The following is a 72,089-nucleotide window of genomic DNA, read 5'->3' as shown; positions in this document are numbered from 1 at the left end:
GAGGTTCTCGTTCCTTCTCCTTTAAAGCCAGTCACTCCTGCTGATGTTGTTGTCGAGGACGTGATTCACAAGAAGCTTACGAGGCAACTTACCTTCCTCCGTCTTCTACTAAAAAGGTTGTTCCCGGGGGGGAGAGGTACCTATTATCCATTTGGAGGATGGTCTGAAGACTCCTGGGAAGGTTTCCATGGACCCCTTAGGTGCTGAGCAAACTGTGCAGGCGGATATTCCTGCATCGGCTGAAGGGGAGATGTGGATTGTCGCCCTCCTTTTTGCTGAAGGAGGCGGGTTCGAGGTGATGCGTCCCTTCAAGAGGTTTCATCCCACATTGGGTTCGACCTTCACATCGGTTTTGGAGGGGTTGGCCAATGGTGATCCTTGTGCCAACGTTCCTATGCGGAGGGTTCCTGAAGAGGTTCGTAACGTCAAGGCTCAGGATGCAAATCCTTCTTTCCTCGGTGGGGATCCTTCTGCGATATGAGGTATGTGTTTGGACCTATCTCTGCTCGGGAAAACATACTCCGAAGTGTCCCTTAGTTCAGGGTCCCTGGAGAGGAAGAGAAGAATCCTGTCCAAATGGCCCAGTACCACATGAACGAGGTAAGATTTTGATAATTGCCCTTTTTGTCCTCATTGTCTGTTTTTCCTTCGAATGTAGGCTGATGCGATCCATTTCTTTCTGTTTAGGCCAATTTTTGTCCTCGTTCGCCTTCGAGTGCATCTATTGGGATGAGAGGCAAGCCAAGAAATATGACGAGTTTTATGCTCGTGACATTCCCAATCTTGATGGCAAGGTCAACTTTCCCATTTCCGAGCTTGACCAGGTTAAGAAGATGTTGGCTGATTTGGTCACTGCGAACGATGATGTGTGCACTCGTGCTGGAACCAGTTGGTAAGCTTATAGTCCAAGGTATGGATGATGCTGAGACGATTTGTCGTCTCAACAAGGAGAAGAACGAGCTATCCACTAAGTTCCAGCAGCAACTAGAGGAAAGGGAAAGGCTTGTCATGGCGAAGGAAGATGCTGAGACTCGGAGCCTTAGGATTGTTCAGAGCCGAGCTCTAATTCAGGTCGAGGCTGACAGGGTGCCGGTACTTGTTGACAACCTGAGGATCAAAAATGAAGAGTGCCAAAGGCTTTAAAGGGAGAGAGCTTGCCTCTATACTGCAGAGCAGTGTCAAGATCAATATTGGGTTGGTATCCTCGGTGCTCGTCGAATGTTTGCTAAGAACATGCCTAAATTCGACTAGAAGGCGAATGTGGAAGCATGTTTTGTTGTGAAAGACCATGAGGTTGAGTGCCAGGAGGATCGGGATGACTCTAAGGAGGATCAAGATAGAGATGTCGAGGTGGCATTGGACCGTCGATGATATAATCGTTGGTAGTGCCAGGAGCATAGTTTATCCGTACACATAAATTTACGGAGAAGATGATGGGTTCATTCTTGTTATGTAACCCGAATGCACAATCTATTCTGTACTCTGCAAAGGGTGTTCCCTTTAGTGATGGAAACCCCTCGCTTGTAAGAAGTGGTCCGTTACAACCTGGTCTCTTATTGATCCTAGCGCGTAGTTCAATAGCAGATACTCGTTCTTCATGAATATGTATGCTTCGTTTGTGCGCGAGGAGAGAAATGCCGAGTCAATGTAACTCTGTATGTTAGTCACCTTGTCTATATACCAATTTTCGATGGAGGAACTCATGAGGGTTTTGAGAAGTCCTCTTCGTTGAAGGGAAGTGTTGTTGTTGTTTCGAGCTGCAGAGAAGTAGAAGCTAAGGTTGAGATCTTCCGTTCTACCATTTTCATCTCCGTAATAACATAACATATTGGCCTTTGATTGTTGATTAGCCTTTGGGGGTGGGATTGTGGGTTGAAGTTTTAGTTTATAACTAGTACATTGTCTACTCTTTCTCGTCTCGTATACCTGCATCAAATAGAGTTGGAAAAATATGATACGATAAGATAACACTACGCGAAAAAAGCGGGCTAATGTCAAGGTTTACGGCTCGTTTAATTAAACGGGTGAACACGATACGACACGTTTAATTAAACGGGTCGGCTTAGTGTTGAGATTCTCAACACGGAACTAACACGACTTAAACCGCTTTAAAAGAAACAACCATGTAGTGGGTATAAACCTTACATATTACAATGGAATCAAATTTATCGAACAAACACGACAACATGACACAAAAAAAAACAAGTTAGTGACAAGAATTTCCGAATGAGACATGGCGCTATAAATTTATAGCGTTGTTCATGAAGGAAATAATGCCCTTGGTCCAAGTATGCATTCTATGATAAGTCTAATAAATGCGGTTCAGTATTAATTAACAAGTTAATAATTCAGTGAGATCAAGTGAGCTGAATGCCTAGCTAGAGGCCGCTTCAGTTCAAGTGGAATTAATGATATTAATCCACAGCTTACTCTTGACTGAACCCGTAGGGTCACACAAATAGTACGTAAACGGATCAAGTATTTAATGGCATTAAATACTCCATCTATGAATATTCGGAATCGACGGATCTTGGTTTCAGTGGGAGCTGAGATCGTCACAGGCAAGAAATGAATACTCCGGAAACGATGATATTGCCGGAAACGGAAATATGGATCGTATCGGAAATATAAATATTATCCAAGTCGTAGATGTTGCCGGAAACGGAAACAATGTACGTATCGGAAAATATTATCGGAAATGGAAATATTGCCAGAATCGGAAATATTGCCGGAAACGGAAATATTGTCAGAATCGGAAATATTATCGGAATCGGAAAATAATTCCGGAAACGGAAATATTAAATATTTGTTCGAAACGGAAATAAATTCCGGAATCGGAAATGTTAAATATTGTTCGTATCGGAAATGAATTCCGGAATCGGAAATTTAATCGGAAGCGTATCGTACGAATAAGCATCGGACGAGGCCTGCCGGACGAGGGCCCAGCACGAAGCCAGGCCATCGCCCAGCAAGCCAAGCGCGCCACACGAACAGCCAAGGCCACGCCAGGCCCAGCGCAAGGCCAGGCCTAGCAGGCCGTGGCAGCGCGCACAGCGCGCGCAGCGCGCGCAGGTGCTTGCGTGGGCTTGTAGCTCGCGTGGGCTGCTGCTCGCACGCACGCGCATGGGCGGCCCATCGTGGCTGCCGTGTGTGTGTGCGTAAGTGTTTGTGTTCATGCACGATTCCTAAAACGTGCAGAGTTCGGTTAATGATTAAATTCCTAATTCTATTTGATAAATTAATTAATTAGAGTTCTTGTAGGATTCTAAGTTTAATTAATTCGTATCCTAATAGGATTCCAATTCTCTTTCCATACCCCTATAAATATGTGGCCTGGGTTCACAATTTATAACGAGTTTTAAAGTATTCAAAGTGAGTTTTTGAGAGAAAAATTCAGTCACACATCTTGCTCAAAAGTGCCGAAAATTCTAGTACCTTAAGGGCGATTCTAGTTGGTCAATCTTAAGGCGGATCCGGACGTGCTGTGGACTATCTACGGAGGGACGACACTTGGAGTCCTAAAGACTTGTTCTTGTTCGGTTCGGGCGCAGCTAGGGAGGGCACGCAACAAAGAGTATGCATCTAAATTATGCTATATGATTATGTGTAAATAATAGGTATTCCTGGGTTAATGGTTGTTTCCGCATGATTTATGTAATATCATATGTATCATAACCTAACAGTGGTATCACGAGCCAGGTTATTATTTTCATAATCTAATTTGCATAAACATGGTTAAATATTACAAATTTGCAAGAATTAAAAGGGGTGATTAATTTTCGTAATTGTTAATTAATTGCAAATTGCGTTTATTTAATTATACGTACGCAGTTTTTCGGCAGTTTCTTCGTTACTCATCCAAATCGAGTGATTTTTGTGTCAATTCCGCATGTAAAAGGCATTCTAAAATTTTGGCAAAATTAATATTTTTCTGCCGAACCCATAATTCTCAAATTCGAAGTCTAACTATGACTTTTCGAAGGTTTTAGTTTTTCGAATGCAAAATTTCGTAAATTTAAGATGTTAAGTTAAATATTTGCGATTCTTGTTGATAAATCTTGAATTTTCGATTGACCTACTGTATATGTTTAACAAGTTTGAATGCCTAGCCTTGTTAATTATGCAATCTAATTTGTAATTATGATTAATTTGCTGAAAATTAAAATAATTTAGAATTAATTTGATTTTCATAATTAATTATAATTTAATTAGAAACCTATGATTAAAAACCACCATAAAAATTGTAAATTTATGATAAATTTTAAATTTTTATGACCTAGACTTGAATCCATAACAATCGGAAATCAATTGAATAATAAATTTTCGATTTTTTCGCCCTAAAATTATGAAATTAATATTATTTATTAATTTGTCATTAATTTTAAATATAAATTTTAAATTTTTATGCGATTCGTTCATATAACTTGCACGCACAAAGCAATGGACGCTTCGTGTTACCCTTAAGGGGTGTTGTATAGTGCGGGCATGCGACGACGAGCAAGGGAGCTCGTCGCCCGTGCGGCACCAATGCAATGAGCAAGGCATGGTGCACGAGCACAAGGCAGCAGCCCTGCCTTGTGTCGTGGGCCACGAGCTATGAACAAATGGGCATGGGCGAAAGGCAAGCCAAGGCAGTCGCGTGTGGGCAGCAAGCGAGCTGCGCCACAACGCGCACTGCCTCGCGCAAGAGCGCGCAGCCTCGCGCGCAGCGAGCGCAAGCTCGCGTGCCACGAGCGCTGCGCCCAGCGTTGCTCGCGCGCACAGCGAGCGATGTCGCGCGCCCAGCGAGCGATGTCGCGCGCCCAGCGAGCGATGTCGCGCGCCCAGCGAGCGATGTCGCGCGCCCAGGGAGCGATGTCGCGCGCCCAGCGAGCGATGTCGCGCGCCCAGCGAGCGATGTCGCGCGCCCAGCGAGCGATGTCGCGCGCCCAGCGAGCGATGTCGCGCGCCCAGCGAGCGATGGCTCGCGCGCACAGCGAGCGCTGGCGAGCGCGCACTGCGAGCGATGGCTCGCGTGCGACGAGCGCTGGCGCGCGCGCAGCGAGCACCACAGCGTGCGATGGCTTGCGATTGGGAGATGCAGCAGCTATGCGACGAGTGCATGGGCTGCGCGCACATGGCCAGCAATGGCTGTGTGCGTGCGGCCCATGGGCGTGCAATGCGTAGGGTGTTTGCGTTACGATTAGATCGTTTTGAATGTTTAATTTGAAAATTTCAGTTCACGTAATTTTAATTAATTTTAAAATTAATAATTTAAATTATTTTCTTGGATTTTAATTTTGAATATTGTAATTATAATAAATGTTATTTATTCTAATTATTTTACTAAAATTAAAATCATGAATTAATTTAAATAACGACTGAAATTAAATTAAACTTTTTGGATTCAATTATAAATTTATATGAGCTTTAAATTTTAATTAAATTTGTATGTTTCCGGTTAGACTAGAAATACATTTTTATGTTTAAAATTAGTAAAGCATATGAATTTATTGGTTTAAGTGGGAGCGCTTTTTAGTCATAAACTCTTGATTAGGTCTACAAATCCTTAAGGTTAAAACAACTTGATTAGAATTAATAAGGACTGAATAATTGGTAGATTATTGGTGCCCTTGATTAATTGCTGCAAATATTTACGTGATGCATAATGTGTTTTACTAACCAGCTAAGTGGGCCATTCATGATAATGAATGGGTGAATGGTATATATTGTATATGTACTGTTTTGCAGGTTATGAAGTGACTAGTATGGCCCAAATAGGATAGAAAATATGGTCTGCGTACCATTAATTTGAATGTAATTGGTCTAAAGTACCAAAGTTATTTTTCAATTCAAATATGGTCTGCGAACCATCAAATAGTTGTAATTAGTTATAGCTTATCCTATTTGAAGAAAATGGTGCCTCCCACGGAGATTTTCAAGACGGACTTTGAAGTCAAAGCTTCAAGATGAAGTCGGGCCATACTAGATCACATTTAATCTTATGCATGTTTAAAGTTATTTATTGCTTTTAAATATGTCTTAAAATGCATGAGATCAAAAGCTTGATTATGTTGCATGATTAAGGATTTTAGTTCACTTAAAATCTAACCAACATAGTAAGAGCCTTAAGTTCCAAACTTAAAAAATTGAGTTATAAGGTGCCATGCCAAAATATACACTTGCTTGGATATCCTTTACATCAATCTAGTAATAGTTTTCGCTCAGCGAGGTGTTACTTATTGGTCCTAAAGGGGCAAGGTACACAAACAATTGTGAGTACATGTTAGTTTTGGTGAAACTCAACGATATAAGTAAGGAGTCCTTTTATGTCGTGGCAAAATCGATAGGTTTACCTAATAAGTTCTTAGACGTACCTATCAACCAAGAATAGTTTCTAGACTATTAGCAAAAGGCTTTTGCTTACCTAAGATGTTCTAGGATTAAGTCGACAAACTGTGCTTAGTTCTTCAATGATTTTAGGATCTTGGAATCATTTTATTCACACCTGCCGGAACACATAACTTGAATAAAATGCTTAATAAACATTGAATTATGCATGTATGCTAGAATTTAAGTTTATTAAGAGAAACTGTGAATGGTTATTTATTTGTTTATTCTTTTCAATTGTAGTTTTAATATGGCAAACAACAATCAAAACATCATCATGGGTTCTGAGCTTATGGTCAAGCTGAACCTGACAAATTTTCTTGAATGGGAAGCTAAGCTAGTTGAAATAGTCAAACTCAATGGACTTGAGTATGTACTGTCACATCCCATGCCAAGCTACTATGCCAGAGACATGACCCCTGAGAGATTTTACGCCTGGGATGCGGATCTCAAAAAGGTTATGAGTCTCATGCTGAACAATATCCCTGATGATTGGGCTAAAAGGTTTGTAGCCTATGAACCTTTTACGCTCATCAAGAATCTGAGGGATATCTGTCGTAGAAGTACGGAGGACAGGGACCTGAACGTCCATGAGTTGATTGAATCAATGTCTGGTCTAAAGGTTAGTTCTCCCAACAGGTGTTATAGGATGGAGGTCCAAGAAACACATGTTCAGCTCCTTCGCACTAAACAGAGGGTAGGCGTCCCACTGAGGTTCCATGTGGATCTTATGTGTTCATACTTTGATCGCCTAAGTCTACTAGGAACACCAATAAGCGAAAGGATGGCAGTCTCTGTCTTGCTCAATTCACTACACAGTGGGTTTGGTCGCTTCAAGCAACTATACCTAAGTGAACCAAGAGAAGAAACAGTTGCAGAATTTGTTCACCTTGTCAGAAAGGCTGAAATAATACTGGACTGTGAAGCCAAAGATTTACTCAAGGCTAGAAAGAGACCGTTCAAGAAAGGTGGAAAGTCCAAGGGCAATGCTAAATCAAAGCAGGACAAGTCCACATCAAGCTGTCTTTATTGTGATGGAATAGGCCATTACAAAAGAGAATGTCCAAAGCTAAAGGAAGATCAGAAGAACGGAACAGTCGTTCCATCTTCAGGTATTTTCGTTATAGACTGTTACTTGCTAATTCAACTTCTTGGGTATTAGATACAGGTTGTGGCTCACACTTATGTTCCAATCCACAGGGACTAAGAAGAAGTAGAAAGTTAAGCAAGGGTGAAATCGACCTACGAGTGGGAAATGGAGCACGGATTGCTGCATTAGCTGTAGGAACTTACTATTTGTCGTTGCCCTCCGGGCTAGTTTTGGAACTGGAAGAATGTTTCCATGTTCCAAGTCTTACTAAAAACATCATTTCAGTTTCTTGCTTAGATGCTAAGGGATTTTCCTTTTTAATAAAAGACAATAGTTGTTCGTTTTATTTTAAAGAGATGTTTTATGGATCTGCTAGATTAGTCAATGGACTTTATTTATCAGATCACGACAAACAAGTATATAACATAAATACCAAAAAGGCCAAAAAGGATGATTCAGATCTCACCTATCTGTGGCATTGTCGATTAGGCCATATAAACTTGAAACGCTTAGAAAGACTTCAGAAGGAAGGAATTCTAGAACCATTTGACTTAGAGGATTATGGTAAATTCGAATCATGTTTACTTGGCAAAATGACAAAGCAACCTTTCTCTAAAGTTGGAGAAAGAGCAAATGAACTATTGGGTTTAATCCATACAGATGTATGTGGACCAATGAGTACAAATGCTAGAGGTGGTTTCAGCTACTTTATCACTTTCACTGATGACTTCAGTAGGTATGGTTATGTCTACCTAATGAAGCATAAGTCTGAATCCTTTGACAAATTCAAGGAATTTCAGAGTGAAGTAGAGAATCAATTAGGCAAGAAGATTAAGGCACTGCGGTCTGATAGAGGCGGTGAATATCTGAGCTATGAGTTTGATGACCATCTGAAAGAATGTGGAATTCTATCAGAATTGACTCCTCCTGGAACACCACAATGGAACGGTGTGTCGGAACGGAGGAACAGAACCTTGCTAGACATGGTCAGGTCAATGATGGGTCAGGCCGAACTTCCATTAGAATTTTGGGGACATGCACTAAATACAGCTGCACTCACTATAAATAGAGCTCCGTCTAAAGCTGTCGAAAAGACTCCATACGAATTATGGTTTGGAAAGCCTCCAAATGTGTCTTTTCTTAAGATTTGGGGATGTGAAGTATACGTCAAACGATTAATTTCAGACAAACTTCATCCAAAATCTGACAAATGTATCCTTGTGGGCTATCCAAAGGAAACAAAGGGGTATTACTTCTACAATACATCTGAGAACAAGGTGTTTGTTGCTCGAGATGGTGTCTTTTTGGAGAAGGATCACATTTCCAAAATGACAAGTGGGAGAAAAGTAGACCTCGAAGAAATTCGAGTCGAACAACAAACTCTAGAGAATGCTCAAGATGACATTCAGGATGAAACTCAGAGATCTTTAGAAGAATCTGGTGAGAATCATGGTCAATCTAGAAATGTTACCCCGCGTAGATCGCAAAGATATAGATCTCAACCGGAAAGGTACTTAGGTATTTTGACGAGCGAGAGCTATGACGTTCTATTACTTGAAAGTGATGAACCTGCGACTTACAAACAAGCTATGACGAGCCCTAGCTCCAAGCAATGGCAAAAAGCCATGCAATCTGAATTAGACTCCATGTCTGAAAACCAAGTATGGGATTTGGTCGATTTGCCAGATGGCTACCAAGCCATTGGAAGCAAATGGGTTTTCAAACTGAAAAAGGACAAGGATGGGAAACTTGAAGTTTTCAAAGCTAGATTGGTTGCAAAAGGTTACAGGCAAGTCCACGGTGTGGATTACGATGAAACCTTTTCACCAGTTGCAATGCTAAAGTCTATTCGGATAATGTTAGCAATCGCTGCATATTACGATTACGAAATATGGCAGATGGATGTCAAAACTGCTTTCTTAAACGGCGTTTTAACAGAAACCGTGTTTATGACACAACCTGAAGGTTTTGAGGATCGAAAGAATGCTAAAAAGGTATGCAAGCTAAAGAAGTCAATCTACGGATTGAAGCAGGCATCCAGGAGCTGGAATATACGTTTTGATGAAGCAGTCAGTGACTTTGGTTTCATCAAGAACGCAGACGAATCTTGTGTATACAAGAAGGTCAGTGGGAGCAAAATTGCTTTCCTAGTATTATATGTCGACGACATATTACTTATCGGAAATGACATTCCTATGTTGAACTCTGTCAAGATTTGGCTTGGGAAATGTTTTTCGATGAAGGATCTAGGAGAAGCACAGTACATATTGGGCATCAAGATTTACAGAGATAGGTCTAAAAGGATGATTGGACTTAGTCAAAGCACTTATATCAATAAGGTGCTTGATAGGTTCAAGATGGCGGACTCCAAGCGAGGCTACCTACCCATGTCTCATGGAATGACTCTAAGCAAGACTCAGTGCCCAAAAACACTTGATGAGCGTAGACGAATGAATGGGATTCCATATGCATCATTGATTGGTTCAATAATGTATGCTATGATATGTACACGCCCGGATGTTGCGTACGCACTCAGTGCTACGAGCAGATACCAGTCAGACCCAGGAGAGGAGCATTGGACTGCTGCCAAGAACATTCTGAAGTACCTGAAAAGGCACAAAGATGACTTCCTGGTCTATGGTGGAGATGATGAATTAATTGTTAAAGGCTATACGGACGCAAGTTTCCAAACCGACAAAGATGATTTCAGATCACAGTCTGGGTTTGTCTTCTGCCTCAACAGAGGAGCAGTAAGCTGGAAAAGTGCTAAGCAAAGCACCATTGCGGATTCTACAACTGAAGCGGAGTACATTGCTGCACATGAAGCAGCAAAGGAAGCTATATGGCTAAGGAAGTTCATAGGTGAACTTGGTGTAGTCCCCTCCATTAAAGGACCAATAGCCCTGTATTGTGACAATAACGGAGCTATTGCACAGGCAAAAGAGCCTAGACACCACCAGAGAGTTAAGCATGTACTTCGTAGATTTCACCTTCTACGAGAGTTCGTTGAAAGAAAAGAAGTCGAGATAAGCAAAATTGGAACTGATGACAACATATCAGATCCATTAACTAAACCTCTGCCGCAAGCGAAGCACAACTCGCACACTGCAGCTATGGGAATCAAGCATATTGGAGAATGGCTTTGATGTCTCTGTTTAATGTTTTAAAGTTTTAGAGTTTAAATCTTTGTAAAACATTATTGGTTAATCATTCACAATAAATGAAAAGAATTCATTTTTCCATTTAATTTGTGGTTTATTAAATGATGAGTCCCTTCAATTTGACGATATATTCAAGATAGACTGTCAGGACCAGTCCTGTGACTAAGAAATGTCTATCAAGTGAACTTGAATGTCAAAGGTTGAAAATGGTCCCTAATCGGAGTTTTCTATAAAATTGGACGCATAGAAAACGTAAGACGATTAGAATGCAAGATGACTAGTAGTTCTGTTTCTTGAACTATGTGGACATGGCAATGTCATAATCATTTGCATAGATACTTACTTTGGGAAGACTAGTATCGGACAAGACCTATGAAACTTTACTGTAAGAGATGAAAATCTGTCATAAGTAAATTTCATTAAATTATTAGACACTAAATCCTCAATACCTGAGTGATTTGAGATTACTTGTTTGAGAACTGGTTGCTTTGACGTTGACCAACCGTCGCACCGTAAAAGGAGGCTATAAAGGCAACGCTCAGGTAATCACCTATCAAACGAAGTCTAATCTCAAGATCGCAAGATTGGGATTGTCCTCCCATAAATCGGGATAAGATGCTTAAAAGTTGTACAAGGCCACTCGGAGAGCTAGAAACTGTGAAATGCATGGCCGTGCTCGGATGAATCATAGGCTATGATTATCTGTTTATTTGATCAGTTGAACTCTGAAACCGAGGAACACCTCTGGACATAATAAGGATGACAACTCTTACCTTATGTTCAAGAGCAAGCATCGAGCGACGAATGAATTAGGAAATGCACACTTGTCCCTAAGGACAAGTGGGAGACTGAAGGAAATAATGCCCTTGGTCCAAGTATGCATTCTATGATAAGTCTAATAAATGCGGTTCAGTATTAATTAACAAGTTAATAATTCAGTGAGATCAAGTGAGCTGAATGCCTAGCTAGAGGCCGCTTCAGTTCAAGTGGAATTAATGATATTAATCCACAGCTTACTCTTGACTGAACCCGTAGGGTCACACAAATAGTACGTAAACGGATCAAGTATTTAATGGCATTAAATACTCCATCTATGAATATTCGGAATCGACGGATCTTGGTTTCAGTGGGAGCTGAGATCGTCACAGGCAAGAAATGAATACTCCGGAAACGATGATATTGCCGAAAACGGAAATATGGATCGTATCGGAAATATAAATATTATCCAAGTCGTAGATGTTGCCGGAAACGGAAACAATGTACGTATCGGAAAATATTATCGGAAATGGAAATATTGCCAGAATCGGAAATATTGCCGGAAACGGAAATATTGTCAGAATCGGAAATATTATCGGAATCGGAAAATAATTCCGGAAACGGAAATATTAAATATTTGTTCGAAACGGAAATTAATTCCGGAATCGGAAATGTTAAATATTGTTCGTATCGGAAATGAATTCCGGAATCGGAAATTTAATCGGAAGCGTATCGTACGAATAAGCATCGGACGAGGCCTGCCGGACGAGGGCCCAGCACGAAGCCAGGCCATCGCCCAGCAAGCCAAGCGCGCCACACGAACAGCCAAGGCCACGCCAGGCCCAGCGCAAGGCCAGGCCCAGCAGGCCGTGGCAGCGCGCACAGCGCGCGCAGCGCGCGCAGGTGCTTGCGTGGGCTTGTAGCTCGCGTGGGCTGCTGCTCGCACGCACGCGCATGGGCGGCCCATCGTGGCTGCCGTGTGTGTGTGCGTAAGTGTTTGTGTTCATGCACGATTCCTAAAACGTGCAGAGTTCGGTTAATGATTAAATTCCTAATTCTATTTGATAAATTAATTAATTAGAGTTCTTGTAGGATTCTAAGTTTAATTAATTCGTATCCTAATAGGATTCCAATTCTTTTTCCATACCCCTATAAATATGTGGCCTGGGTTCACAATTTATAACGAGTTTTAAAGTATTCAAAGTGAGTTTTTGAGAGAAAAATTCAGTCACACATCTTGCTCAAAAGTGCCGAAAATTCTAGTACCTTAAGGGCGATTCTAGTTGGTCAATCTTAAGGCGGATCCGGACGTGCTGTGGACTATCTACGGAGGGACGACACTTGGAGTCCTAAAGACTTGTTCTTGTTCGGTTCGGGCGCAGCTAGGGAGGGCACGCAACAAAGAGTATGCATCTAAATTATGCTATATGATTATGTGTAAATAATATGTATTCCTGGGTTAATGGTTGTTTCCGCATGATTTATGTAATATCATATGTATCATAACCTAACAGTTCATCCCAGCGCTGGTTATTTCTGGCGCACATTGGATCAGTTCGCGCAAATGACTTCTGGACGAACCTAATTCTAAAAAACGTTTCATAAGTATTTGTTAGACTTATAATAACACTAATGCTCGGCATAATACCGTTCATGCTAAAATAAACTTTTAACGTTCACCTAAGCAAGTTTTCAAAAATCACTTTCCAAAAATCGTCTCGAGTCTAGACTAAGCTCTGTCCACATAAAATCTGAAATGATAAAATATTTGTCTTATACATAGAGTTAGTTCCACTGCTTGGTGCTGATATGCAGGCCAAAAATTAACGCGCCTTGAACCTTCCACCCCAATTACTACCCTAATCGCATAAGTAATAACACCCATCTCCACTCGTCATTCTCCTTTTACAGGGTCTACAATCTACCAGCCTCAGTTATATCCTACACTATCTGGAACAATGTCGCTTGAAGATCTCCAAGCACATCAAGAATGCATGGCTACCACCATGGAATAGCTTCGCATAGAAAATCGATCCTTGGTAGCTACCCATGTAAAAAATGAGCTCGATAATTAAAAGAAGATCGAAAAAATGGTCCTTCAGTAGACCATGAGAAGTAAGTACTTCTCACTCGATTCAAAACCTTTTACTGGCAAACTAGCAAAACAAATATCAATTCATCTGACCTACCTAAGTTTAAGGTGACTCATAACCCCAGAAATCACCTTTTAAGCTTTATAGGTGCTGAATCTCAAAGGAATGGACAAATCTATGTACTTACTAGACTTTTCTTTGTCCTTGGAATCAACTCCACTCCACCTGTTCTATCACCGGGACCCTAAGACCTTCCCCACCTAGGAAGACTTCGATAACATTTTCATCAAGCAATACTTGTCTAATATGGACTTCAAGTAACCATGCATGAGTTAGAGGTTCTTTCTCATAAAAAGAATGAAGGTTTCACAACCTACTTTACTAGATGGAGGGATGAGGCAACCCAGATAATTCAAAGGCCTACTGAACCCGAACTGGTCCAAAAGTTCATTGACAACATGGACTCTGCCTATAAGCAACACATTCGGTACCTTGGCCTGGACTCTTTCAAGAGAGTCTATGATGTGGGCATCAAGATAGAGGACGATCTCGTCAAAAGTTCCCAAAATACTGCTGCAAAAGCACAGTACGCGCCTAGAAATAACGCGTACAAGAAGGGTGAAACTTCCCAAGCACAGGAAGTTCACACTGTCGAGGGAAATTCCCATAGAGTCAAACGTTGGGTCAGGGACAGGAAGTTCGCCCCAATCAGGTCAACTACAATAGGGTTTGTTTGGAGAACAATAAACCCTAAAATCTAGAATACCCGGAAAGATACTATGGGTATAATGGGCATCCACATAATATTTCATAACAGTTTCCTTACTTTGAAATGATAATAACGTAATGATATTATATAACATATATATACAAATAGTAAATTCATAGGAAATAAATTTTGTAAAGAATACTCCCCTTCGTATTTAATCAAAAGATACATTTTTCATAATCAGCCGTATATAATTAACAAATACACTTCCTATTTTTTGCATGTCATGGTCCCCACTTCTAATTATATTAATCTTTATCTCCCTCTTGTGGTTCCCACACTTACTGACATCCTCTTTATATTGCAATAAGTAATTAACCCAATTTTAATTTCTTACAATAAATAATAACTCAATACCCCACTTTCATCTTATCTCTATTCTATAAGGGAACTCATAAAGTCAAATTAGTAATTGCACTTTTGGTGTCCCCTATGGAATAGGCTATAATACCCTTAATGATAATTTAAATTAAAAGACTATATAAAATTAATTTAATTAATTATTCCAATCATGCTAAAACATAACGTGCTATAAATATTACATTATCCTTTTCCAATCAAATATTCAATCACTCTATTATGTTGATTAATTATCCTAATCACCCAAAAGTCACCTGTAATTCCTTATAAGCAGCAACATACTCCAAATATTCCAATCCAATAATAAGTGATTAGGAAAGAAAACAAAACAACAAAAAATTATCCCATAATACCTCAATTTTTCCGTATCATCCTAATCACATTTCTCAATCATGTTTAAATTACGACATCAACAAAACAACAAAACACGAAAACTTAAGTAAAGGAAGGTATAATTATGAGAGGAAAAAACAAAGCAGTTGCAAATCGTATCAAAGAAAAACGCCCCAACTTAAGGAAATTACAATTATAAAAATCATAAATGTCACCATAACACTCAATCAATTAGTAATTCAAACATTTCCATGAACTTTAGTGGTACGCATGAGAAATCCAAATCATATATGGCAAATTTCTCGAAACGTCAATTAAAATAATTTTACTCAATTACAACCCAAAAAATTTCAAACCAAAATTAATGACATATTAAGTATCAACTCACAATATTAATGGATTATGTTAAATAACAAGCGCAGATAATCAAGAAACAACCCATATTAAAATAAAATAAAATAAACAAAGCATAGAAGGCTTACCATTTACTAAAAATAATCTTTTAGTTTTAATTAGCCCAAATTGAATTTCAAATAAAAGAGAAGTATTTAAATTCTTGTAGCCTAAGTGACGCAAATGGGTCGTGAAAAAAATATTCTCAATTTGGATACAAATTTTTTTCGTCGTGTTACTGTATTGTTGGATGCAAATCATAATTGTAACCTTTGTATCTGCAAAATTATTATATTGTTGGCTATTTGATGCAAATCGATTCAAATCAGAAGTGTATGCGGTTAGCCGAACATTTTGCGGGAAATATAATAAAAACAAGTGAAACACTGTTTTTTTAGTTTTATTTTATTTATTTGATATTACATTGTTACAATTTCGATGCTTGCTACATAGATAATATATGTTTTTTCTCTAGAAGAACTTTGCGGAATTGTTTCCCTTATGTAGGGGGATATATTTTTCGAGCTTGTATCTCTCTCGTATTTTAATACTTGTACATTCAAATTTTTGTGATGTAAGTTTTGGGAGTTTGACGAGTCCCATTTGGAAAACTCCAAGAACCTAAACTTCGCCAATTTATCGAAAAATATCACCATTAGATTTGACTTGATTTTTTACATTCCCACTCTCAAAGGGAGCCAAATTCTAAGTTCGAATTAGTGACTTTAATTGGTTTGAACATTTCGAAAATCGGAATTCAAATTACGCAAAATATGTTAGAAATTGCCCCTACGGCTGAAAATTAAATTCCGACGAAGTCGCCACCAAACAAGTTTATGGGTCCGGTTTGGAAGGATCAAATGACTCGGGGTAATACTAGGAATTTAAACCGCATAGAGACTTGGGTAAGGCAATGAGGCACTTATTTTGAGAGATTTGACAAGTTTGGTTCAATCAAGACAAGGATAATTTTCGTGCATAATCCTAATCATGACACTACGTTTAGGTTGGTGGGCATGAATTTTCTAATTTGTACGTGATCACTTCGCTTTAAGTCAAATTAGAGGAACCTAGTACATTTGTCCAAAAATTATCTTCGTTAAGCATGATTAGAACTTGTATATTGTTGATTTAGCATGTTGGGTGATGAAAGCAATAAGAAATAGAGCAAAGCACCACAATAGGAAATAAAGGGTGCAATAAGTAAAATTATACATCACCGCCTAGAATGAACTCGGTGTAAACCAAATAGAATGAATAGTAAAGGTGCAACATTGAAATGTGCAATATTTAAAGCAATTAAGCAATATAAGAAATGTAAGCATAAATAATTGAAGTTGCAATGATAGAAATTGTATGAGTGATGTTGAAATTCCAAACGAGAAACACTTGTTCAAGTATGACTTGGTTTCCCATGGATTCAACTTTTAAAAAATCTAACTTTAAAATGAGGTTGCTCATTAAAAAGTATCATCTGTTTTGTATTCGAATATTGAAATAGAACTTGAACATTGAAATTAGAAGGATTGGTTATTAAAGATTAGAACTTTCATGCTAAAAAGTCTCATCTTTAATATGCTCCATAATTTGAATTTGGTTCTAATTTAAAAAGAAATTGAAACATCATTGAACTTTGAATGTAGAAATTGCATTTTGAACATGAAACTTAATGGTTCGTGAGTTCTAGTTTGAAGAAGATATTGTACTTCTTCAAACGTCATTGAACTTGTATAAAGTTAAGGTTTTTTTGAAGATTTGTATGATGATTGTTGTAAGGAACACTTTCAAGAATGAAAGCCTCAATTTACTAATCACGTTTTATTGAAAACAAAACTTAAAGATTGAAACTTAAAACTTAAAAATGGAGTATGGAAGACCATTCAAGGAGGATTCAAGCATGAAACCCCTTAAAGGTTACCCCTTTTCTACAAATCCTAGTTTACATGAATTATGAACCCACTAAACATCATTGGATTATTGAAAAAGCTTGAAGATTAAAGCATAGAATTCAGGGACTACCTATATTTGCTACGAGATTGCTTCCAAGATTATTTCCCAATTACTTAAATGCTTAGAATTTGTAGATTTTAGGAAATTTGATTTTTGGAGAGAATTGTATTTTGGGAAGTGATTTTTTCATTACGACGTTATAGTTCTGTTTGATTTTTATCCCCTCATTTGTATAAAAATGGGTGTTTTTATAGGGATGCGGCTGGAAAATGCCAAACTGACATGCGCATGGCGCAGAGCTAGCTGATACAGGGAGGACGGTGACGATTGTCCTTTAGGCGTTAAGCGCCTAAAGGACAATCGTCTTTTTGAACTCTAGCAAAAGATTTTTTGCTTGGAGAATAAGGTTTGTACTTTTACGACTTGAATATGTCGCTTTCGAGATTTTTGTGCAGTTTGAACTCGATTTTACGGGTCGAAGCTCGGGATGCTCGGTTTTGTAGGTCGGCGCCCGAATTTGGATTACTTAAATGCATTTTGAATAGAAATAGGCTTCGGAGACCAATGGTTGTATTTGTTTTAAGAGATTGTGTTTGGATTTCGGAATTGTATTTTTTGGAATTGAATTTCGTACCAAGTCCGGGATGAAAACGGACTTGGAAATTGAATTTTGGATTATTGGAATTGGAATAAATTCATTATATTTTAGTAATTGGGACTTCCACTTGAAGTTGTACCAACCTTTGAAAGTAGGCTAATAGTTTTGTCTTGTTGCCCTAAGGGGAGACACAAATTAGGTGTCTACACCTTACATATTATTTGATGTTATAAGATGCGTGTAATATCGCAATTTTGTTTTCTATTTATATTTACCTTCACACATCGCGTGCATATAAAACTAGTTTTAAAAAATTCAACTCACTCTCTTAAAACTACGTGTCGGTCAAACTATATCTTCTAATTAAATACGGAGAGAGTATCAGTTATATAAGGATCGCGGAATGGTATAAGATTATTTGAAATATGGTGATATCTTTCCAGCAGAAAAAAAAAAAGGAAAAAGAAATTACTAAGGACTCATCAGTACTTGGCATGTGTCATTCTTGTATGTCTTTTAGTATGTAGAGTACTACTCCCTCCGTCCATTAATACTCGCACCGGTTAGACCGTTGCGGAGTATAAGACACTTGAATTGACTTATTAATTCAATGGGTGTTAGTTGATAATAGGGTGTTTTTTTAATATAGTTAGTGGGAAATGTGTAAGGGGTGGGGAGTGGGGAGTGGTGGGTGTGAATTTTTAAATTATTTTTTGTAAGGAGTAGGTGTGTAGGTGGGTTAGTAGGTAAGTGTGAGAAATAATATAATATTAAAAAAAACATTTATAAAAGCGGTGCAAGTATTAAGGGACGGCCCGAAAAGGAAAGCGGTGCGAGTCTTAAGGGACAGAGGGAGTAATTTTCTATGCACTCGATGCGTGCTTGTAATAAACAAAACGCACACACAATAATACTGGAGTATTGGGTTAACGCTAATTTTTAAATGTACCATAAACAAAACGCACACACAATAATACTGGAGTATTGGGTTAACGCTAATTTTTAAATGGACCATGGGATTACTTTGATTCAAAAAATGGTTACTATGCCTAAGAAAAATTGTGTTTAATTAATTAAAGTCACCGGCCATGTGAACAATAAATGTCACCATGTATGTAAAATATATGATTGCTAGAGTAAATTGTTGGCTTTAGGTCCGCGCAAGAATAATACTTGTGTTAACCAATTTTTGCCATTTTTATTGATATTTTTTTTCTTAATTTTAATATTTGGTGATTTAGTAAATATCTTTAAATTGATTTCCTCTTATACTATATTGTAAAAATATTTTTGTCTATAATTTGTTTAATTTTCTAAATTTAATAAAGGTAAGATGAATCACTATTTACGCCGCCTCAAACGTTCTTTTATGCAATGGAGATAAGTGTTATAATAGAAGTATCTAGAAATTAAGTTAGCGTAAAGATATTTGATTAAGCAGACTAGAGTATATTATATAGACTAGAAGATTCTAGGCTTAGAGCAAGGAGGTATATAATAACGAGTTGTTCAACAGAAGTGTAACATAATGGCCTTTTAGAATATTGATTAGTCTTTGGGGTGGGATTGTAGATAATCCACTCTATGCTCTTTCATACGAAAATATAATACAAATTCACACTTTATTTGAAATAAGTACTACTCTTGTTCATAAGTTTATAGCAATGTGCATACAAAACTTTCTAATTTGAAAACGACTTTTTGAAAGAACTCTAAACAAAATTAAAAATTAAATCTTGTATCACGGTTAGTTTTGATTTTAAAGTGTTGGGTAGCGTATGTAATTAATGAGGTGCAATTCAAGCTTACAAATCAAAATACCATCAAGGATCCATGTTTCCTTGAAAACGTGGTTTATAAAATTGTTAATAATATTATAATATACGGATTTTTCATAATATACCTCGATTTTTGACGTTATTCATCAAATATCCCGTAGTTTAGGGTTCTTATGCGAGATGAGGGTCCTTTCAATGGTCTTCTTGTTGATTTGTGATTTTTTATTCGAATTGCAAATCAATTGTTAGATTTTTCATATGCTTGCTTCATTTATGCATGGATTTTGATTGTATTTTGATCGGAGATAGTTCTAATTGCATTGACATATTGTACACCTAAGAAACCTACTTGCTTGTAAGATGTTGAGAAAGGGTTCTGGAATGGGTAAGAATGATAGAACGAGTCTGAAACTTCGTAATTCATGTCAAGTGTCCCCTTCTTGTCCTGTTTACTTCACAATTCAGCTGCATTTGCTCCACCTGTTACATTGCAGCCACCCATGAATATTAAAGTGGAACACAGTGTTTCTCAGGATGATACACACAGGCCGCCCTAAAAATTAAAGTGGATATATGGAAAAGTTAATGGCACAGTTGATGTTCCCTGTAAACAATCTTCTCGAGAAAAAACTGCATGGAAATCTAATGCTGCTGCAAAGCCACCTCATCCAGATACCAAGTATCTTGGCCATATAAGTTTCGGGATCGTTCCAAGAGAACGGTGAGCAAGAGTTTAACTAAGTCAAGCTAGCTTATAGTAGTAAAGTAAATTAGATTATGGGAACTAACAATTTTATACTAATTGACAAGTCCAACAATAGGGAATAAGCTAAGGGAATTGGGAATCAACTCGGTTTTATCGGGGAAAGGCGAATAGACTTAAAACATGATAATGCAAAGACGGGAATTCAAGGGAGAAAATCAATAATGTAGCATTCCACCCCTCTCGGTTAGAATGCTATGCCTAGCTAATCCCAAAAGTACGCTCTCGCGTCACCCGAAACTAGCATGGTTCATTAAATCAACAACGAGGAGGCCAAAGGCACGAGACTCCACATGTATGGGTAAGAGCCTTGTGGTTAAAAACAGTAGATGTTTATGCTTTGCCATATGTAATTCCGCATTGATGATTGCGGTTGTGGTTATTCTTTACCTTCCCTCCTTCCGTGGAGAAAAACCCTGTGCCAAGCTCGGGGAAATTTGCAGTAGAGGGTGTGAAAGTGGAATTCAAGTTTTTCTGCCCCTGCCCCAAAAGCAGGCTCTTGAAACTACAAAATGTCGTAGATTGGATTGAGCTCTTCCTACATGTTCTGTAGATTAGCATTTGGTGTGGTCACCGACTTTTTCCAGAGCTTTCTAAAATAGAAAGGAAGTTGTTGGTTGTATCACACCTGCCTCAGCAGCAACTCATTCCAAGAGCTAGGGTTTTGATGGCAATTTTGTGCCTCTTAGAGCAAGAAACACTGATTCTAGCTAGCTTTTACAAGGGGAGTTTAATGATATTGCTTCCCCTATAGTTGCAACGTTTGAGAGGATTGTTTAGATTAGAGAGATGTTCAGTTTGTGAATATTATGGTTAGAGCAATGGGAGGGAGTTTTTGCTAATCTTGTCAGTGTGAGGCAAAACATAGTTGTGGTGTATGCGCCAATCAATTTTGATTTCTATCATTATTACTGATTATGAAATATTGTACACCATAGGGGCATATGGTAAAAGCATAAGAAATCAGAGGGCATATGGTGAAATAAATTTTATGAAATATAGGGGTATTTGGTGAAATAAAGTTTCTAACAGTCACTTGTGGCAGCAATATGGTTTATGCACCCGGGTGCACAATGCTCACTGTGCACCCTGTTTTTTAATGAATATATAGTTTAAATACAAAGAATATATTTTTCATACCCAAAGAACATATAGCCAATGAACATATAGTTTAAATCCATAGAACATATAGTTTAAACATTTTACTAGTACATGTACATTGAAATCATTCTCCATGTTCATTAGATTTTCAATGAATGTTCAATAGAGTGCACAATGAGCACTGTGCACCCGGGTGTATAATCCAAATTGCGTTTGCGGCAGGGCTAAGTCATGCAAGAAAATGAAACATCAAGGATATATGGTGAATAACTGAAACTACGAAGGTATTTGGTGAATAAAGTCAAACCTCTTGGATATTTCATGAAAAATTCGAATAATATACTAACAAGGGAATACAATGTATTGTCAGATAGAACGTCAGCCTGATTCAGAGATGTAGCCCTTATATGTCAGCCTGATGGATGCGTATGCTGAGGATTCTATTGGCGAGTGTTAGAGAATCATTAGGAACTTGTATCATCAGATCCCGTATTGTAAGGTTGAGTTAGACTATCTTGTTCTTCCATCAACAATAACAAGCTCAATTATATCAACAACATGGCAGATGTTTGTTTTCTGGTTTAAAAAAGTTATGCCTAGATGTTGTATAATATATTATGGGGTAAAATCATTGAACATTTAATATCCAAGTTATAACATCACGATATTAGTATGTTTTGATGTTTAACAAATTAGCCCGTCTCTTGCGTGATCGGTCACACCATCAAGTTGATGGTGTGACACATTTACATTGAAGATTTGCTAATTTTAGATCAGTAAGTGTAAGATTCTTCTCCAGGATTGATTTGGCATCACTCACATCTTTAAACTCTATATTATTGGTGTTGATGTGTTGACGCAATAATTCCAACACTTGATCATCTCAATGATGACGATCTTGTTCTGTTATTAATTTTTTGGGAATGAAACGTCTGATGGGCGGATTATAAAAAGAAGTAACTGAAATTATAAAAAGAAGTAATCACTTAGTAACTCTACTAATATTTTCTAAAGCTATTTAAGTAATTACTACTAATATTACTATATAAAAAAAATAGATCTAAACTATAGAAGTAACATACCTAAACTAAAAATGTATCTCCTTTAAAACTACTCCGTATAAAAAAAAAAAGTGACATGTCTAAACTATAGAAGTAACATACCTAAACTAAAAAAGTAACATGTCTAAACTATAGAATTAACATATCTAAACTAAAAAAGTAACTCTTCTAAGATTATAAAAAAAAGTAACATGTCTAAACTATTGGAGTAACATACCTAAACTAAAAAAGTAACATGTCTAAACTATAGAATAAACATACCTAAACTAAAAAATTACCTCTTCTAAAATTATAAAAACAAGTATCATGTCTAAACCATAGAAGTAACATACCTAAACTTAAAAGGTACCTCCCCTAAAACTACTCCGTATAAAAAAAGTAACATGTCTAAACTACAGAAGTAACATACCTAAACTAAAAAAGTATCTCCTCTAAAATTATATAAAAAAAAGTAACATGTCTAAATTATAGAAGTAACATACCTAAACCAAAAAGGTACCTCCTCTAAAACTACTCCGTATAAAAAAAAAAAAAAAAAAAAAAAAAAAAAAAAAAAAAAAAGGTAACATGTCTAAACTATAGAAGTAACATACCTAAACTAAAAAAGTACATGCTCTAAAATTATATATAAAAAAAAAGTAACATGTCTAAACTATAGAAGTAACATATCTAAGCCTACCTCCTCTAAAACTAATCCGTATAAAAAAAAAGTAACATGTCTAAACTATAGAATTAACATACCTAAACTAAAAAAGTACCTCTATAAAAAAAAGTATCATGTCTAAACTATAGAAGTAACTTACCTTAACTTAAAAGGTACCTCCCCTAAAACTACTCCGTATAATAAAAGTAACATGTCTAAACTATAGAACTAACATACATAAACTAAAAAGTAACTCCTCTAAAATTATAAAAAAAAAAAGTAACATACCTAAACCAAAAAGGTACCTCCTCTAAAACTACCCCGTATAAAAAAAAAATTAACATGTCTAAACTATAGAAATGACATACCTAAACTAAAAAAATACCTCTTCTAAAATTATAAAAAAAAGTAACATGTCTAAATTATAGAAGTAACATACGTAAACCAAAAAGGTACCTCCTCTAAAATTACTCAGTATGAAAAAAAGTAACATGGCTAAACTATAGAAGTAACATACCTAAACTAAAAAAAGTACCTCTTCTAAAATTATAAAAAAAAAAAAAAAAAAGTAACATGTCTAAATTATAGAAATAACATACCTAAACTACAAAGGTACCTCCCCTAAAACTACTCTCGTATAAAAAAGTAACATGTCTAAACTATAGAACTAACATACCTAAACTAAAAAAGTAACTCCTCTAAAATTATAAAAAAAAAAAAGTAACATACCTAAACCAAAAAGGTACCTCCTCTAAAACTACCCCGTATAAAATAAATTTAACATGTCTAAATTATAGAAGTAACATACCTAAACTAAAAAAGTACCTCCTCTAAAATTATAAAAAAAAAGTAACATGCTAAACTATAGAAGTAACATACCTAAACCAAAAAGGTAACTCCCCTAAAACTACTCCGTATAAAAGAAGTAACATGTCTAATTCTTTCTTTTTTTATAAGAATAGTAAACATATTGTTTCAAATTTCCTATTCATTATCTCTTTATTACTTAGTTTACCTTGGTGAGTCCAGTGACATATTAGCTAGAAATTAATCCAACGTAATCGAAATGGTCTTAGGATTATTATGTGTTTCAATAAGAACATTTGAAGCTAGATCCAGAAAGGAGTCGGTTTAATTAATGCAGAGTATGTAAGAGTAGAATTTCAAATGTCATTTGCAGGAGAAGATGCATGGTGATATAGAAGGGATGGGTGATAGTTTGGTACTCTTGGTCACCTTTCAGGTTGTTTAATAACCAAGACCAGTCCATATAGTGTGAACAAGTCATACCATCAACTTGATGTTGTGGATGGTCTAATACAAGACTTGAGGTTAATCAATTTGGAAAATAATTGTACACTTATGAGATTGTTCCCTCTATTTCAAAAGACACTTCGTCCTTGTGCTTGTGAGATATTTCAAAAGACATTTAATCCAGTTAAATTATCTCTTATTGGCCGGTTTGACCCCAAATTTCCAGGTTTTTCAGATCAAATCAACTCCCCATGTTATTGTCATGTTCAAAACTCATTTTTTCCAAGTTGATCGATTTTTAACTGCCAAGTACCAAGTACCAACTACTCGTAGTTAAGACTAGTAAATTATTAGCTGAAGTAAGATCAACAACTAATTTTTGAAGCACACTTTTCATCGGCATATATAGAATACAAACTGATAAAGTTTACAACAATATACTATGTCTGTTTCATACTCCGTAATACTCATGCATATACATACCATCTCTATTATGCAACCGAATTTACGATTTGTTGTTTTAACACTTTTAACTGTACCAGCCATATATATACATTCAAAGAAGCAAAGAACTTCACCTAAGTTATATGAGATTCGATTCGACTGATTATCACAGTTCACCGTGGCGGTGATCAGCAACACCATTTGGTTCATCATCATTCATAGGTAAGTCGACACCACGGTTGTTGCGTCGAGGCAAGATAGGTTGCAAAGAAGGCCAATTAGGAAGGATTTTCTTCACACCACCAATGACATAGTCATTCGTCGAAGCAGGAGCAAAGTTTACGAGTGCATAAGAGTCTCCTTTAAACAAATAAGCCTCATTGCAACGGTGTGAAGCAAATGCTGCATCAATACCGCTCTCAAAGATAGTGCTTCTCAAACCACCAAACCCCTGTGATATGGTACGAATAGCGATAAGACGAGGTGATCCAGGAGTATAGTTTATAAGAGCGTATTGATCGCCTTTAAAGAGGTAAGCTTCATTTGTTGTTGATGACTCGAATGCAGCATCTACTCCGTCTTCAAACAGAGTCTTTTTGAAAAAGGGAAACATCCTTGTTATTATCATTGGACCGTCGATGATATAATCGTTGGTAGTTCCAGGAGCATAGTTTATCCGTGCACATGTATTTACGAAGAAGATGATGGATTCGTTCTTGTTATGTAACCCGAATGCACAATCAATTCCGTACTCTGCAAAGGGTGTTCCCTTCAGTGATGGAAACCCCTCGCTTATAAGGAGCGGTCCGTTAACTACCCGGTCTCTTGTTGATCCTGGTGCGTAGTTCAGTAGCAGATACTCGTTCTTCATGAATATGTATGCTTCGTTTGTGCGTGAGGAGCGAAATGCAGAGTCCATGTAACTCTGTAAGTTAGTTACCTTGTCTGTATACCAATTTTCGATGGAGGAACTTGTAAGGGTTTCGAGAAGTCCTCTTCGTTGAAGGGAAGTGTTGTTACGAGGTGCAGGCGAGTAGAAGCTAAGGCTGAGATCTTCCGTTCTACCATTTTCATTTCTGTAATAACATATTGGCCTTTGAATGTCGATCAGCCTTTGAGGGTGGGATTGTGGGTTGAAGTTATAGTTCAGAACTAGTACATTGTCTGCTCTTTCTCGTCTCGTATACCTGGAAAAAATCATAAAGATTACACATTTTCAAGCCATGTCGTTGCTAAAAAGAATATACTTCATCTGTTTCATAATGCTTTGACTTTCATCAATGCTTGCTCATGTTTGTGGGCCGGGCCGACCCGACCCATCATGAATAAAACCCAGCCCAATATGTGGACAAAGTCCTAGGTTGTGGTTCGGGCCTGGGGCTAATTTTTTAAAAAGCATGACAAGACACGACACGACACGACTAGGTCCAGCACGACAAAACACGTTAAATTTAGTAACTTTAGGTTTATGCAAGACGGCCCGGTACGAGGGCCCTATTTTGAAATTTCCGGCCCAACCCGTCACGAAATAACCTGGCCCGACACGAGCACGAAGTCCTTGGTTGTGGGTCGAGCCTGGGCCCCATTTTGGAAAATAGCATGACAAGACACAACAAAACCCGTTAAATTTAGTAAATTTAGGGTTAGGCAAGACCGTCGGGTGCGAGGGCATGGGTCTGGCCTAGGCCATATTTTGAAATTTCTGGCCCGACCCGATATATGGCGATTTTGTGTTGGCTGGGCCCGTTCAGGTTTCTGCCCGAAGCACAACCCGACCCAACCTGAAGCCATCAAGCAACATGTATGTAATACACATTGAGACGAATTTAACAAGAACCTACAGAAATAAGAAGATTCTAACCTTGTGCGACGGTTAGTAGTGAGCCTGAAGAGTTGAGCAGATCGGATATATTCAGGTGCAATACCACCTGCAAAGCAGATCTCGTTCTGTGAAGGGAACTGGTAGCTTTGACCAAGAGTCTCCGAAACCCAAATACCACCAGGTGCATAAATCTCATACCTCCATGCTTCTGTAACAATCTCGTCTTCATTAGACCCGAGCTGGACCGAAGGAAACCATCCACTGTAAAGCGTGGTGCTAACAAAGGCGTAATTAGCAGGTCGCATTGAATTCACAAGAGGACGTCCACCATGGTGGATATAATGATCTAAACTGTAGAAGATGTTGTCAGGAGTGTTCTGTTGACGCCTCGCTTGAAATCCATTTCGAAAGACGTCGTGATAATGGGCTCGATCCCACCTGAATACATGGCTCCTGATGTCTGCATCTCTGGTGCTGTTTCTGTAGACTATGTCGTTCAGAGGAGGATCGAGGAGGCGGCAGTTGAAGTAGTATATTCTTTCTTGTAAAGACTGAGCCCTTCGCTCGGCTTCAGAGTCTAATGGTTGGGGGTAGGCTGCAGCACAACCTCTCCATGGAGAATCTGGAGGGATTGACATTGATTCCCAACTTCCTCTTCTACATGCTGCTTCAGTTTACAGGCTGCTATTATTGAAATTTGTAATAATAATAAGTTGACTTGTTATTCATAAGTGGACTTTTAAATAGTGGACTACTACAACTTGTTATTAGTAACCATAGACGTGTTAGAAACAAGTAATAACCTTGTTATTCTCTCCATTCCTAAATACTATGGATAACACATGGAAATGAATAAAGTTGAGTAATGTGCAAATGGCGGTGAAAGTAGTGGTGTTAATAAGCCAAGTCTGCTCGCGAACTACTCGATGCTCAGCTCGAAGAAGCTCAGTCAAAACTCGACTCAAGATCTTAACGAGTCAAACATAAGCTATAGTGGCTCGGTTCGAAAGCTTGTGATTAGTGAACAAGCTCAAGTTCTTTTTAATAATGCATTTAATTTTTTTCATAAGTGAATTTTTAATAGATATTTCTTCATAACATATAACAAATGAAAAATTTGATAAAACATGCTTCTTAATTAAACATTTGATAATCAACCGAGCCTATCGAGCCAAACCGAGCTCAGTTTTAATGTTTCGAGCTCATTTTCCCAGGCTTTGTCTCAACTCGCCTCATTAACACCCCTAGTAGAAACAATAAAGATTTACTGCAATTAGGGAAAGTGGAAGAGAGACACAATCAGGCAAGTGTTTCGACTCTTTCTGAGTATTTCGGAACGGAATAATAACCTTATTTTTAACAAAATTACCAAGTGGACTGCTACAAGTCAGTTGATTTTGGTGACACTTGTTTTCAGGGTCTGGCATGAATCATGATCAAGTCAATTACTTTCAGTTTGGATCCCAATCAGGTCATGCAGTTAAAGACCACATTTCAGATTCAGATCAAGTAATCGACTATGGATCACTTTTTTACTAATCAACCAAACATCAGAATGTTGCTGCCAGAAATTCCAAATGTGCAGAAGATTGGTGGTATTCTTGCTACCAAGTAACACAAATGTACTTATTGAATTAGCAAAAAATATGTACACATACAATGCAGCTGATCTACTAGGATGAAACAAAATTACTGTACACTGCATCTGAATACCCAGGAACTTTCAAATTAATTTTAACTAATAGAATGCAACAAATCAGAATAAATGTACCTAAAACTGTGTATTAGAACAACCCTCTCACAATCCACCAGCATGAAAAATGTGAAAAGCAAACAAAGGAGCAGTGATATATATAACACGTATGAAATGTGCAGCTGAAAGCTTTGTTTTGGTTCTCTACCATACACAAGGGGGGTGGTCACTATCCTGAATCAGTATCATCGGATGGTATCAAAACGCCGCTCTCATGGCACCTCTTGCTGCCTCTTGCCTCATTTGTGTTGCCTTACCACTGCCTCGGAAGTACATGTATACTTGCTGTCAAATCAATAATATTTTGTTTGTTAGAGCTCAATACAATTCGGAGATTACTAACAATCGTAAGAGGTGAAAAAAGAATGAAGAGTGAAAAAGAATGAAGAGGTAGACCTGAAGGACCCCTACGCTGATCACCGACTCAAGGCAGAATAGTCCAAATCCAATGAAGTAGAAAATCTACAAAACCAAGTACACATAAATTATACCAGATATAATATTGAGAGCATTTGAGTTCAAATGATATTGTATAATCTAGGATAGGAAAAAAAAAAGCAAGTATTCAAACTTACCCCAACTAAGGCATTGCCACCAACAAGATCAATAGCTGGAAGGATTCCTCTGTTGACAAAACAAACATGGGTTAGCCAAATCTTGAAGCATATCCCATCCTCTAAAAAACTCATGCAAATCGACAATATAGAACACATGTTCGTAGTAGTGTTCATAGCAGAGACATAAGTTTTCTACATAAAAATAATGCAGAGAAGTACACTCTTCTGCAAAATTCTGATAAAATAAATGCACACGATTAAATGTTTCCTTTACAGCACTTACGCGAGGGATTTTCCTTTGAAGAAGATAGGAGGAGCAACAGCAGCAAAAATACAGAAGCCAATGTGAACCTGCAAAAAGAAGGAAAACGAGATTAACCTGGAGTTATTTCTCAAAGAAAATACTCAGTAAGCCATACAACAGACTCTAAGAACATTTACTGCATAAAAAAAAAGCATTTATGTACTTACCGCATAAAACATGAAAAACCATCCAAAGCTCATAGCACTTTCAGTCCTGCACAGAAAAGGTTGAACAGAATTTTCAGTGCATCAGAACAATAAACAAACACCTTGAGTTGTGAGTAAGTAGTATCAAGTACCTGAAAGCCCGGTAGAGTGGACGGTACCACAACACATATGCACAAGGGATACCGGCTATGAAGTAGATAATAGCAAGGAACCATATAGTTGCATCTGGCACAGGTCGTGTACTAGATCAGTTAGAATGCCACAATGATATATGAAGTATGTATCATAGCAACAGCAAGTAGCAAAATTTAAAACTCACCACCACCCTTTATCCAAGCTGTAGTAACTGCTACGATGTTCCAGGTAAGACACAATGTCAACCCTGCAACAATGTCAGACCATGCAATTGGATGGGAGTATGGGACAGAAATTCGATGTTACAGGATAGAGAAACCGATCATCAGTCATGCAGAATGCATAAAGAAAGATAAATAGAAGGTTGCCAACTTTTAAATATCCACTAAAATTTTCACTGATATTATAAGAAAGCTAAAGGAGCTATAACTGCCAAATAGTGTTACATTCCTCAAATAATAGGATCTATACAGGTTAAAAAAAGTGAAAGTTACCACGGAGTATCAATATCCTTCCAACCAATGATATGTCCTCCTGTAATCTAAATTCACTTTTCTGTATACACATCTACATAAAGTAATAGGGAAAAAGGAACAGACCTAGCAGCGTTGAAAAAGCTGTGTACTGTAACTTCTGCAGATGAATTGGTATCTCGTTTCCAATATCATGATGGATTATTGGGAAAAATGGAGGCCAATTCTTCTCCTCGATAACAATTCCAGCTGCAAAGTGAAAGTAGGAATCAGCCCCAAACTGTGAAGATGGCTACAACAACTATTGGGAAAAAAGACAACCTATAAATGGATTCTACTATCAATGAATCGTCCAGATAGGAACCCAGCCACAGAAAATATAGTGGAAGCCAAATTAAGCAAAAAAACATTTTGGGTAACATAATTGTAATAGTCAGTACTCGCATTAAAGCACTCAAAGGTGTGCTAGGAAGGCAGTAATCAATTGTGGTAAGAAACTAACAGTAACGAACTTACAGATTAATGTCCATGGAAATGCAATTCTTACCCAAGCATGTGTTTTCCTATGGACTAGTTACCATAGTAGAGGTGGTATGAGAGGTAATGGAGATTAATGAAGAGAATGACAAACTTAAAGGTGGAGAAGCATTACTAGTACATTGCCATGGGATTACCAAACAGTATAAGGGCCATAAAAATAGCAACATAGATGTAGGAAGTTTAGAAACTCTCACAAAATGTAAAAACGTAAGGTCCAATAATTTTGTACATAAAAAAAAGTTACTCTACATGCAGTCAAATATTCCTGAGAGATGATATCAAACACAAAACTCCAGAAAGCGCAGTAAGGTAAATATCATTCTCACTACTCCGTATTTCACAACCACTTTAAATAACCAATAGGAAGAACATCAAGGATGTTTGGGCTAAACAAAATAAACAAGCATACCTCGTTGTGCAGCATCTTCCTTCCGTTTGAGTACCTGCACCGTTCAAGAAGACTGAAAGGTAAACCACAAAGACAATAGAAACTAAAAACTGCAAAACAGAAAAACAGAAAAAATTCACTACATCTCAAGCACATATCAGGCGACGGCATAGAGCCCAAAACATATGGCCTTCGGGCCTCAAATTATAATTCTATAGTTTTTTTGTTATTCTTAAGGCAAATTCTTCTGGACCAATGATAAGAGCACTGGCAAGAAGTGTTGACTGTTGACTGGTATTGGTCAGTGGTCCAAAACTTGTAGATGTTAAATTTGAAACAAATTGTGTAACATTTATGAGGATTTATCTCTTCTATGCCAATTTTTTTCCTCTTTAATTAAAATTTCTTTTGCTGGTATACAATTATACATTTCATCTTCTCAACTTCCCACCAATCAATCCTTCATTTATATTATCCCAAATTCCAAGTTATAATTAACTAGCCCCATTATTTCCAAATATCCAACATACTTCTGTCTTTAATGTCTAATTGTGTGAAGTTCAATTGACACTTACCCATTTTTAATTGATTAAATTGCCCCCTTTAAATTTTTAACTGACCGACGAAACTCTAATTTCTTCCCTGCCGGTGGGGAATCCGCTCCCGGGGTCAGATATTTTGATTCCGGCAAATGATGACACTATAGCCGTTTTTCAGGAAATTTCCAAACGAACAATTTCAACTGTTTAGCAATAAATATTTATTTATATATTCAGATAACTTTTTTTAGAAAAAACACTATATTTCTTGTGAACGATGAATCAAGGGTCCAATTTAAGAAATAGCATACGGCCCCCAATATTTTTTCCCTGCCCCTGCCAGTGCATGCATGAGTGTGCAACCATATCCGATGGGAAGATGTAAACTTATGGAATGTTACTGTTTTCAAAAGGATTAAGAACAAAAATTTACAAGAAAGCATTCTACAAGTGGATAACTACAATTAATGCAGGTCTACCAAGTCCCTCCAAGTAAACAGGAAGAGAAAAAAAAGATTGTATCAGCTATAGCCATAGTCCATAGATTTGTAACAGCACTTACCTCCTCCCTCTTTCTCAATTCAGCCTCTTTTGCCTGAAGGTCTTTTTCTTTCTTCTTCAAATCCTAAATTAAAAGTGTACAGTCATTAATGAATAAGTCACCAGTAGCGACCACATCAAAATATCATGACAAGACAAGATAACAAACAACATTCAACATGTAAATATTTGCAACTACCTTTCCTGAATCAAGGGGAATATCAACTGTTGCAGTAGGATTGTAAAAATCAGCTGGCTCAGGTGGAAGAGGTGAAAGCCTTGAATTTGAGGCTGGAGGAACACTTCCAGGATTCTACACATACAGAAGAATATAGTTATCCAAGCAGATCAATATAGAAACACTAAAAAACTATTCTTGCTCGAACGCCTGCCCATCTTAGGTACATCGCAGGCATTATATACTCCATAACAGAAAATCACAAAAATTTCCCTATGTTTTCATATGCTATTACCTATATGGGATACGACCTTATCCATTACATACAACACAACTAAAAATGTCAGTTGCCTTTAGTTTATTAGTCTTTGGCAGATGAAGTTTTCATGAAACATTAATTAAAAATGGTTCCAACTGCAATTATTGAGAACTACAGTGCCAATTAGCACGTCCAATTAGTGCCGTTGTGCCAGCTACTCCAGATTCTAGAGATGTGCGATGTATAATACTTTTGTGCGCATTTGCACAAAATCAGGTATACTGGCATGTTAGAGTGGTTTATCTAATAGAACTGTTACTTAAGTATTTCGACTTTCAAGAAAATGTTAAAAACTAGATCTCCCTACACCCTGCAGAAGACAGGTGACGTTTTGAATGGTTAAAAATCTTTAAATTATTGGGTTTTTTTATGGCAGCATCAAGTTTAGTGTAAAATCATTGAAAAGGGAACTCCATTTTAGCTGCAAGAAGAGCTTGAAAAGATCAAAACTTAACCTGACACTGCCATACGACCACAATCAATTACTCCGTATAAATTAGCAAGTTACATATATGTTTTAACTTCCTACAAAATGAGTTAACGAGATAGCGTCTTATCTAAGATTCATAAGACTCAATTAAGTGTTTCACACCTTGAAAATGATTGAAGAAACAGGGGACTTCCATCACATTGCAACTAGCCAAAGTACATAATATTTAGAAACCCCTCCCCGTTCATTTCTTCAGTCTCAAATAATTAGATGACTGCATTTTTATTTACGAGCCCAAAACGAAAATTACAGAAAGAACCATACAATATGCCTTCAACACAGAGTAATAAAATAAGTATAATTTATCACGGAGATCACAGATTTAGAAGTAAAGAACTGCACTTACAGCCATATAAAAGGCTCCTCCAGAAAAGTTCGACTGGCCTGAAGATTTGGCCTGCTTACCTTCTCCCTAGAGATGATAAAGACATTAGTCATTCACTCATTTCTAATACAGGAACATCAATATCGGGTTTTAGGAAAAGCATGAGAAACAATATACTCTCGTTTTTTATGTTAACACGTACTCCATACTGTTTTTGCCTGTTTCAAAATTCTGTCAAGTACGCTTTTGAGTAGGTAGTTTCTCTCTCTCTTTCCTATTAAATGACACCCACTCAAAAAGTACATATATAAATACCTTGTGTTAATATACGTTCCAATCATCAAAGGTAAAAAATTTAGAAAAAAATACGGATGGTCGGATGCGGTATTATTTTTGAGGGGAGAAATGGAAAGAAGAATTTCGTTGCATGTTGGTACCACACTACCACACTACCACCCACCAACTAAGCTTGCTCAACCAACACTTGCGGCCTTGCGGCTGAAGCCTGGTTATGAAATGAGCAACACAACTCTCTCTTTCAATATGACACCATGTCACATATACAAAATAACAGAAAGCAAGACAACAACAGTGAAACCCCCTCTTAAACAGTCAAACAATAACTAAAGGATTGAAATCTGCCATATTATTATGAAAGCTAGAGAGAAGATCCCCTTTACGCCATAATAAGTTGACATCGTATCAACTTTCCTTGGCTCCGACCAGAATTAGAGTCCGTTTGTGTTAACCGAAAACATTTCCTAGGAAAATGGTTTTCCATGGAATACAAATTTCTAGGGAAAAACAAATGTAAAATAGTTTTCATTTGTTTCCTTTCCAGAAAAGTTATAGAGGAAAAAGAACTAGAAGTGGAATGGACAGGATGTATGGGAGGAGAGAGAAAGAGATATAAAGGATTAGAGAGGAATATATGGCATTCCTTCGGTCCTTCCCTACAAAGGGAAAATGTTTTCATTTCCACCTTTGGGAACACTATTTTCCACCTCTTAACAAAACAAACAACGGAAAATATGAAAATGATTTTCCTAGAAAGTGTTTTCCGTCAAAACAAACGGGCCCTTAGTTTCTCTAATGATGCAGTCATGGAACCATCACATTCGCTGTGAACTAAATAATGCCACCAGGAGCAGCAACCACTAGACACACTAATGACCAAATCAAATGGACTTTCTAGATTTAGATATTCTATCATGCCAATGTAATGAACAAGGCACAATGAATTAAGCTATCATGCCTCCCTTTAGCCCCTCCCCCCCTCCCCTCCCCTCCCCTCCCCTCCCCTCCCCCAAGAAAAACACTATTTACAAATCCAAACAAACAGACCGTGAGTTATCTTCCTGACTCCACAAAGCACAACAGATTACGTATCCAAAGATTGTTTCCAACATATACTTCTATGCCATAAATACTTTGTATTTTCCTTTCCATTCAAAATTTTTCTAGTCTTACCAAGCTTGAAAAGACAGTCATTTGTCAAACTTTAGAGATGGAAACTCCACAAGCTAGCAGTTAGATCGGGTACATACACGTTTCAAATTGCCCGAGCAACACTCAAGGGCCAAATACAACCACGCGATAATAATCACACTATTTCAAGCAGCCCCATTTCTCCAAATCAATCGTTAAACCATATGGGGTAACAAGAAACGAAATCCTCATCCCTCTCCAATACATGATTCTGAAACCTACTCATCCACAAGATATTCGAGCTGTAAGGCACAATGATTAACCATTGCAATGGAATATCGGGATAGATCCAAAGACGGGCTAACGAATTCCCAGAAACAAACCTCATGATTCAACCTACAGTGTCAAGTGCAATATTGCATCAAAATGTTTAATGATCCGGGAAGATGTTTCGAGATCGACCACTGATAAGCAGAATAAAAACAATAACAGAACCCCAATCCAAAGAGCAACAGTTGATACACCATTTCAAATTCTAAACAGAAAGTTCACTGTTTTTAGGGATTCTTAACGCGGATTTCTCACTGAACCAAATTTGACTGAAGTAAGAACAACAGAATACAAAACCCAGATCTGATAAATCCCAAAACCCAAAAACAAAACCTCCCAAAATCCATAACAACTTAAAAAAATCAATCAATTAATTACCAAAACAAAAGGATGATAATTTCCAAAATTAAGATAAAAGGGGACAAGGGTTTGTTGGTGAAGAGACTTACAGCGAAGGGATTGACCTCTACTTCTTCTTCGAAAGGGTTGGGATCATAACGACCTGCCATTTTTTAGATCTTCAGACAAAACCCAAATCACCGAAACAAAAACCTCAATCTAAAATTTATCAACAACGATTGAGAGAGGGAATGGATTGAAGAGAAAGCAAAGGAAAAAATGAAGGGGCTTATATATTTAACAACAAATTCTGATGGTAAGAAAAGGAAGGGTATTCGGTCAGCAAAATTGTGTAGAAATGGTCGACTTTTCTGATATGTTAAGTCATGTGAACATCAGCTGTATTTTATTTGCTTTGCTTCTTTTTTTCTCTGTTACAAGTATTTAATTTGGATGTATGACCCGAACTAGATCTTGTACTCGAGTGCAGCATGATGCATATTATGTTGTGAAAGAATAATTACATAAATATTTTATATGGAGTTGAATATTTTATTTTTTTTGTTACAAAATGAGCTAATTACTAGGTTATGACTTTATTGGTTGTACGATTTAGTATTTAAAAGTTATATTCTTTTACTTTGAACTTATGTCATTTCCGTAATATTGTGTTTTACATGCCTAAGTATAGGATCAAGTTGAATTTTTAAACAAAGTTGAATTTTTAAACAAAGTTGAATTTTTTGCTTTTTTATTATAGTTTTCAGATGAACATACGTTAAAAAAATATGACCAGCATAAGTAGTACGTAGTACTTCATACGGAATTATAATTTATAAGTGGTTACAATTTTACATAGTGAGTGTTGTGGGGTTTTTCCGGTGAGATACCTTGGAGGTTTCTTGGTAACTTTTAAAGATTAAACAAGATTGTATTTTTATAGAGAGAGAAAGTAGAGAGAAGGCAGAGCAGCAATTGCTCTAGAATGTATTGATTGTGACCCCTTTTTCTAGGGAAGTGGGAATATTTATAGTACTAGGTTTTTGTGGGAATGACCTAATATTCCCCTTACATGATTGGCTGGGGAATGGGAGAAGGACACGTGTCCTTTCTCCTTACAATTCTCTGATCCCTTGTAGCAATAGTGGGCTATTTGGGCCTATTGTGCTTAGTCATTCACTTGGGATACATACTAATTAAGCCCTTTTCCAGGTATAGGTTTTATACGTAAATTTATACATACTTAAATACATACATTGTAGATACCTAGATTAATACTCATGCCCCGGAGTAGACTTTGCATGATTTCTGCTTAGGGGGCGCAATACGTGCCAGGTGTCACATCTTCATTGGTGCATGAAGGCATGGTAATTTTGCCCACAACATTTGCCCCTCAAGAAGGGCATTTCTGGAAACACTTTCCGGGTATCGCTTCTTGATCGTTGATTTGCATCTTCATCTTTGGGTCAGGTGTTGAGGGGGTGACACGTGTCACCTTTCTCTATTTTGCCCCTCCCTATATATATAGAGGGGGGGTAAATTTCATTTTTTTACATTTCGTTTTCACAGAGCTCTCATAGGCGATTTCCGGCGTGTTCCTACCACCATCAGGCGATTTCCGGCCACCACGAGACTCATCCTTTTCCTCGTCAAACTCATCCTGTTCTTCGCGAAACTCATCCCGTTCTTCGCGAAACTCATCTTGTTCTTCACCAAGTACTTCGCAGATCTTTCAAGGTTAGTTTTCGCCTTTCTTGTTTTTGTTATCCTCTCGTCATTTTTCTCTTTGTTAGCGGCCGACCTCTTAGTACTAGGTAAGGGTTTAAAGGTTTTATTTAAGATTTTTCCGCCGTTCATCTTTTGTCGGGGCGGACGTCCAATCGCGTCTTTTTCTTCATTGTTGGTCACCCCTAAGCCGTGCTTCGTTCACTATGCAGAAGGCATGGCTAGAACCAAGCAAACGGCAGATCCTACGCGTCTGCGCTTGCGGGAAGGAGCATCGACACCTCCTAGGGAGAGGTATTCTTCCACCGCCTCGGCAGTCGACGAAGAATTTGCCGAACTCTTTCAAGAGATCGACGAGTATGTCGAGGCGGGGGAGCAGGCGGCAAGCTCGTCGGAGGGTACAGCGAGCCAGGCAGTGGGGGAGCCAAGCGTCGCTCCATTGTCATCGGCCGCCGAGGAGCAAGAAGCTGCTCCCCAGCTTATTAGGCCCAGAAGACGGGAGGAGGCCCAATTGCTTCCGTCAGAGATTCACCCAGACGTGGGCTGGATGCGGTGGCTAGACAGGCACGGAGCCAAGATGAGGGATGACCTCTGCGTGGGGGAAGGGTACCAAATGCGCGTGCCGGCCGGTCTGGACTCGACCGTCAGCCTGCTTGCCGAGGGAGAATTCCCTGTGTATGCCGCGTCCATCAAACTCGGCATGAGATTCCCTCCACACCCCTTCGTTGTAGAGGTGTTAGATGGTTTTAATATTGGGGTGGCCCAGCTGACCCCCAACTCATGGGCGGATATCTTTGGCTACATTGCCAAATGTGCGCTGAACGACGTGGAGCCGTCCTTCAACGCCTTTCTGCATCTGGTCTCCCTCTCTCGTTCCCCCAGTGCCGCCAAAGGGTGGTTTAACCTGAGCAGCCGTGGTACCTACCAGACAGTGGTCGGCAAGCTCAGCAAGTGGCATATGTGGAGGAAGAGGTGGGTCGTGTTTTACACGGACGACCAGGAGATGTATGAGAGAATGAGCCGTTGGAACTGCAACGCCAACTTCATGGATCGTGACGAGCCCCTTCCACCCCTTACTGCCGAAGAGTGGGATCAGATAATGGTCCTGTTCAGGGCCAACACTTACCACTTAACAGTGGATAAGAGTTTCCATGTGCCGGCCGAGTGGTTGCCGCACATTAGCCAGTTTTGGAACGAGGCTTTTCTAGCGGCCGTAGGCTTAGGATATTCCATGACTCGAGGTTGTATGCCAATTTATGTGCCGCTTTGCCTTGGTCTTATTCATTTTTCTAACTTTGGATTTCTTTTGTTCTCAGAGGAAGGAATGAGCAAGTTGTCGGCGGCGGATACCGGGAAAGGCGATATGACCGATTGGATGGCGGACATCTATGAGGCCAAGATGCAAAAAGCCAAGGCCGAGTTGGAGGAGAAGGTAAGTATTCTCTTAGGTTGTTTTTTTTTTTGCAAGTTAAGCTTCCTCCGTCCATTGTCTATAGTGGACGTCTTTTTAGTGACGAGCCGATATCCTGACATGTGACCCATGTTTGCTAAGGTTGGCCTCGTCACTTTTTAATGACGGGCCCCTTTGTGAGTGCTTTTCCTGTGGTTGCCAAGGTGCGCCTCGTCACCTTTTAAGACGGGCCACCCCCACCCCTTTTTTACAAGTGACTCGTGGTTGATAGGGTACGCCTCGTCATTTTCGAGACGGGCGTCCTTTTTAATGACGAGCCATTTTTATATGAGTGTTGCACTTGATAAGGTACGCCTCGTCATTTTTAAGACGGGCGTCCTTTTTTAATGACGAGCCACTATTTAATGACTTGTGATTGATAAGGTACGCCTCGTCATTTTGGAGACGGGCGTCCTTTTTAATGACGAGCCACTATTTAGTGACTTGTGATTGGTAAGGTACGCCTCGTCATTTTTAAGACGGGCGTCCTTTTTTAATGACGAGCCACTGTTCTGTGAGTGACTTGTGATTGATAAGGTACGCCTCGTCATTTTTGAGACGGGCGTCCTTTTTAATGACGAGCCACTGTTCTGTGAGTGACTTGTGATTGATGAGGTACGCCTCGTCATTTTTGAGACGGGCGTCCTTTTTAATGACGAGCCACTGTTCTGTGAGTGACTTGTGATTGATAAGGTACGCCTCGTCATTTTTGAGACGGGCGTCCTTTTTAATGACGAGCCACTGTTCTGTGAGTGACTTGTGATTGATGAGGTACGCCTCGTCATTTTTGAGATGGGCATCCTTTTTAATGACGAGCCACTACATGGTGAGTGACTTGCGATAGATGACGAGGCATAATATTTGACTGTCCTTTACTTTCTTTTTTAGCAAGCTAAGGACGCGGCTAGGGCGTCAGGGAAGAAGAAGGGGACGACTCTGTCCCAGCTGAAGAAGAGAGTTGTGCCGGCTGGCTCGGAGTCTCCGAGTACCTTCAAGAAGCCAAAACCCCTACCTCGCCGTCTCGTGAAGAAAGACGAGTCGAAGGTTGCTGAGGGGGGATGCCCTGATGACGAAGAGATGGGCGTGGACAAGCCGTCTCTGGTGGTGGACTTGGTGTCCAAATCGAGGTCCGGTGGGCATCCGGACGAGCTGGAGGACCCTCTTTCGGGAATCCCGGCCGACGTCCGCTCTCAGATACCGGCGGAGGTGGCCCGCCGAGCTAGGTCTTCGGGCGGTAAGTATTATTCGAACGTCGTTCAGACGTATCGAGCCTCCTCTGGCAGTTCTTCTTACTCTCCGCGTCATCCTAAGGCCGTTGTTTTTCCTATAGCCAAAGACAAAGGGAAGGATGCAGCTGCTGCCGAGGACGAGAACGTACCTGCTACTCCCCACTATTCGTCAAAGGATAGGGTGGCTATATGCCGCAAGGTTTTTAAGGCCGTCCCCGCAGAGTATGTTGCTTCTCTTCCTGGCCGCAAGACTGACGCCCAGTTTGGTGCGATCCAGGCCACTCTTCTCGACGTAAGTCTATTTCCAACTTGCTTGTACTTGTCTTCTCTTTTAGAGTCATTTACTAATATGTAGCTTCTTTTGCAGTTGTTCTGCCGCATGGAATTCTGCAAGAGTTGGAAGACCCGCACTGCTGAGGAGCTCAAAGCTCGGGTGGCTGAGTCCACCCACCATGGCGACTATGCGTTCAAGTCCATTGAAGAGGTCCGCCTGCAGATGCAGACGACCATAGACCTTCAAGCGAAGGAGGTAGCTGCGTTGAGATCTGACAAGGCCGAGCTGCTTAAGAAGATCTTGGCGCAAGACAAGGACATGGTGGCAATGGTCGAGGAGGCCAAGACAGCGGCGGCGGAAATACGGGCGCTTCAGGACCAGTTGCGGGAGTACCCTCAGGTCAAAGAGGCGGCTGAGGAAGCCGAGCATCTTCGTGGGGAGCTGGAGACGGCCAGATCGCAAGTTCGCACCTTGCGTGAGCGTCTTCTGGAATCCTATGATCAGGGGGAACAAGCGACCAAGGACGCTGTTAAGCACGCCTGGGAGAGCCACATGTCAGAGTATGATCTTGGGTGGTTCCAGCGGCGAATGGAGCACAGTGCCGCTGTGTTGGCTGCTGAACGTCTTGGTCAGCCGCCCCCTGAGTTTGTATCATCTGATGACGAGGACGATGCGGCCGCTCCCTGATTTGCTTCCTTTCCCGCTTTTTTAAAATTTTATTCAAGCGTTCCCGTGCCTAAGGGCAAAAACAATTATGTTGTAAAGTTTTGGCGCTGATGCCGTCTGTATCATTGTGCCTGCTGAGCACACAACAATTTTCTTTCTTTTTTCTGGTCAAGAATTCTGAGCTACTTTTACACGCCTTTCTACGGGCGTTGTTTTATAAGTAAATAGGTTTTTTGATGCTTCTCTTATCTCGCATTTACTTGCTCTTCATAATTTGATTATTCCAAATAGGCTTAATCAATAGGCATGATTGCCAAGGTGCAACCGAGTGTACACTAAGCACGTTGATGCCGCAGGCAACTGAGTATGCGCTAGGCACTACTTTGGTCGTCACTTTCTTTGGCGAGCGTGTCTATAACGATATTGATTGACGCAAGTCAATCAATAGGTATGATTGCCGCTAGGCATGCTCGTCAAATGGACTGGACGGCCAAACGTTCGTGCCGCCTAACTTTGAGCAAACAACCTTTGTTTCGAAGTTAATCGTGCCGCTGAACTTTTGAGCGAACAACCTTTGTTTCCAAGTGGTTGGTGCCGCTGGCAACTGAGCATGGGCTAGGCCCCACTGTGGTCGTCGCCTTCTTTGGCGAGCGTGTCTATAACGATATTGATTGACGCAAGTCAATCAATAGGTATGATTGCCGCTAGACATGCTCGTCAAATGGGCTGGACGGCCATATATTCGTGCCGCCGCACTTTTGAGAAAACAACCTATGTTTCAAAGTTGTTCATGCCGCTGGGCTTTTGAGCAAACAACCTATGTTTCAAAGTTGTTCATGCCGCTGGGCTTTTGAACAAATAACTTACGATTAAAGTTTATTTGTGCCGCTGGCACTTATTATGCTGCACTGGTCGGCCAGCGGCTTGCTTATAATGGGAGGGGAGTTGGATAGGTGATCAGCCTACAACTTGGTGCTAATCTGGGCCACTTCTTAGGCTTCAAACAATTAGTCTTGCTGAGTTTTTGCTAATCTGGGCCACTTCTCAGGCCGTCATACAATTAGGCTTTGGTTATGCATTGGAGTGTATATTTTTATATTCATTGTGCGAGCAATAAATATTACGAGACAAATAGAGTAGTATTATTTATAACTTTGCAAGGCGAATTTAGCCGGTTACAAAAGTAATTACTACCCTACTATGACCATTAGAGGCCGCCCCTTGGGCAATGGATCGTGGTAAGTAAGACAAAGCTTAGCACATATCTAGAAGAAATACTTCTTGAGATTGTCGGCATTCCAAGTGCGCAAAATAGGTCGGCCTTGCATGTCTTGAATGCGGTAGGTTCCATCTCTAACCTCATCATAGATCTCGTAAGGTCCCTCCCAAGTGGGCGTCAGCTTACCTTGTTCATTTGCTCGTCCTGTGGACTCCATTTTTCTGAGGACAAAATCTCCCACTTTGAGCACTCTATTAGAGACTCTCTTGTTGTATTCTCTTGCCATCCTTATCTTGTACAGCTGTTGTCTGAGCGCTGCATTTCCTCTAACCTCGGGCAGAAAGTCCAAGGTTGCTTTCATTGTCTCCCAGTTAGCATTTTCGTCATACAACATGACTCTCAACGTTGGTTCACACATTTCTATGGGTAGGACAGCCTCGGCGCCATAGGCTAGCAAGAAGGGTGTTTCACCGGTTGAATTCTTAGCCGTGGTGCGGATGGACCATAAGACATTTGGCAGCTCATCAGCCCATAGACCTTTGGCTTCGTCAAGCTTCTTTTTCATTCCTTCAGAGATAATTTTGTTGAACGCCTCAACCTGACCATTGGCTTGGGGTCGTCCGACTGATGCAAAACAGGTGTGTATACCGTGATCTGCCAGCCACTCTTTCAGCTTAGGCGTCTCAAACTGGGGCCCATTATCGAAGACGATAGCCTGTGGAATCCCAAAGCGAGTCATGATGTTCTTCCAAATGAATGCTCTCACATCAGCAGTTTTTATGTTTTTGAGCGCTTCTGCCTCCACCCATTTGGTGAAGTAATCTACAGCAACAATGACATAACGCCTTCCTCCTGGTGCGGTCTTGAATGGGCCTAAGAGATCCATTCCCCATTTAGCAAATGGAATTGGGCTTGTAATGGGCGTCAGAACTCGTGCCGGTTGATGTATTAGGTGAGAAAAGCGCTGACATTTGTCACACTTCTTGACCAGTGAGATTGCGTCCTCCTTAAGGGTCGGCCAGTAATAGCCGGTTCGAAGTGCCTTTTCAGCCAAAGCCCTTCCACCAATATGCGAGCTGCACAACCCCTGATGGAGGTCTTCTAGAATTTCCTGCCCCTTCTCAGGTGTTACACATCTTAACAAAGGACGGGAGTAGGCCTTTTTATAGAGGGTGCCGTTCCACATTTCAAACCAAGAACATTTCTTTTGAAGTTTTGCCGCTTCCCTTGAGTCTTCGGGCAAGACTCCATTCATTTTGAAGTTTACTATGTCATCCATCCATGTGGACGTTCTGTCAAGAGTTTCCACCTCCATTTGCTCAACACTTTTGTGCTCTTTTACCTCCCAAAACACGTGCCGAGGGGTATCACAAGACGCGGAACTTGCCAACTTTGACAGGGCATCAGCTTGGTTATTTTCCGAGCGAGGGACTTGCCTTACTTCAAAACTTTTCAGTGGCTCTACTTCCTGATGGACGGCCTGCATGTATTTGACCATAGTCGGATCCCTAGCTTCGTAGGTCCCATTAACTTGACTCACAATCAGTTGGGAGTCAGATAGTGCTACAATCTCCTCGGCGCCTGCCGCCTTACACATTTTAATGCCACAAAGCAGGGCTTCATATTCGGCTTCATTATTTGACGCCTGGAAGTTAAATCGCATAGCATATTCAAAAGTATCTCCTTCTGGGGAGTGACAGATTATCCCTGCTCCACATCCATTCTGTGTGGATGAGCCGTCTACATACACTGTCCACACTGTGCTTGTATTCTTGGCAAAGTCTGGCCTCGTCATTTCAACAATGAAGTCGGCACATGCCTGCCCCTTGACAGCTTTCCTCGGCTCATAGGTGATATCAAAGGCGTTCAGCTCTATTGCCCAATTCAGCATTCGTCCTGACGCCTCCAGCTTTGTGAAGGGCCGTTTGAGCGGCTGATCGGTGTAGATCACTATTTTGTGAGCTAAGAAATAAGGACGGAGCTTTTTGCTGGCCATGAACAGAGCTAAGCCAAACTTTTCCACTGTAGGATATCTAACTTCAGCATTTTGAAGAACATGACTGACAAAGTATACCGGCATCTGTATTCCCTCCCTCTCTGTCAGTAGAACGGCACTCAACGAGTGCTCGGACACGGCGAGATACATGTACAAAGTCTCTCCTAGCAAGGGACTAACAAGACGAGGCAAGGTATGTAAGTGCTCCTTTAATCTGACCAATGCCGCCTCGGCCTCATCCGACCATTCAAACTTGGCCTTCTTTCTGACAGACCTAAAAAAGTAGTGGCACTTGTCTCCAGCCCTGGAAAGGAATCTGCCCAGGGCGGCCAAGCAACCTGTGAGCCGCTGGACCTCCTTCACTGTCTTTGGTGAGCTCATATCAATTACTGCCTGGATTTTGTCTGGGTTGGCTTCAATTCCTCTTTCATCAATCAAGAAACCTAAGAATTTGCCTGTCGTCACCCCGAACACACACTTCTTAGGATTCAACCTCATGTTGTAAGCTCGAATAGTCTCAAATGTCTCCCTGAGATCAGTTATGTGCGCCGCCCTCAGCTTACTTTTTACGATCATATCGTCAATGTAAGCTTCAATATTCCTGCCGAGCTGCTTAATGAACACAGTGTTAATAAGACGCTGAAAGGTGGCCGGTGCATTTTTTAACCCAAACGGCATCACCTTGTAGCAGTAAAGGCCTTGTTCAGTAACAAATGACGTTTTTTCCTGGTCGTCAGGCCACAACGGAATCTGGTGAAACCCTGAGTAGGCATCCATAAAGCTCATCATGGCATGCCCCGCTGTAGAGTCGACGAGCCGGTCAATCTTGGGCAATGGGAAACTGTCCTTTGGACATGCCTTATTGAGGTTGGTGTAATCAACACACATTCTCTAGGTACCATTAGGTTTTTTGACGAGGACCACGTTAGCAACCCAGTCGGGGTACTGACTAGGCCTGACGAACCCAGCCTCCATCAACTTTTGTATTTCCGCGGCTGCCGCCTGATTTCTATCTTCCCCATGGTTCCTTTTCTTCTGACGAACCGGTTTAAAGTTTGGGTCCACATTCAGCTTATGGACGGCCACAGCAGGGTCAATACCCGGCATTTCGTCCACCGTGAAAGCAAAGATATCTTCAAATTCTCTCAAAAGGTGGACCAACTCTGCCGCCAGCGGGTCGTCAGGAGAAATCCCGATGGGCACTACTCTGTCAGGTTTGTCTGTGTTTAAAACCACATTGAAATGGGCCCCAACAGGCTCTGGGCGTCTCTCTTCCATGTGCCCTGCTGAGATAGTTAATGTTTCTTTGACGACCTTGGGTTGCGTGTCGCCACATTTTCGTTTGTTGCTCGACGTCCCTTTCTCTTCACCCGTCCCCCATGCTTCTGGACTCAAGGTGGTTAGGTAGCAATCTCTAGCTTGTTGCTGGTCACCATGTATAGTGCTGACGCTCCCATCGTCACAAATGAACTTAAGAAGCATCAGATGAGTCACAATGACAGCCTTTGCCCTGTTCAACGTGGGACGCCCCAAGATGATGTTATGTGCCGTCAGATCTTTCACTATGAGAAAACGGACATCCATTTGCCGAGATTCCTTTTTATTTCCCATCCTCAGAGGAAGGGTAATTATGCCGACTTGGTGGATGACACTACCTCCGAAGCCTATAATGGGATAGTGGATTTTCTCAATTTTTGAGGGATCATGTTGCAGCCGATTCAAGCACTCTAGACTAATTATGTCCGACGAACTTCCTGTATCAACCAAAATACGCCTAACCCTTAGGTTAGCAACTTTTAACTCAATTACCAAAGGATCGTCATGCGGGGTGGAGATTTTCCCACGGTCGGCCTCGCCGATTTCAACTTTTGGAAACGGGTCAACTGTGGCCTTGCCGGACAGCATCACTTGCCCCAATCGCTTGGCATAATCCTTCTGGCCCCTCATGGTCGGCCCGCCGGCGGCCAATCCTCCTGAGATGACTGCCACGCACTCTGGGTCGGTACGATTCCCATCTTCCTCCGAGGGAGGGGATTTGTTTTTCTTGTAGAAGGGTTTGCCAGAACCTCCCGTGTTCCTGCTGATATAACTTTTTAAGAACCCCTTGGTGGCTAGGCCGTCCAATGCCCTTTTCAAGCTCTTACATTCATTGGTGTCATGCCCAATGTCACTGTGAAAGTGACAGTACAGTTTGAGGTCCCTACTTTCTGGTGGTGACTTCATGGGAAATGGACGATCAATGTCATATTTGGACCCGACGTCCATCAGGATTGTGTACATGTCTGTGTTATACTCGAATCGCTCCCGATCATAAGTTCTGGGCCGTTTCTGACCTGCCGCTCCGGGGGCCCTGTCTGATTCTTTTGCAATAGCCCACGTCCCGTTAGGCCGGTTCTTCTTTTCGAATTTCTCCTTTTTTGCCGCTAGCTCGGCGGTATCACTTCCTCTGGGGTCTTTCGGGACGCTGCAAATCTCTGTTGCATGAATGAAGGCCTCGGCCTCATCCAGCACTTCTGCCATTGTTCGGACGCTTTTCTTTACCAGATCAAACTTGAAAGAGCCCTTTTTAAGCCCTTGAATGAAGTTATCGAATGCAACACCATCTGGCAAATCCGGAATTTGCCCTGCCTCTAGATTGAATCTCTTCACATAACTCCTCAGGGACTCGTCCTTCCCTTGCTGAATCCTACTCAGATGCATGCTCGTCTTCTTCTCTTCCTTGTGAGCCATGAACCGAGTAGAGAACAATAGCTCGAGCTCCGAAAAAGAGCGAATAGTTCCGGCTGGAAGTCTCTCGAACCACTTAGAGGCTACTCCTTTGAGTGTGCCCGGAAAATACTTACACCAGGTTGAGTCAGTTGTTCCTTGGACATACATGTGATGCCGGTAAACCAAGAGGTGCATGTCCGGATCTGTGGTACCATCGTAAGCATCAATGTTGGGCGGCTTGACTTTGGGTTCCCTCGGGGCTCTCATGATGGAGTCTGCAAAAGGGGTGGTGTGCCCTAGGGCCATGTTGGACACCCCCTCCTGAATGTGATATACAGGGTCTTGACGCCTGGAGTAGGGTAGCCGGTGGGAGGACTCGCGTCCGCGAGTTTGACGGGTTGGACGGGTGGCCCCTGGACGTGCCTGGCTCAGATGCGTATAAGTTGGATGAGGGAGAGGTCTATCCGGCATGACGGGGGTTGACCTAGTGTCAGAAAGTTCAGACTCAGAGTCGGGCAACTGCTCTGCGCGTGGCTGCTCACGTCCTCGGGACGTTTCTCCGATCAGCCGCCGTGGCATTCGGCGTGGTAGGTAATACATTGCCTGATTGGGCTGACTTGTTGGCGGCTGTCTCCTTAGGTCCTCGCCTGTCAGCCTGGTCCAGACATTTGGGGGGCGCAAAGAAAGTGTTGGCCTATTGCTTGCCGGCCTCTCATGATTTGCAGCCACAGCAGTGGTGTAAATCAGCATACTCTTCTGTACCTCAGCATTAACTGTCTTCCCCACATCAGCTTGGAACTCAGCCAAAATAGCCCGAAGAGCACCCACAGAGACAGGCATATCAGGGTTCTCCTCTATTACCGTATCCACCCGAGGATCCAGGTGTCCTCCAGGAGGGGTGCGATTGGCCTGGTCGTCCTCCTCGCTGAGCACCTCTACCTCGGCAGTGTGACGAGGGGTGTGCCCGGCCGCAAATGTACGCGCGGCATCTTCAGTGATTCTTGTGGCCGGCGTATGATGTTCAGTCGGCATTTCTCTTTCGAGGGGTGGCTGCTCTACGCGCGTAGGCCGCCCAGCATCGTTGTCCTGTCGTTGATCTTCCATGTTACCGTACCTCCCCACAGACGGCGCCAAATGTTGTGGGGTTTTTCCGGTGAGATACCTTGGAGGTTTCTTGGTAACTTTTAAAGATTAAACAAGATTGTATTTTTATAGAGAGAGAAAGTAGAGAGAAGGCAGAGCAGCAATTGCTCTAGAATGTATTGATTGTGACCCCTTTTTCTAGGGAAGTGGGAATATTTATAGTACTAGGTTTTTGTGGGAATGACCTAATATTCCCCTTACATGATTGGCTGGGGAATGGGAGAAGGACACGTGTCCTTTCTCCTTACAATTCTCTGATCCCTTGTAGCAATAGTGGGCTATTTGGGCCTATTGTGCTTAGTCATTCACTTGGGATACATACTAATTAAGCCCTTTTCCAGGTATAGGTTTTATACGTACATTTATACATACTTAAATACATACATTGTAGATACCTAGATTAATACTCATGCCCCGGAGTAGACTTTGCATGATTTCTGCTTAGGGGGCGCAATACGTGCCAGGTGTCACATCTTCATTGGTGCACGAAGGCATGGTAATTTTGCCCACAACAGTGAGTATCCTCACAACTAGCCAACGTGCACGTTAATTGGGATGAGAGCGTGTACAACCATCTAGGAAGAGTGACGAAATGGAGATTTTTGTTGGCATAACTTGGATGTGTATAAGTTTTAAAGTTATTCCTTACCCAATATGTATTTTACTATCTCATAATATCCGACGAAATTTTAAGAAGCGTAAATTTATTTATTTATAACACCCATAGATTTTAATCAGCACATAAAGAGATTTATTAATAATTTTCCCCCGACATTGGATCAATCAATACCTAGTATTTAAAAAGCATAACCATCATCATTTCAATGACACATAAGCAAAACTATTTTGATGACACGTGTCTCAATCTTATTAATCTTTCTATTTATTTTTTGTTATAAAAAAAATAATGGTCATTCATTATTCTACTTTATTGTCATTAGTTATTACGTAGTATACTACTAATCTCCATCTCTTTAATTTACTAGAATTGTACTGCATCCGTCCCATATTTATAGTATTATTTGACTAAAAACACGGGTTTTAAGAAAAGTGTAATATAGTACACGGAAATTTAGAATATACGGAGTAGTACGTTGATAATTAATTTGTATGAGAAAGTGAAATATAATACATGGATAAAGGAATATAGTACAAGGAGAAGTTGTGTTTGGTTTTCAGTGCATTTTTAATTAATATAGTACATGAGAAAGTGGAAAACTTAATGGGCAGAAATAGAAACATGATTATAATTTTGGGACGCTTAAAATAGAATCAGGACTACAAAAACGGGACGGAGGGATTACCAAAAATTAGGATCGATACTCAACTTGATTATGCCTAAACTACCATCCCCTACTTCATCTTACCCCTACTTCACCTTCCCATTAACTCTCTAAGCTTAATTATTTTCAATGTCAATTTAATTCAATCCCCAAATCTTCTCGCCTTCTCTTGTAGCATTAATTCAAAATTTAACCTCACTAATAGACTTTTGAACTGATCCCTTTTGAAACGGTAGGAGATTGTAGGGTGGTTTAATTTAACATTTCTATTGTTTATTTTCTTGCATGCAATTCAAGCTGTAATACCACCACCCCCCGTCTATCTCTCTCTAAGCACGTTGTTCTTGATTTTTCTTAAGCACATTGGAAATATGTTGTTTATTTTTCTTCCTTAATTAGTTGCAATTCATTTTGCAGAGAATGATAATCTTATAATGTATGGTTTCCATGCAAATGATTAAAGGTGGGTAAATTGTCATCGACATTTTGAGACTTTTAGGTGGGTAAACATTTCTATGGTTTTAGTATAGTTCAATAGTTAGACTTTGTTAAGTCTTTCCCTTAATTGGATAACATGAGTATAGTCGTAAACTGTAATAGTTGCAAATTTGTTTGGTCTTTGTACAAATGATATGTTATTGGTGGTAATAAGTGATTTAAAGTGAATCAATTTTTCCAGAGAAGATGAACATAAGCAGAAAAATGTAATCATTAAAAAGACAAGACTTCATGTGTTAAAATTTTAATTATTGTCATTTGGTTTAAACACCTTCTAACCAATGGCAGAGCTAGGTAGGTGCATGGCCCCCCAAAAAAAACCGTGGAAAAAAACTTATAGCTGAGATCTGGTATTATTAAGAACCGATCTCTTAGGTTATACTTAAAAACACCCGCTCCACACGTAAGAGATCAGTATACTATAGAGATAATCCTAAGAGAACAGCCTTTACAAAGAACCGTCTCTTAGAATTTTGAATAACTATAGGGGATTATCTTAAGAGGCAGTCTTTAGAAATAACTGGTCTCTTAGAGTTTTGAATTTAAATACCCACTCTCTTAAATTAAGTTATTCTTTTGCAGTTTTCACCACACATATGACAACCGTAGAGAATAATAGTAATAATTTTGTACGAATGTAATATGAATATTGATTACTTTAAGGACGATACATTTTTTTAGTAATATATTGTGTGTTGTGGAGGATCACCCGATACAATACTCTAAAAATCCTGGGAACGTCACTGCTGACACCCAAAAAAAAATTCCTAGCCCCGCCACTGCTTCTAACACCTACTTAAGAACAACATAACTTATAAATTCTATTACCCGACCAACATATAACCAGCCCGTTCGTCAAACGTGTCCAAAAGTAGTTAATAATAATAAGGTGCTCTAAAAATAAATAAATTGAAAAAATGTTCCATTTGTGGGGAATTTTGATTGAAACGGTGCATCCCAAAAAGGAAAAGTGGGAGGCGTACGAAGATGTGATTTGGCCTTTAATGAGCGTCTAGAATACTACAAATAGCTCCGTCAACAAAAAAAAGAATACTACAAACAGTAATATTCTTTTCTAATGGAAACCTATTCAATTTCCAATTTTTCTTTCTTATAAAATGAAATAAAATGTTGACTTTCTGTTGTTTTGTTTGACCTAAACTTAGGAACTTGTAAAATTCCACGTTGCCAAGGAAGTTGAATACTTGAATTTTCTGAGGGAAAAGAGGGATTGGAATTACCTTTTTGCCCTTATTCGATTAGGATACCGAGTACTCGTATCTAGTTATTGTGAATAACCACAAAATGACCACCACCATTAAAAAATAGTACTCCGTACATTCTTCTCCCAACACACAATTTATGCTTGTTTCTCACAATAAAAACAAACAACAATTTCTGATAATAAGCTGATATCAGTAACTTTTATCCGCCTCACATAAGGAGTTGAACCTTGTTAAGGGCAGTGATGGTTGTTACAACATAAAAGCTGCAGCAGGTGCAACAACTTAAAATAGAAGAGGCCAGATAAAAACATTAACAAGAGTACAGAATCATTCACAGCAGATTCGGCATGTCAGCAAAATCGGTTATAATAGTTAGAATATGTTGGCTTGTAGTATACTCTGTAACTTTTTCTTTGCATTTTCAGTCAAAATTCCTGTCTACATAAGGGCATCAATAATCCATAAAATTCCCTTGAGCTGACAAGATCAGCAAAGAAAATAGATCAGATTGGTCAGATACCACTGATCAGCAACCTATCCCTAGAAATTTAACTAAACATAGAAGAAAAGGATAGTGAAGCAATGAATTAATTGATGTGGCCCTGTAAATAGACAGCACCAGCATTACAAGCAAGAACTATGCAAGGTATACCAACTCGAGTGACCCTAAGAGCACATGAACCTCTAAGTTCCAAGGTGAATCACTGGGAACGTCTATTATAGCACTATGTTGAAAATGGTTATTCACAGCCGATATAAACATCTCGTTACCAACTTCTTTTCGATCGCGTTTTTCTAGTTTTAGAGAACAGGTTAAACCAGCTATTTCTTGAATATGGATCCACCCAACTACTATCCTCCGTGACAGCTTTCTCCCATCGTTCTTTGAATACTTTAAGCTCCGATGTTGATTGTCTGCGAATCTGTTCCATTCACAAAATGTGAGTGTGTTATTCTCAAGTTGCTAACCCAGCAACATCATAATAGATGATGTGAGAAATAAGAGTGCTCCAATCCACTCTTGACATTTAAAGCAGCCCATCACCCGCCCAAAACCCCATATAATAGATAAATAAATGAACCCGAAACTGAACGAACGAAGTTGCTTTGATAGACGTAATAACAATTACCTCCACACGCGTATCAACACCTGAACGTTTCTGCTTTACCTTTGTGGAGTCTTCTGACTTTGAAGCCTGCGCGAAGATTGTCAAGTTTTAATATCATATCACCAAGATAAATACAAGTGTATCATATATGGACCACATAGGCATGTCATATATATTTAAGAAAAGACCATTGGCCTAAGCATATTGGCAATACATGTGGATCTAGCCTCTTATTAGTACTCGAATTAAAAGCAAATGCAGGTCATTCAGAGAACATAAAATAAATTTGAACTTACCTTTTTAGCCGATGAACCACCTAGAGTTTGTATCCCTTGATGAACAACATATTCACTATCAATGATGCCTACCCTCTTTGTCCTGTCACCCTGTCAATTTTGAGAGAATTAAGACAATACTACTTGTAGAACAACCGAGAAGAAGACAAAACAGAGAACGCAGAAAGAATTCTCTTTGAATGGATGGAAGCATGCTCAGTAAGATATGCACCAAATGAGAACTTGATGCATGAGGATATAACTTGAACTTGAAGTAAGATATGCACCAAATGAGAATTTGAAATATGAAGTAAACTAAAAAACATCACTACAAAGAAATTTCAAGAGGCATTAGTCAAAGCAGAGCTTCGGACTAAAATCTAGGGAAGTTAAATCAGAGCAACAACCAAATAGCATGGATTCTGCCAAAGGCAGGGTATGGATGGATGCATGCAGCCTTCTAAGGAAGACTAACAAAGAGGCTGTTTCTTAAAGACAACAAAATAACTTTTTGTGTGAAGGGAAATAGTGGAATGGAAAGATATTGTATAGGGAAATAGTGGAATAGAAAGATATTGTGAGTAAAAATGAAAAGTTCCTTTAAAAAAGCAGTCCCAGGGAATGGGAGAGGGAGAGATGTAACAGACTAACAGCTACCAAACAGTGTCAGTCATTCATATTAAAAGGGACAGGTCAGAGGTATATAGCCGATTGTATGTTTAGACAAAACATAGTGGCCCCTATGTAGGACCTATAACATGAATCAGGGCTTCGAAGATTCCTAAAAAGCATTGTGCTCTTGATCAGCTAGCCATACATGAACTAAGTTCTTCCTGATCACGTCCCATTTCCCCCTTTCTCCATTCACCCCCCTCATCAGGACTAGCACTCCCTCTACATGATTTCCTCTAATATTTCACAATAGCACCCAAATACCTCCTTTTGATGAGCCTAAACCATCTAGGCTAGCATGTCTCTTCTTCCTTCTCCAATAGAGACGAATCACAAGAAACCCTCACCAAAAAGTGCTATCTCCGGTTAACTATTTCCCACAAACCATTTTATAATTTGGCAAGTATTGTGGATATATGAGTCTTTTGTGTGTTTAGAAAACACGTGTTTGTTTCCTAATATGAGTTGCTCTTGTTAAGTTTTGATAGAACAGAAAATGGGCCTGGGCAACCGAGTAAGGGGTAGAGAATGCACACCTCTCTCCCTCCTATCTTAAATTAGCTCACAGGTGGGTGGGAGAGGCAGAAGGGGTCACAAGTTGCATTAAGGGTAGCCCTGGGGTTGTCTTTGGGTTTAGAAAGTGGAGGTCCGAATGAAAGCGGTGGGTTAATAAATTGGGTGGCAGCGAGGTGGTGAGCGATAGTTGCTGGTTCTGGACTTAGGTGGGAGGTATGTAGAACTGGTGTTGGGATAGAAAGGTGATTGTGGCATTTATCAAGCTCCATTGGAGAACTAAAAACCTTACAGCGGTTAGGAGAACCAGCATCCCCGACAAGGGGTGAAATTCATTAACGAAAAATTGGAATGGGATTAAAAAAAATCAAGCCCCTATAAGACGAGGAGAGAGAGGCAAATAACTTTGTCTGGAAGACAAGAGACATTTAATATTATCAGGATCAGAATATTGCCCTTGCATATCTTTCTCGCGCTTCCTGTATTATTCAATCCCAGAACATAATCCCAGTCTTTCTCACCCCTATAAAATCTTATGGCAGAACAACAATATCCCAAATTCTTGTTAATACCACCACTCTCAATCTTCTGCTTGTTCCGTATTTTCTTAAGGGTAAATCCTATAAAATACTTCCTCTGTTCTTATTTATATGACACAATTATTTATTAACGTTTGCCAATGCACGATTTCAAACATTAATATCTTCAATCATGGATAAGAAAAAATTATAAAAAGTTGATATTTAAAATATTTAGAGACGAATATTTTTTCTTTAAGTATAAAATCATAAAATGAAGTCAAAGGAGCTTGTGTGAATAGTGTTAAAAAAACCCAATTGTGTCATGTAAATAAGAATGGAGGAAGTATTAGATTGCCCAATGTAAATCAGTGTGCTTGTAAGTTATAACCCTGAGAGCAAATCAACTGATGTCCCTCTCTACCGATTCTCAAACCCCCCCCCCCCCCCCCCCCCTTGTCTCTCCTTTGACGCTCAAATGCGAAACAATGTGTTTTATCACTCAACAACATGGCGATTGAAACAGCACGCATCAGGCTACACTGATAGCTCCAATGTCCTACTAGAACAACAACAAAACTAAGCGTGGCATCCTGAATTTGATTTTGGGATATTGCAATGATTTGAAGGCGACCTCCTTTGCCTCCTTAATAATACCACTGTACGAAGGTGTACATATTTACAAGTTCGGCTTTTGGCTCTACACGTCGAAATCAAAAGGGACTGTTGTCACTTCTTTTACTTGAGTCCATCTACGTCGGTCAGTAAGAATTCTCTTCTGAGTTCTGATCCAGCAACACAATATACAAATACAAATATAATTTTCTGAACCACAAAAGCAATGGTACCACGTAGTACAACAAAGTCCAAAGTGATTATTTTGAGACTTCAGCAGGCAACCAAATTAAAATCAAATTCTATAACATATAACACTTTTCTCCTCGTCTTTTAAGACTTAGGAGCCATAGACAACATCAAAGGTCAATCAAAGGAAGACAACATTAAAAAAAAAAAAAAAAAAACCCAACTAAAATCAAAGAAATTGAACCCAGCCAAAAAATAACCTTACTATCTCACCTGCGCACAATAACCAAGCTTCATGTCCAATCCCCAACCATGAACAAGGTCGTTCTGAAACAAGGCAGAAATCTGTTCGTTATGATATGCATAAAAGTGTTTCAACTTATAAATAGGTGATAACGATTAAATGCACAAAACAAAATGTCAGAACTCGAAGACAACTTTTATTCGGTGCATTAAAATAAGAGAACCAATATCACATTTACCTCTATGGGTACCTTATTATGGTGGAAGCCACTCAACAAAACAACAAATATTTACTTGTAATCATAAATCAGAACCACACGAGATCCAATTTGACCACAAAGTAATCCATGGTAGCGTGCTATACAAAAGTAGAGATTTCTTATACCCTTGAAGACACAAACTATTTATGTACCTGTATAAGATGCCAAGTACAACGCCAAGCTGACCTCGAAAATACAGGTGCCATGCCTTCCACCCACCTACAGACCATATTTTCATAATACATAGAAGAGATGAGCACGCTAAACCACAAACAAAGAATAACTATATAAGCAACAGGCTACTTCTTCTCGACCTTCAACCCCAATTAGTTAAATGGCAGACCTCTTGAAAATAAAGGTCGGTCGACGCTAAGAAACCACAATTATTATCCATAGCCATTTCAGTGAACCAAATGAATGCAAAATGTTAGTGACATTAGTCATGATACACAATGGTCACTTTTCACTCTTTATTACGACCTTCCCCAACATTCTCAACAAATCACCCTCAATTGCTTCAGCCAATCCTTCAAAGGATTTATCTTTATAGAACCCTCGCATTACATGAAGTAAATCTGAAATCCATCCCCCCCCCCCCCCCCATCAGTCATGTCAGACTTCTACTCCATATTTCTTATAACAGAGTTATATATCGCAATTAGCTCATAAGCTTCTGTAAAGTTCCTACTAGCATAACTTTTCTTCAACAAAAACTCAAAAATTATTCATCTATATATTGGTAAAATTTGATTCATACTACAACGCTAGGCCAGCAGAACATTTGATGATGCCTTTTGCATGGATTTAGGACAGTTCATATAAACCTCAAACACCTCATATCTCAATTTTCTCCTAGAAAGAATTTACACATGATAGTATACATTCTTTGAATTTACTTTCAAAATTGAAAGATAAGCTATTAGAATTTTCAAGGTAGCAAGAAAAACAAAAGCAGAAAACATGACAACTGAAAAGTATAACAAGAACCCAACATTGAACAGGGAAAACGTAAAATTCATACTCTTTGCATATACTTACCCAGTGCATGGTGGACCCATGCTAGATCTTGTACATTTTGTAAAACCTCTGTAATCATAAATTCTCCTGCATAGAGGTGGAGGAAATTCAGCAATGAGTTCACCAACTCTGATAAATCAGAGAAATGAAGAAACAGATTAGGCCAGTTACCTATGGAACCTCTTTGTTTTTTTGCGAATTGTAATGCGATGATGTATTTCAGTCGAGTTGGGGTCCAAAGCTGGCTGAGATATCTCGAATCTTTCAGATTTCACAATTTCCAAGTACCTATGACAAATGACCGAAAAAGATCATACAACTTTTACATAGAGAGAGGGGGGGGGGGGGGGGGTGTAGAATCCCTTTTAAGTTACAAGAAAATACACCCCTTCTCCCCAGGTCAAGCTTCTGAGAACGTGGCGCAGGTAGTACATTGCAAAATAACCACTGTGCTTTAGCTGTGATTTTTTTTTAATGCAAAAATGTCATAATTTCCTGCCTTTTGGAGAAAGTTGTACAAAAGCAATCAGAATAGGTTATACAGCTGATCCACCATAGCATGACTCTACCCTGTGCATTATCTCTAAGAACGCAGAATTCCTACATATCCCTTTTCCAAATAGGTCATCGGCATAAAAGATATCATGACTTGGTGCATTTTGACTTAAAAGTTCTAACCAAACAATAATTTTTTAACAATTTTAAGTTCCACAAGAACCATATGCATAAAGAAGTCCGATGTAAGACTGGTAGCACAAATGAACTGAAATACCTTCCTGGATGAAAGTGTTGCACTCCTAGGTCTTCATCCCACAGAAATATATAGTCATAGATAGAAACAACATCTGGATGTAGAAAGCGCTTGGCAAACCACCTAAAAACGACCAATAAACAAAGACTAGTATCAGAGCCAATACTCCAACACAAAATCTTTGGATAGGGGAGAGCAATATTGGTAGAAAACGCAGCTGAAGAGTAGAGCTAATCTGTAACATATAAGTCCACAGCAGGATGCCATTTCCAAGAAACTGAAAGATCGATCGACTAGTGGACTGAACCACCGATTACTATAAATGGTGTCAGTGTGAATGAATTTGTTTGTATGTAACTTTGTAAGGAAAAACAATATTCATTCCCTCAATTTTTTTTGTAATGCTTCATTACCATTCCTACCATCTGGGGTGTGGTATTGAGTGGGAATGCAAATTTATGAAGAAAAACACCAAGCTTGAGACAGGGTTTCCATGGACATTATGATGTTATTTCCTTGCCAAATAATACTTAGATTTATTCCCATTCCATACTAATTACCGGCTACCAAAAGGGTCGTAAAGGTCAGCTTCCTTTTATAAATCGTCTTGCAAAGTAAAATAACAATCACATCCAACTTGCAGTTTTCTAATCTCTACTACCATCACTGACCCTTAAGCTCATGTAATGAACATGCCAGTCCAATCATAATACTAAGAAACAGAACTCCACTTAAAATGGCACTTTCACATATAACCATAGCATATAATCACTGGAGACCCAATCGAAATCATGCCATCTCTTATGAAGTAGCAGATTCACGGTAATAATCATGAATCATCTGACAGCAAAATATGTGGAAGACACAAGTAAGTTAGAGTCTTGTGTCTTGGAGCTATTACCATTTTGTTTGATTCTGTGCAACTACATGAATGGCCTTGTTACTCCATTCTAAATTCCACCAGCTGTTCATGTTGCCATCATAATGAAATAGCATAATTGTGAAATTTTCTGCAAGAAACTGAAGTAAATAATGTAAGACTGGTGAAAAGGCAAAAAAATATAATACTTTGTATGTTAATCCGAATATAAAATGGTAGATGAATATATACCTTCTGAACTATAGAATCGACGTTTTGCTTCTGTCTAATACCAGCAGCAATTGCTAATAAGTTGTGGGAGCTGGAATCATCAACCTAGAAAAACAAATATCAATTAGACTGTGTAGTATATTACTTCTGCACTCTCTAAATACCATATACCAGCTAAGGAACTGCATTTTAAGATTGTTGCACAGAAGTAAGAGACTTCACTAGCTAGCAACTCGGCTTTCAAGAGAAACGGGGGACAAAGGGATAGAAGAAAGACTTATAAAACGTAGGCGGTAACAATCTGATGTTAACACAAAAATGAAATGAAGAATTAATGGATACAAGACTTCTGCTAGCTGTCTTAATGAAAGTGCAAAAGAAACTGACTCTGACCTTTGGCCTTGAATGAGACCACAAAGGTTTCAACTCCAGATCTGATCTTGCTTGAATGACGCCTTGAGGTAAATTATCCAACTCTAATGTCCTTAAATTCTACATTAACCAAAAAAGTATATTAAAAAAAGAGCGAGAAAAGCGAATGCTAAAAATCGTAGGATAATAGAAACGGGGAAACTCATCAAATTACCTGTGTGTTATCAAACGGATGCCTTTCAGCGTCTATCTGAAATGACAAAAACAAGGAATATGAAAAGAATTAGCAACCAAGGGGCATAGTTTAATTGTTAAGTGACTTTGTAGAAAGCTCAATAGTTGTTAAGTGATGTCAGCCAAATGATTCAAGATGTATAGCAGTATAGATGATTCGAACTTCCAACATTCGTCGTTACATAAGTGAATTTCTCATAATTGCAAGGAGAAGCTATCATCAAACAAGTTCTTCAAGGGGTGAAACAAATTATTATAAGTAAAACAAGGAAATCTGTAACACTGCACCTCTGTCTGCTGATGCTGGTAGCTTGTAGTTCTGTACACAATGAACATTGTTGCTATACATACAAATGCCATGAATGATAGTTGTCTCATCCTGAATCCATGTGCTCCATGAGGTCCCTACAGCAGAAAGGTTTGAGTTAGGATCCTAAGATTTGAAATTCAAAGTTCCCCCTTTGCGGCCACTCAAAACTGCAAATGGAGTTTATGGTGCAAAATTTACCCCATCAGATAGGACAGGCTTCTTTCTAGGAGACCATCTCCATGATTTAAATGTCTTCATAGACATTCAAGTTTAGCCTAGCTCCTTCACATAACAAACTGCAGTGAAGGAAGAAAAAGAAGTTATTGTCAGCAGAAATTCACAGCATGCAACTGAATGGCTGAAACTACCACTTCAAGTACTCCGTAGAAGACAATGCTAACTACTATCTGTTAGCATTAAACACAAATAAAAACAGATAAAACGTAACAATGTAACATACTTCCTTAACTTGAAATAAGTAATTAACAGTCGTCCAACCATTTAACCCTTGTTCTGTCAATCCGATTTCTAATTTTTTCTATATTCATAATAAAGATAATAAATTAGGGAAATCTCCATGGACAAAAAAAAAATACACATAAGTAAGGGGTAATGGCAATGATGTGACTTTAAAACGCCACATTGTAGGACACATAATTGCTATTATCATGCCTCAAATTACAGGTTTACAAAACAATGACAGCTAATTCAAAGGCAAAACGACTAGGCCCAAAAAGGCATATCATTAGAAAGAGCAAGTAAACAGAATTCACATTTATGTTCCCAGGCATCACGCAACACTTGTGACCAACTCCATTGATAACAAAAGTAATAAATTTGGAGGGTGAATCTAATGAGAAAGCAACATATATATATCTACCAATTACCAAATTGGCAAATGCCTTTAACCTTCAAGAAACCACCAATTCCAAAAACAGCAAACACCTTCAACACAAGTCACTCAATTTTTACAAATGCACTTTACTAGTATTACTGTATTACATCTACATCACAAAACTAAATGTTTACTTCCAAAACAAGCTTAAGTTGGTTAAGTTCTTGGGGATTAATACTCAAGACTCAGAATCGAATCCCGTCTACGCCGCTATCGACTCCCTACCTAATACCTATACACCCCAAAAAGAGTATTGCTTTTATTTTAGGAGAAACCCATTTTTTAAAAAAATATCAAAACCCACCCAATTACGAAAACCTTTCAAATTCGAATCCAAGTGTCTTCAACTTCCACCAAATTATGACAAACACAAATAAAAAATAATTAAATTTCGGTTTGCCATACCAACTACTCACCCATCATAGTAGTTCCGCCACAAACAGAAAATCATTGATTCCTGAAATTACGAGGACATACTCTTGACCAATCCGACCTTGTGTTAGGTAAACTAATTTATTCTATTATGAATTAATTAATAGAATGATACAGCGAAAATGTCGAGAATGAATAAATAATTACCTGAATGAATGAAAAATGCAAAAGTGTAAAACTATCAATTAATAAGAAAATCAACAGAAACGGTAACAAGGATCTTTGAGATTGCATGCAACAAAACTCAGGTGATAAAATTCCAAAAAAGAGAAATTGAGATCAAAATTCAAAATTACAAAACCGAAATTTGAGAAACAAAATCGAACACGTAAGTTAAAATATCGAAAATAAATAACAACAATACCTGGAGATTCCTTTAGAACAATAATTATTTCGTTTGTTTTGGAGGTGCGGCAAGTCGGCAAGCGAGTGAAACGAGTCGAGTGAGTGGAGAGTGAAAGCGATTGGGGGCGAGTTGAAATGGAGGAGAGAGAAAATAGAGAGTGATGTGAAATCTGAGAAGGTTTTTGGTTATGGAGAGAAGAGACAAGAAAGCGAGTAAGTGTCGGAAGGGCCTGGTTTTGTGGAGGTGACTGAGGAAGGAATTGAAAGGGAAGGGAAGACAAGGAAGGAGTATTTTAATTTTTAATTTTTAATTTTTAATTTTTAATTTTTAATTTTTAATTTTCTAAATTCTCTAGTAAGCTGTTTATGTTGTGTTATGTGGATTGCTATGTTGATTTTATTTTAAGTGCACTTATAGAATTTGTTGTATACTTTATTTATAATAATAAAGGGGATTAAGGATCTATGCTTGTTGCGGTGTTGGACGCTTGGAAAGTTGGACTAGTGTGGGTGGTAGTGTGGTCCCGTTTGGCGTGTAATTTTTTAGGTGATCGACTAATCGGTGTTGTTATTAGGAGCGTTTAAAATTCGGCCCGGACTGGAAAATGGATTTAAATTGGACCGATTTGATTGTTTAAGGTCCTTTCTTTGGTCTAGAAATTTTTGATTCTGGTACAATCCTGTCAGATCAGGTTTTGGATCGACGAACATCCCTAATTGTTAAATGACGCTCAAAATAACTACAGTACAAAACATCTACGTTAAAATGATGCAGCTACTCATATAGCCTTACTCACAACCGACAATACCCAGCACCGCCACTACCAGTCGTGAAGCCCCTATGAAACAAGGTGGTTGGCCGACCAATCGATTTTTATTCTTGTATATATATTATAAAAAAATAAATTAATACGGATTAGATAATTACTCCCTCCGTCCCTTTTTGTTCTTTACGTTTGTGCATTGAGATTCCTCTATTTTTTATTTAAATTAGGCAAATTACGTTTATTTATAATGTTTTCACTTTTATTAAAAATCTGACATTGAAAAATGGGATATATTTAATACCCCAATGAAAAAGTGTGGTAAATTAAAATGCCCCGGTAAATTAATTTGTTAAATAATCTTTGGGCACAAATTTTGGCAGAATATAAAGGCGTTTATGTGATAATATAAAAAGGAAAGATTATTAATGTAAAGAACAAAATAGGATACGTAAAGAACAAATAGGGATGGAGGGAGTACTTTATAACATGACCACACCCCCGACTTAAATAGTATGGCTCTGATACTGGCCACCACCCTCTCACTGTCACTTCCACAAGCACCTACTTGCAAGCGCTGACAAGAAACATGAAAGCAATTTATTTTTTAAAAAATCCGATACCACCATGTCATGGCTTGGAAATTCCATTCTGGTAGTACCATTGTTGTACGGGAAATTTAATCCAGTATCATCACTCACTGTACCACCAATATCTTTTGGAGGTACCATATCGGTACCGAAAATAAATAAATAAAAATTTCCCCCATAAATTACCACTCTCTCCATTCCTGAATGTTTTTCCCATTTTCTAGAATTGGTGTGTCTTTTTGTTCTTTCCTTTTGGATTTATCTCATTTATGGCAAATGTATAGTAGTTATCCCAAAACTACCATAATCTTACAATTCTAATTCCAATTCTACCCACTTTTATTTCTCTAACAAACCATTTCTCAAAGTGGTGCTTAAAATAAAAGAAATTTTGAATCTAGTGTTTGCTCGAAATGAATTTCTTCTTCTAATGTCCACGTAAGCTCGGGTTTCCCAAACCTAATTAAAATAAATAAAAAACACTAAAAATAAGCATTGGAAAATTAAAGTTAACAAAAAATATTGTTTTCTCTTCTTTAAGCGGCGCACCGTGCCATAACCATTGTCTTCTTCAAGAGCTGAGGAATAGTCGCATCTCCTTCAAGGCGAGGAAGCGAATTCTTTTCTTGCCACCGCCCATAACTGAGCATCACACCATCGCCAACTTCAAATAAAAATTAAAATTACTAGGTAAATGCTTTCCTAAAAATTGAAACCATGCTCCAATTTTCTAATTAATCCTTAAAACCAGTGGTGAGGAAGCTGGTTTATTTAAAAGAAAAATTAAGACATCGAGTTAGTATAACCAATTTATTCTTGAATTAAGTTTAACATACATAACTTACTTTTTATATGTTCCTTTTTATGCTAAAATAAAAATTTCTAGTGTTGTACATGAATTAAGTAGTATATGATTGGATCATTGGTGTATACTGATTGTGCAATTGATAAGTATGTGAATTAAGTAGGATTATCAAGAATTCTTATTGTTACATGCATTAAGTAGTATTTGTTGTTTAGATGCAGTGATGCAAATGTGGGTTTAGTTTGTTTTGTTCACGAATATGTGTTGTATATTTTTTTTGATAATGGCTTAAACACCTAATTTATAAGTTTTTATCATTGTAGAAAATTGAAAACTCAAATTATCCATTAGTTGGGTTAGTCACACGAATGCTCAACGATGACCAATTTTTATTGTTCATTTCATTAATTATGGAACTCCACATATCTGTTTTTTGGAGATTTCTACATCCCCTATTTCCAGTCAACTGTGAAATGAACCAATAGGATTAAATGAGCTTCAGTTTGTGTCTTTGATTCGTAATAATGTTGACAGTGGTGGAGTAGACAAAGAAGGGGAGGATGCCAATAAATATCTACATACAGTTGGCGATGACATCATTGTAGAGGAGGAACTAGACGAAGAAGAAAATGTTGTGGCACTTGGTGCTCTGGGTTCAAGGGTTTTTTTGTGTAAGTGACGTAAATAATGATGTTGAACTAAACACTTGGATTGCTTGGATTTCTATGTGTCCTATAAACCAGGTGTCGAGTTTTGTGTCGGACAAGAATTTTCCAATAAAGGTGCATTGAATGGGGGCCTGGTGCTGTTACTAGCTACCCCATTAAAAAAAATCAACATTTTATGGTATTTGAGTCTAGACTTCACACCGTCTAGTTCAAGTGTGGTCGAAAACCAATTTGGTATTCTTGGAAGCTCAGAGGTTCGCAAAAGAGTTATTCATTTTATTTCTTTACAATTGTGTCGTACCAAGGTCCTCATGATTGCACATGTGTTAGCGACACCCTTCAACTAGATCATCGAAATATGGACTCTAAATTCTTTAGTTATCATATAGGGAATCTTGTGGAGGCATATATTTCCATTAAAGTTCAAGTTCTAATTGAGGTTATCAAGAAATAATTTCATTTCACAATCTCAGAAGGTTTGACTCACAAAACAAAAGGCAATAGATCATATATTTGGTGATTGGGATGAATCATTTTAAATACTGCTGCACTTTATGCAAGCAATGGAGGAAGCTAATCCATGAAATTTTGTACACTTTGATAACCATCAAGATGCAAATCCCAATTTCAAGATTTTCCAAAGAGTGTTCTAGGCAATTAGGTATCCAACATTGTTGGTCCATTATCACTATTGATGGGACTTACTTGTATGAAAAATATAAGGGGACACTTCTAATACCTATGAGTATTGATGCTAACAACCCATTATCCCCCTTTGCTTTTGTCATCGACGAAGCAGAAAATGGTGAGAGTTGGCCATGGTTTATGGTGTATATTAGGAGATTTGTGACACAACGAAATAGATTGTGTGTACTTCCAGATCGACATCTGGATATCATGAAAGCAATGACTCGAGAATATATGTGTATCAGAGATTTTGCATTAGCCACTTGACTTCAAATGTGAAAATGGAATTCAAGAACAAAGAGTCAAAAAATAAAGTTGGTTGGACAACATTCCAACATCAAAGAAGAAACTGGGTTGCAGTTTGAAAATGATAGTGAAGATGAATGAGAACACTCGTGAAAATATGGGAAAGATCGATGCTTCAAAGTGGTCACGATGGAGGCTATAGATATTTCCTTAAAAAAAACCAACTTGTGTAGCAGAGGTGTTCAATAACGTCCTAAAGGGAACTCGCTTCTTTCTAGTCGCAACAATCGTAACGCTTACTTTCTATCGAATTAACTCGTATTTTGTGGAGCAATGTCGATTGTAAAAAATAAAGGTTGTTAGCTGGTCATGCATACACTTTAAAAGTAGCTAAGGACTTGGATACTAATACAGGAAAAGCTATGCACCATTAGGTTGATATGTTTCATCATGAACATGCAATCTATCAAGTTACAACGGGATGCAGTGATAGGACTTATAAGAAAGTTTTTCATTCTCACACCATGAAATTTAGCTTGAAAAAATGTACAGGTAACAAATTTAAAATTTATAAAATCTTGTGTTCTCACGTGACTTCCCAATGAATAAAAGTGGATAGGGTAGGAGTAATGTTAAACTAAAAGAAAATTAGCTTAATTTGTAATTCCAGAACATATGTGGACACTAGATTATGGAATTAGTTTTAGAAGCACTAAAATGAGAATATGTTTAATTTCTTACACTAGATTAGTAAACGGTTCCTTAACCTACCTCATTTGTAATTATTTATTCATTTTTTCCCACTTGCATTCTGTTTCTTTAATACTTTCTCTCCCCTTCAATTGATGCAAAAGTATAAACTTTTATTATTTTAATACATTATCCCTACTTCAATTAATGCAAAAGTGGAATCTTCATTTGTTTAATACTTTCTCTTTCTTCCAATCATTAGAAGATTATGAGTTTCTTAATGCCCCGATTCCAACCGTGAAGAGCAAAAGGAAAAAAGGGAGTACAAAACCTCTGTGCTAATTAAAATAATGTCATTGTTCATATACCATTACTCATCACCGCCACTCACAACTGAAGGAAATAATGCCCTTGGTCCAAGTATGCATTCTATGTTAAGTCTAATAAATGCGGTTCAGTATTAATTAACAAGTTAATAATTCAGTGAGATCAAGTGAGCTGAATGCCTAGCTAGAGGCCGCTTCAGTTCAAGTGGAATTAATGATATTAATCCACAGCTTACTCTTGACTGAACCCGTAGGGTCACACAAATAGTACGTAAACGGATCAAGTATTTAATGGCATTAGATACTCTATCTATGGATATTCGGAATCGACGGATCTTGGTTTCAGTGGGAGCTGAGATCGTCACAAGCAAGAAATGAATACTCCGGAAACAATGATATTGCCGGAAACGGAAATATGGATCGTATCGGAAATATAAATATTATCCAAGTCGTAGATGTTGCCGGAAACGAAAACATGGTACGTATCGGAAAATATTATCGGAAATGGAAATATTGCCAGAATCGGAAATATTGCCGGAAACGGAAATATTGTCAGAATCGGAAATATTATCGGAATCAGAAAATAATTCCGGAAACGGAAATATTAAATATTTGTTCGAAACGGAAATTAATTCCGGAATCGGAAATGTTAAATATTGTTCGTATCGGAAATGAATTCCGGAATCGGAAATTTAATCGGAAGCGTATCGTACGAATAAGCATCGGACGAGGCCTGCCGGACGAGGGCCCAGCACGAAGCCAGGCCATCGCCCAGCAAGCCAAGCGCGCCACACGAACAGCCAAGGCCACGCCAGGCCCAACGCAAGGCCAGGCCCAGCAGGCCGTGGCAGCGCGCACAGCGCGCGCAGCGCGCGCAGGAGCTACGTGGGCTTGTAGCTCGCGTAGGCCTCGCTGCGTGGGCTGCTGCTCGCACGCACGCGCATGGGCGGCCCATCGTGGCTGCCGTGTGTGTGTGCGTAAGTGTTTGTGTTCATGCACGATTCCTAAAACGTGCAGAGTTCGGTTAATGATTAAATTCCTAATTCTATTTGATAAATTAATTAATTAGAGTTCTTGTAGGATTCTAGGTTTAATTAATTTGTATATGAATAGGATTCCAATTCCCTTTCCATACCCCTATAAATATGTGGCCTGAGTTCACAATTTATAACGAGTTTTAAAGTATTCAAAGTGAGTTTTTGAGAGAAAAATTCAGTCACACATCTTGCTCGAAAGTGCCGAAAATTCTAGTACCTTAAGGGCGATTCTAGTTGGTCAATCTTAAGGCGGATCCGGACGTGCTGTGGACTATCTACGGAGGGACGACACTTGGAGTACTAAAGACTTGTTCTTGCTCGGTTCGGGCGCAGCTAGGGAGGGCACGCAACAAAGAGTATGCATCTAAATTATGCTATATGATTATGTGTAAATAATATGTATTCCTGGGTTAATGGTTGTTTCCGCATGATTTATGTAATATCATATGTATCATAACCTAACAGTGGTATCACGAGCCCCTTATTATTTTCATAATCTAATTTGCATAAACATGGTTAAATATTACAAATTTGCAAGAATTAAAAGGGGTGATTAATTTTCGTAATTGTTAATTAATTGCAAATTGCGTTTATTTAATTATACGTACGCAGTTTTTCGGCAGTTTCTTCGTTACTCATCCAAATCGAGTGATTTTTGTGTCAATTTCGCATGTAAAAGGCATTCTAAAATTTTGCCGAACCCAGAATTCTCAAATTCGAAGCCTAACTATGACTTTTCGAAGGTTTTAGTTTTTCGAATGCAAAATTTCGTAAATTTAAGATGTTAAATTAAATATTTGCGATTCTTGTTGATAAATCTTGAATTTTTGATTGACCTACTGTATATGTTTAACAAGTTTGAATGCCTAGCCTTGTTAATTATGCAATCTAATTTGTAATTATGATTAATTTGTTGAAAATTAGAATAATTTAGAATTAATTTGATTTTCATAATTAATTATAATTTAATTAGAAACCTATGATTAAAAACCACCATAAAAATTGTAAATTTATGATAAATTTTAAATTTTTATGACCTAGACTTGAATCCATGTAAATCGGAAATCAATTGAATAATAAATTTTCGATTTTTCGCCCTACAATTATGAAATTAATATTATTTATTAATTTGTCATTAATTTTAAATATAAATTTTAAATTTTTATGCGATTCGTTCATAAAACTTGCACGCACAAAGCAATGGACGCTTCGTGTTACCCTTAAGGGGTGTTGTATAGTGCGGGCATGCGACGACGAGCAAGGGAGCTCGTCGCCCGTGCGGCACGAATGCAATGAGCAAGGGCGTAGTGCACGAGCACAAGGCAGCAGCCCTGCCTTGTGTCGTGTGCCACGAGCTATGAACAAATGGGCATGGGCGAAAGGCAAGCCAAGGCAGTCGCGTGTGGGCAGCAAGCGAGCTGCGCCACAACGCGCACTGCCTCGCGCAAGAGCGCGCAGCCTCGCGCGCAGCGAGCGCAAGCTCGCGTGCCACGAGCGCTGCGCCCAGCGTTGCTCGCGCGCACAGCGAGCAATGTCGCGCGCCCAGCGAGCAATGGCTCGCGCGCACAGCGAGCGCTGGCGAGCGCGCACTGCGAGCGATGGCTCGCGTGCGACGAGCGCTGGCGCGCGCGCAGCGAGCACCACAACGTGCGATGGCTTGCGATTGGTAGAGCAGCAGCTATGCGACGAGCGCATGGGCTGCGCGCATATGGCCAGCAATGGCTGTATGCGTGCGGCCCATGGGCGTGCAATGCGTAGGGTGTTTGCGTTACGATTAGATCGTTTTGAATGTTTAATTTGAAAATTTCAGTTCACGTAATTTTAATTAATTTTAAAATTAATAATTTAAATTATTTTCTTGGATTTTAATTTTGAATATTGTAATTATAATAAATGTTATTTATTCTAATTATTTTACTAAAATTAAAATCATGAATTAATTTAAATAACGACTGAAATTAAATTAAACTTTTTGGATTCAATTAAAAATTTATATGAGCTTTAAATTTTAATTAAAATTGTATGTTTCCGGTTAGACTAGAAATACATTTTTATGTTTAAAATTAGTAAAGCATATGAATTTATTGGTTTAAGTGGGAGCGCTTTTTAGTCATAAACTCTTGATTAGGTCTACAAATCCTTAAGGTTAAAAATACTTGATTAGAATTAATAAGGACTGAATAATTGGTAGATTATTGGTGCCCTTGATTAATTGCTGCAAATGTTTACGTGATGCATAATGTGTTTTACTAACCAGCTAAGTGGGCCATTCATGATAATGAATGGGTGAATGGTATATATTGTATATGTACTGTTTTGCAGGTTATGAAGTGACTAGTATGGCCCAAATAGGATAGAAAATATGGTCTGCGTACCATTAATTTGAATGTAATTGGTCTAAAGCACCAAAGTTATTTTTCAATTCAAATATGGTATGCGAACCATCAAATAGTTGTAATTAGTTATAGCTTATCCTATTTGAAGAAAATGGTGCCTCCCACGGAGATTTTCAAGACGGACTTTGAAGTCAAAGCTTCAAGATGAAGTCGGGCCATACTAGATCACATTTAATCTTATGCATGTTTTAAGTTATTTATTACTTTTAAATATGTCTTAAAATGCATGAGATCAAAAGCTTGATTATGTTGCATGATTAAGGATTTTAGTTCACTTAAAATCTAACCAACATAGTAAGAGCCTTAAGTTCCAAACTTAAAAATTGAGTTAAAAGGTGCCATGCCAAAATATACACTTGCTTGGATATCCTTTACATCAATCTAGTAATAGTTTTCGCTCAGCGAGGTGTTACTTATTGGTCCTAAAGGGGCAAGGGACACAAATAATTGTGAGTACATGTTAGTTTTGGTGAAACTCAACGATATAAGTAAGGAGTCCTTTTATGTCGTGGCAAAATCGATAGGTTTACCTAATAAGTTCTTAGACGTACCTATCAACCAAGAGTAGTTTCTAGACTATTAGCAAAAGGCTTTTGCTTACCTAAAATGTTTTAGAATTGAGTCGACAAACTGTGCTTAATTCTTCAATGGTTTTAGGGTCTTGGAATCATTTTATTCACACCTGCCGGAACAATAAAATCGAATAAAATGCTAATAACTTGTTTGAATTGCATGGTTGCTTTAATTTCAAGTTATTATTCATGATAAATGTTTAGACTTTGCATGCTTCAATGTATGTTTTAATTATTGTTTATAATTAAATATCTTGCACTGCAATAAATCCTTTTAGAAAGGTAACAGTAAATTTCCTCGATTGGTAGTGAATCCAAGAACGATTCACGGAAAAGAGAGAAAGTGAGCAATTTAAAATGTACGTTTCTTATAGCGACTTTTATGGTTGTTTTCGAACATCAAAGTCGAATGGCAAACCAATTGGTGCTTGTGAATTCAAAATACACTGTAGTTTTGAGATCATAAAGCATTGAGTTTAATACGCTCAGCTTTACCAATGGTTAACGACCTAATATCTTTGTCCATTTAATTCTCGAATGAGTCTAGTCCCTAGACATTCGAATAGATCGATGCTTAGAGAACTTTAGAAGCTTCTGGTAAGATCATCTAGTTGAAACAAAATATTCAACATAAATTAAAATGGTAAAGAACCTTGTTGGGGTGACATTGGACATGTCTAACAAAGTATAAAAGTCAACACTAAAGAATTCAATTCTTAAGACCATAAGAAAAGGTACAAGAAATAGGAAAACGAGGAACAAATGAAAGGAATTTACGATTTCGTTTCTACCTATAAGTTTATGTTTAAAGAGAAGTGACCTAGCAATCAAACTTCCTTGGTATAATATACCGCTTGAGGTTCTTACTTCGGTAATAACTCAAACAATGGAAGCTAGGATACACTAATGACCTACAAGTGGGAAATGAAGCATGGCAATGCTACATTAGTTGTAGGGTCATCTAGTTTGTTTTAAGTCCTTTCAAAGGCTGGAACTTAATGGCTATTTTGTTCCATAATCAGCATACCTAAATTTCTGCTTCAAACACAGAAAGACTCACATTCAAGAAAAACAAAAACAATGTTTGTTTGTTTATTTGAATGAAATGGTCAATTACATGTTGAGTCAATATGCTTGATTAAAACAAACAACTCTTTAAAGAACTTTACTAGGTTCAAATCAACCCCTTGATTTGAGTTCCACTAATCTTTGGCATTGTTGCTTAGACCATATCAACAAATTAACATTCAAAAGCTCTATTTTGATGGACTTTTGAAAGTTCGTTGATTTCTAGATCAATTTAAGACGACTAGTCTTACTTGTTGAAAGTAACAAAAGATATGAACTATTGTTAGAACGCCTAGACAATAGAGTTCAAAGCTAAAGAAAGGTTTTATGACTTTATTATTTCACACAGATTTGAGTGAATATAGGTTTATTTACTCAATGTGATATAAGTTTGAATCTGTTTGGCTAGTTCAAAGATTCAGAAGTATAAATCCCACTTGGTAAGAAATCATAAAGATCTAGGTTAGATCATGTTGATGATTACTTGAGACCAAATATGATCATCAATGATTGTGTGTTGTAATTTCACAATCTAGGTCCATAAGATATGGCATATCTTAGTTGGAATAATCGAAGTCAGTTAGTACTTGATTCGATCAATGATGGATCATAAAAACTTTTCCTATAATTTCTAAAACAAAATGCTCAACTACCACCAAACTAAACCAAATTCGTCAAAGCTATTGAAAAGTAATTTCAGGATATCTTTTCAATTAAATATATCTAAAGAGTTGCTAAACTCAGTGGGAGCTTAGTGTTTGTTATTCAACAAACTAAGGCCCAAGTCTAAATATATGTTTCATTGTGATTTATTCAAATGAGACACAAGGGTATTGTTTCTACCACGAATTTTTGAGAACATAATGTTTGTTTGCTCGAAATGATGTCCTTTTGGAGATTCGTTTTCAAAATGACAAGTGGGAGAAAATAGACCTCGAAAGTCTTCGAGGCGAACAACAAACATAAACAGACATTCCGGAGGCTTTTTCGAAGTGCTTCAGAAAAACCGAACGTATTCTTTAAGGACCTTAGAAGTGGCTTTAAAGAATAGACTTCTCTTAGAAGACTTTACAAGTGCTTCAAGGAGAACAGAATATTCAAAGGACTTTCAAGTGGCTATTGATATTCTGTTGTTTGATGTTCTATACCCAAGTAGGCATAGAGTTCAAATCACTGAAACTATGAGATTCTTCTATAGTGAAGAAACATGGAGTTCAGGTCACTGAAACTATGCAATTCTTCTATCAGATAGTGAAGAAACCTACAACTTACAGTCAAACTATTATCATGTAGATCAATGAGTTTGTGACCTGTAAGAAAGCTATGACGAAACCCAGATTCCCTAAAATGGTTAGAGGCCATATATAGACTCAAATGTTTTAAATGGTTAGAGGCCATAAAACATACTCAATGTTTTGATGACAAAATTGAAATTTTGT

The 72,089-nt window shown here is 38.8% G+C and overlaps 4 protein-coding genes across 7 annotated transcripts; 1 reads left to right on the top strand and 3 right to left on the bottom strand.

Annotated features, from left to right (window-relative positions):
- Positions 1–24,832: 24,832 nt before the first annotated feature.
- Positions 24,833–28,293, bottom strand: LOC110795966 (uncharacterized). Its single transcript, XM_022001005.2, has 2 exons — positions 26,778–28,293; positions 24,833–26,103 (listed from the first exon to the last, which is right to left on the bottom strand). Exons 1-2 carry the CDS (start codon positions 27,374–27,376, stop codon positions 25,083–25,085), a joined length of 1,620 nt encoding a protein of 539 aa, XP_021856697.1. The 5' UTR covers positions 27,377–28,293; the 3' UTR covers positions 24,833–25,082.
- Positions 28,294–28,438: 145 nt separating this feature from the next.
- Positions 28,439–35,984, bottom strand: LOC110795960 (secretory carrier-associated membrane protein 2). Its single transcript, XM_022000997.2, has 13 exons — positions 35,654–35,984; positions 33,468–33,533; positions 32,334–32,447; positions 32,157–32,219; positions 31,077–31,110; positions 30,254–30,376; positions 29,839–29,901; positions 29,651–29,744; positions 29,520–29,565; positions 29,332–29,399; positions 29,067–29,115; positions 28,888–28,953; positions 28,439–28,776 (listed from the first exon to the last, which is right to left on the bottom strand). Exons 1-13 carry the CDS (start codon positions 35,711–35,713, stop codon positions 28,690–28,692), a joined length of 933 nt encoding a protein of 310 aa, XP_021856689.1. The 5' UTR covers positions 35,714–35,984; the 3' UTR covers positions 28,439–28,689.
- A 3,697-nt stretch (positions 35,985–39,681) lies between these two features.
- On the top strand, positions 39,682–41,184 carry LOC130463148 (uncharacterized). The gene is made up of 3 exons (XM_056832195.1): positions 39,682–40,239; positions 40,315–40,359; positions 41,179–41,184. Exons 1-3 carry the CDS (start codon positions 39,796–39,798, stop codon positions 41,182–41,184), a joined length of 495 nt encoding a protein of 164 aa, XP_056688173.1. The 5' UTR covers positions 39,682–39,795.
- Positions 41,185–51,356: 10,172 nt separating this feature from the next.
- Positions 51,357–61,122, bottom strand: LOC110795958 (uncharacterized). 4 transcript variants are annotated; one of them, XM_022000994.2, is made up of 15 exons: positions 60,821–61,122; positions 59,328–59,425; positions 59,108–59,224; positions 58,800–58,835; positions 58,607–58,705; positions 58,235–58,318; positions 58,025–58,143; positions 57,145–57,246; positions 56,544–56,660; positions 56,394–56,459; positions 55,508–55,574; positions 55,126–55,179; positions 52,367–52,456; positions 52,092–52,157; positions 51,357–51,884 (listed from the first exon to the last, which is right to left on the bottom strand). In XM_022000994.2, the coding sequence occupies exons 2-15, from the start codon at positions 59,391–59,393 to the stop codon at positions 51,729–51,731; spliced, it is 1,239 nt and encodes a 412-aa protein (XP_021856686.1). In that variant the 5' UTR covers positions 59,394–59,425; positions 60,821–61,122; the 3' UTR covers positions 51,357–51,728. The 4 variants fall into 4 exon arrangements, with proteins under 4 accessions (XP_021856686.1, XP_056689019.1, XP_021856688.1 ...); XM_056833041.1 differs by lacking the exon at positions 60,821–61,122 and adding an exon at positions 60,604–60,781; XM_022000996.2 differs by lacking the exon at positions 60,821–61,122 and adding an exon at positions 60,441–60,575.
- Positions 61,123–72,089: the final 10,967 nt, after the last annotated feature.

This window comes from Spinacia oleracea, chromosome 6, assembly GCF_020520425.1.
Source record: "Spinacia oleracea cultivar Varoflay chromosome 6, BTI_SOV_V1, whole genome shotgun sequence".
In the NCBI taxonomy this organism is placed as follows: Eukaryota; Viridiplantae; Streptophyta; class Magnoliopsida; order Caryophyllales; family Amaranthaceae; genus Spinacia; species Spinacia oleracea.
The sequence above is the reverse complement of the archived record's forward strand: the minus strand, read 5'-3'. Positions and strand labels throughout refer to the sequence as shown.

Coding starts and splice junctions, on each gene's coding strand:
- LOC110795966 (XM_022001005.2), bottom strand. CDS start 27,376: ATGTCAATCCCTCCAGATTCTCCATGGAGAGGTTGTGCTGCAGCCTAC. Junction 26,104..26,777: donor ACTACTAACCGTCGCACAAG/GTTAGAATCTTC, acceptor GATTTTTTCCAG/GTATACGAGACGAGAAAGAG.
- LOC110795960 (XM_022000997.2), bottom strand. CDS start 35,713: ATGGCAGGTCGTTATGATCCCAACCCTTTCGAAGAAGAAGTAGAGGTC. Junction 29,566..29,650: donor CCACTCTACCGGGCTTTCAG/GTACTTGATACT, acceptor TTTTCTGTGCAG/GACTGAAAGTGCTATGAGCT. Junction 28,954..29,066: donor GTGGCAATGCCTTAGTTGGG/GTAAGTTTGAAT, acceptor TTGGTTTTGTAG/ATTTTCTACTTCATTGGATT.
- LOC110795958 (XM_022000994.2), bottom strand. CDS start 59,393: ATGTCTATGAAGACATTTAAATCATGGAGATGGTCTCCTAGAAAGAAG. Junction 58,144..58,234: donor TCGATTCTATAGTTCAGAAG/GTATATATTCAT, acceptor TATTTACTTCAG/TTTCTTGCAGAAAATTTCAC. Junction 52,158..52,366: donor GTGGTTCATCGGCTAAAAAG/GTAAGTTCAAAT, acceptor ATCTTCGCGCAG/GCTTCAAAGTCAGAAGACTC.
- LOC130463148 (XM_056832195.1), top strand. CDS start 39,796: ATGGGCGTGGACAAGCCGTCTCTGGTGGTGGACTTGGTGTCCAAATCG. Junction 40,240..40,314: donor TCCAGGCCACTCTTCTCGAC/GTAAGTCTATTT, acceptor CTTCTTTTGCAG/TTGTTCTGCCGCATGGAATT.